This window comes from Dipteris shenzhenensis, chromosome 1 (genome assembly GCF_047967505.1).
Source record: "Dipteris shenzhenensis isolate YYH24624 ecotype China chromosome 1, Dip_SZ_1.0, whole genome shotgun sequence".
In the NCBI taxonomy this organism is placed as follows: Eukaryota; Viridiplantae; Streptophyta; class Polypodiopsida; order Gleicheniales; family Dipteridaceae; genus Dipteris; species Dipteris shenzhenensis.
Window position 1 is genome coordinate 65,370,306 of NC_141596.1, and position 72,089 is coordinate 65,442,394.

Genomic DNA, 72,089 nt, shown 5'->3' on the forward strand with positions numbered 1-72,089 from the left:
TGTGGGCTTCGATGTTGAAACCTTCCATAGAAACGGGTCCTGACATGCAGAGACCGAGCACCCATGGCGCCCTGCATGCTCCACCTGCAAACCACATTGGGTGCTCGCTCTCTTCTGTCATGGCCCTGCTTCCATCTTCATCCTACGATTGTACAACAAGAGAAAGAAGCTCGTCATGGAAGCAAAAGAAAGAAGAGAAAGCAGAGTGCGCTTGTAGCTTCTCAGGACACAGAAGTAGCTTGCCTTGCGGGAAAGTTGAAGAGTTGAAACTGAAACATTTAGCAAATGCTCTAATACCAATTTTTGCACTCTTTGAAAACCAAATACTTTGTTTGGTCATGGAGGACCCTTGAGGAGCAGGAGACCCTAATTAGAGAACCTCAGGTGATGTTGGAGACTGAGTGGAGAGGTCTTTTATAACTGTATGGAGGTCTCAAGTCTACCAAGGTAGTACCTACACTATTGATAATGGACCAATTGTTCAAGGCCTTTGTTCAAGGCCTATCATTTCTTCAGTGATTGGATCCCTTCAAATAGAGAATTTGATCATGGAGCTACTCCTTTTAGGATAGGCCATGTTCCATGACTGACCACTCTGTTGATAGGCATGATCACAAGACCTAATTCCCTCCCTAGGGAGGTGATATTGGAGAGGAATTTCATTAGTGAGTGGAGGTTACAAGTGTAATAAGGCATGCCCATGATATAGACAGACAGATCACTTGGCAAAGGCCTATCATTTCTTCATTTATCGACCCCTCTTTGATAGAGGATTTGATGATGGTTGCTATTCCTTTAGGCCATGTTTTGCTACTCACCGCTCTATTGATAAAAAGATGACAAGACCCACCCAATTCCCATGCACGTTCCCCTGACCTCTCCATCCTCCAAACCCTAGGAAAACTCCCAAAGAAGAAGTTTGGAGGGAAAGTGTGCAACCAATTATGCCAAAATAATGTCTTAAAGGAGATAGAAAGCAACACCTTGCCAATTGATGTATGACCTAGTTTTACCGCCACCAAAGGCCATAGAGACAATTGCCCCCCCCCCCCCCCCCAAAAAAACCCTCTTGTCCACCCTCCCCCAAAACCTTTAACAATATCTCCTCTCTCCACCCTCAGCATCTCCCCATCCACCTCTTGAGGTTTACCGTTGGGGGCTCAAGCTTAGCCTAGGATAGCAATTGCTACATGAGTTCTAGCTACTGGGTGCCTTGGAACTGCATAGAGGTTCTAGAGACACGAACCATTGAATGGGAGGTGATGATGATGTTTCTCCAAGTGCTAACACGTAGTGTCATATGAGCAATTGGGAGTTATACCTAATCTTCTTCACAATTTTTCATACAAAGTTGCAAATTTTAATGCTCCTAGTCCTAAACATGATGAATTATATGATTCTCACACTTGAAAATTAATTAGGCTAGCAAAGACGAAGCATTTCTTTCTTATAAAAAAAAAAGCCAAAACATTTCAATTGAGAGAGGCCACATTTTCACATGTTCTTTCCAAAGGACAAGCTAGGGCTAGGCAGCCTTATTATGGTGATCTAACTAGAGGTTTAGCTACTGCTTAGAGGCTCTATTTTTGCTTCAAGTGATCACCCATTGGCCACTTAGTCAATTTTTTGGAAGCTTGGGAGTGTCAGGCCTTGATTCACTAGGTCTATGAGGTTGATTTGAATCCATTGATGACTCTAGCCTACCATTGTGCACTAATGTGACTACTTGCTCTCCTAGCAAGCTCCATGCATTCAATTATTGTCATTCAAGCCTTGAGCCATAGGAAGGCATTGTTCACCAAACCCCCACCTCTCCACACAATAGACTGTAGTGAGCCAAAATGTGCATTTTTCTATGACTATTCATAACAATAGTCATAGCACATAATTCTTTGATAGGACTTATTTAGAGCCCTAATTTGGGGGGTTAGAGGCTATATATGTCCTCTCAAATAGACATCTCCGAGTGCGAGTGCGTTCTTCAAGGGAGAGGCCTAGAGATTTGATTTACAATTTGGTGAATTGGTAACATCCATGCTCAACCAAGGTGATCTTATTAGGGAATGAGATTTGGTTGAGCACCACATGCCACATAATGGCCTTACTAAGTTTTGGTTGGATTAGTGGAATAGCCTGTTGCTACGGAAGATCTACTTCTTTTTTTAGTTGGTGGTCCATGACAAGGGACTTTCCATAAGTGCCTAATTAAATCAAAAAGGGGAGGGATTATAGATGCCATTGTTACATTGCAAGAGACCTGGACATGATAGTGTATTTCTTATAGGGTTACCCTATATGCCTAATGGATTTAGCATCTCTCCCTTAGATTGTCACGAGGACAAAATAAGCTCATTGGGTATTCACATAGGGTATGGTAGCCTAGCTAAAAGAGGGGCGACATGCCTGTTCCATAGAGATGATCTCCACTATCTACCTATTGGATGGGGAGTGCCTCATGATATTAGAGATTTAGGATTTGATGCCTTCCTCCTAGTAGCACCTTGAGTTCTCTCTATAGGATAGTGTTGGGGGATAGTGGCCAACATCATTGCGGTATGGATATTGGCATTGCACATTTCAACAAACTTATGGGGGGGCAACTTTATTCATCTACTTGCCACCCTTGTCAATATCTAGCTTGATATCATCTACACCTTGTGTACCATTTGGGAACAAGTGGAAAGGGATCTAGGAAGATCTCTAAGAGGCAAGAGCATTCTTCTAAGACTTAGCCTATAGGCATTTTACAAATCAAACAACCCATGTTGGCTATACTATTCAACACTTAGGTTATTGGAACTAGCATCAAGGGTACCCTAGGCCATGAGGTAGACTCATGAAGTAGTAGGTATAGGACAACTTGCTTTCACTCAATGCGCCCCATGGTAGATTATGTTGACCTGACCCTAAAAGCTCATGCTGTATCTTCTACCTTGTACTAAAGTAGTGGAATTTTGGTGTTCTCTCTCCCCCACACTCATTGCACTCACCTCTCTTTTCGCTACTCCATCGATAGGGGGGCTCTAAAAAGACATGCAAGATCTTGATTGCCTTGCTCAAGTGGATTGCATGCCGCTTTCTTCCTTTTGTGTATCTTTTCCTCTTCTTCTCTTATTCATAGCTTGTCTCAAACACTCCCAAGATTGGACAAGATTTAATCAAGCTTTGATAACGGGGAGGGCAACCCCCAATTGTGCAAGTGCAAGTGGAATATCTCATAAGAGTATGATAGGATTCTCTAATACAATAATAATATTGAACATTATCAACACACATGATGTTGGGATTGAATATTTAATGTATCATTAGAAGAACTAAATGAAATTTAAAGGTTCTTTTGAGTTAAAATGTTTACTTTGATGAACACGCATCATTGTAATGACAAAAGTTAAAGCTTTAGAATAGCATCTAATAACATAGGAGTTCTCATATTAACATTTTAGTCCTATATCTCTTGTCTTATAAGACTATATGACTTATGCAAATGGAATCTTATTATGAATCCTAGAACATCCATTAGTAATTCTAACATGTATAGAGATATTTAAGCATCTTGCAAGTAAAATTCGCAAACATTGCACAAAGTTGATAGCATGCCCATAGCATATAACATATGGTGCGTATGATCCTCAAGTAATATATCATCAAACAAGTTCATATATGCATGGTGCTATAGATCATTTTTGCACCAAAGATAGGAAACCTCTTTGTAATTAGTATATGCTATCTAGAGATGACAATTGTCTAACTTTACAAGAGCTCATCACGATCAAAGCCTTGTTAAAGCATCTTTATCCTATAATACATTTATTTTTTATATTGAGTGAATATATGAGGAATTTTATATAGGGGGCTTACTACCATTTTAAAAGATAATTATCATAGGGGGCTTAGATTTTTATGTTATTATTTTAAGAGATAGTCAAGCATCTTATATGTTGAACATTGAATCATTGCACAATGCTTAGGGTAACATTAAATGTGGTGGTGTAGTGATAATTTTGTCCCACAGACTTGGTAAATCATGGAAAGATCATCCACTAATGGATATGGCATCTTGAGATGCAATTTTTGCCTCTTGAATTTTATTGTTTCAGTTAAAGTGTGGTAAAGATGTTGTCCCCCAAATTGATAACTTGTTGAGGAGATGATAAACCACATATTGCTTTGGTTACAATTTACATCCCTCTAATAATCTAGCACAATTTACATTTGCATCGCTCCAATAATCTAGTGCAATTTACATTTTGTGAATTACACTACATAGCAGCAGCCTCAAGAGAATTATGTGGACTAAGGGGATCAAATTCATGTGTATATATGAATATTCCATTTTTGCTCATTTGCAATCTAGTGTATAATTAATCATTAATCTGTGCATTCCTCTCCTCTCTCTCCCCCTCCACCCAACCCTCCCCCCCCCCACGCACCTGCACCCCCCCATCCCCCCCCCCCTTCCCTCCCTTTCTCTCGGCCTCCACTCCAAGAGAAAATCCATTGGAAGGAAGTAGTAAGGAGATCCAAGATACAAATGTATACTCCCAAGAAGATATGGGGAGGTGAAAGAAGGGGAGAACATAAGAGAAGAAGAGGAGAACAATAAGCACTCACTAGGGTTAATGTAGTAAGACGTGACCATTATACATCAACAATAAGCAAGGGCTACGATGAATGCAATAATACTTAATATTATACATTAATCGATAAGCAAGGGCTAGGATTAATGCAATAAGACTTAAGCATATGCATTAATTGTATGTATTCAATTGTGCAATAAGGAACACATGAACTCCATGAATCATGAAATCAGACCATTTTAAATTTAAAATAGAACCTTTTCTAGATTGTTGTGCTCCTCGTACGGCTCAATTTAGTGTAAATGATTCGAATCCCTTGGGATAACTAACATGCACATTACCCCTACCTATTACTTGGAAACACTCATAAAATTTACAATGAATAAGGATCAAGGTACTTCGTATAGAATTGTTCATGAAACACTTCTTGACATCAAAACATGAACAACACGACTTGCAAATGTACATAGAAATTGGCACTCTCTAGAAGGAATCCATCAAAACATGAACACCAAAACTTGCAAATGAACATAGAAAGATATAAGCTATTGGCACTCTCTAGAAGGAATCCATCATAATTGGACTTGGAGTAATGTAGACTACATACATTGCATATCCTTTCTCTTCACACTTCCATATGTTATCGTATCATGAGTAGAGTGTGTGAGTGCATGCAAACTTCATGTATTCAAACGCTTCATGACAAGGATCTTTATGAGAGTAAAAGCGTGGATGACCCCTTGGTTCCTATATGAAGCCTCGATGGCCTCTTATGTATTCGAAAGAGATGTCTCCAGGGTGTTTTTAACCCACATCAATAAACTTTAATCTTTGAAAAAAATCAGCTCCAATTCAAACTACAATGCACCACATTGTAGTGTTTTTGACTTGCATTAATAGATTAGGAAGAGATGAAGGTTCAAAGAAAATATTATAAGGAAAATTTTAAAAACCTCCAAGCAAATAAAATTGGAGTTAGAATTTCAGAAATGTAGAGGTTTTCATACAATTTATAACTACATTTGCAAAAAAAGTGCAAGTTTTTGTGACCTCCAATTTGTTTAAAATCCAGGTCAAATAAAAATTCTTGGGGTTTTTAATGGACATTGTAACTAGGGGTGTTTTTTGACCCGCATAATAAATTATATTCTTTGGGGCGAAAATCCACGTGGCTCCTCATGAGAGAGAAAAACATTCTTCGGTCTCGTTGGGCGCAGAACATCCTAAAGGCGTGTCAATGAAGTCGAGGATTTTGCGTACTGGATAAACCACAAAATGTCTCTAACAAGGAGAGATGCGCTTTGCTCTGCCAAAATACAGGGAACGAAGACGGAAGAGCATTGAGGATGGGCGAGTTTGAAAGCCATCTGGAAGATTACAAACCTTTTTTCTGCTGCTTGTTGACAAAGTTCCTAGTACTATTGGAACAGAAAGGGGCGGCGATTGAAATGAAACGAGCTGCGACCTTTTCACATGAAAAGGAAATGTGATTGTTCGTGCAGATGGAACAGGTATCTAAAAGTCCATCTTAAGCGTGCAGAGGAGCAGCGGATTTGTGCGCATTTGGTTGTACAAAGTTGCTGGGGCAGCACAGACAGCTGAGAACTCTTTTTTTGCTTGTACAGAAAGGAGCAGATTTCTACACTTCCGAGAGCAAGCAACGAGGCATAACTTTTTCGAGAAGAGGAAGCCAGAGGTGGGTGCATCCGTATGGCTTATGATGATAGTGTGAAATACGTGGGCGTAGCGTTTTTGGGGTCATCAAAGTTCGCTGGCAGTTTGTGTTAGCTGCAGTAGACTTGAGTGCGACAGTAGCATTAGCAGCTTTCTTTATCATCCTTTCTGGGTCGTCTCGGTTTGTGTCCTCTGCAGTGGTTTGTAGATTTGAATGCGAACAGAAGCAGCAACAGCACCTACCACCAGCGCGCTCAAGTACCTGAGCTCATGATGCAGCAGCAGCAGCAGCACCACCCCATGCAGGCCCTTATGGGGGGCGGCTTCCCACCCATCTCCTCTGTCACCACCGAGATCGTCCAGAAGGTATGCTTTTTCCAACTTTGAGTCTTCGATCCCAGCTCCCCATTTGTGGTTTTGCCTGCTCAAATCCTGTGAAGAGTCGATGCTGCTTCTCGCTGCACTGAGCTTTACCACGCCGTTAATACAGTGGGTCTAGCACACATGTTATCTTTGGCCCTGAAGCTAGTCGCAAGTTGCACTCTCAGTGCTCACTATGCGGGGTATCACAAAAGCCAGAGCGTTTCAAATAAAGTGTACCCCCAACCTACGCAGGAAGGGATACTCATGAGTCTCGCCCACTGCTTCCTAACCCAGCTTGTAGTTTGCTTTCACGTTCCCGTCTAGCGGTGGCTTGTTTCACTTGCGGGAGGTTTTCACCTTACGTTCCATTGCAGGAACCCATACTCAGAGTGTCTGCTGAGCAAGAAGCTACATCCAAAAGAGGACTTCCTATGTAATTGTGCCTGCCTGGCAGGTTTTGGTGCAGCTGTTATATCACACACCGACTTAACATATTACATCAAAATGTAAACCGTGATGGGCCTCTTTGTAACCCAGGGGCAGATACAGCTATCGTTGGAAAAGATGGAGATGCTTAGACTGTTGGGTGATTGACATGTCAAAATTGTAAACGAGGAGGGGTTTGCAGAGGAAAGAGACCCATTGCAGATGGATGAGAGAGATGCGAGGATGGGGAGGTTTGTTTTAAGTAAACTTGGCAAAACATCACGAACACCCCTAATACTTGTATGGTTATGGCCAACGCCAGCAAGAAAATCTTTCCTCTCCAAGAATAATGGCAAATGTTTGTAAACACATTAACGGATGTGCTGAGAAATGCTGGTCTTGAAACAGGTGAGGAGGGAGAATTCTCATGCACCAAATGGTGTGGCAATGAGTGCCAGGGAGGGCAAAGGTTGGAAGGTGCCAGAGACAAGTTGAACTAAAGTTGGCAACACAAAGGATGAGAATTCTCAGTCAACAGTTAGGATGAAATACGAAGTGGAGTTCGGGTGCAAAATACGTAGTGGAATCGGGAGTGAAGCAGACCAGCCAGGTGGCTGGTGAGGTGGATTTTGGAAACGACACACAAAGACAGGTCTTTATTGTAGATATTTGCACACGTGAAGACTGGAATGATCATAAGAGCCTGGGTTCTTAAGTGTGGAAGCATAAAGTAGAGACCATAAGATAAAATCGACAGAAAGACAAGAAAAGGGAAGTGCTTAAATTGATACCGTTTATTGCTGCCTAAGGTGGGCAGCCAGACTGCAAGTACAAAACTGAAGGACAAGGCTCCTCAATGCGCTACGATGGTTTGATGGTGTAGACAATCACTCTTTTTATAGGATGACCTTCCGGATAAATCGCCAATCGGATGTTGTTTTCAAAATAGATTATACTACTGCTATTATTATGCCATTGCTAGTCTTTGTGAGATCATATTGACCATGGGCTGGTCGCCAAAATGTCATATCCTATGACATACCATGCCCTGGCTGCCCTTTGTTAGTCCTACACGTGGGTAACTACAGATACGCCTGTATGTTGACCCATCAACTTTAACGCGGCATTGCATTCTTACATCTTGTTACAATGTCCCATCCAGTGTATCACTGCCCCATGGATGTCGAAGAATTCAAGTCTCTTGCTCCCATCTCTTTCCACAATTCTTAGCCTGTTATCCATGGACGTCATAAAAAGAGATCATGTTACTTCCTGCTTCAGGGGTCGGTAGCTTCAATTTCATCACTCAGTTGTAGGGTTCTGACTTGGCGTCTGAATTAGCTTATGCCTCAATAAGTTTCCAAATGTGAAAGACCTGCATTGAACTTCCCAAATTACTTGTGGAAAAATCTTTCCGTTCACAGGAGGTCTCATTTCTGTTGGCTCAATCTGATCCTCATTTAGGATGCACTTGACGAAGGAAAATGCATTGGGGTGGATCCAACTTCAAAATTCTTCCTTGTCGGCCTTTTTATTCCTGCAATCTATGGCATCATTGCCTGATTCATAGTAGAAGCATTTGTGCTTTTCGCATGCATCAAGCCAGCCACAGCACAGACACCATGCAGTCGGCTTTCGATTAGACCATGGATGTTGCCAAACGAGAGCTTGCAAAGGCCGTTTTCAGCCACCACTATTGAGCATCAACAGAGTGTTGGAATAAGGTTGGTCACCTCCCCACCTGTGAGCCCCATATGAGGAGTGCATCAGGGGGATGGACCATAGAATAGGATTATTCATGGGGCTGCCCAATGGGCAGCACATGCGCTGCCATGTGGCCAGCAGAGAGTGGAAGTACCTGGCAGATCAGGGCCATCATGGTGGGCAGAGGTGGTGTAGGAGTGCCACAGGGCTGTCCATGGATGGAAAGGACAGGCATGTGCAGGAAAACCTCAGTACATACTGGTTGGAAGCTTACCAGGGCGTGGAACAGGGCTGAACAGAGACGGAACAGGTGGAGCAAGTTTTGAGGGCCTATAAGCCTGGAAATCAGGCTGGATTATGGGCAGGCCTGCCTGGCCAGTGGCAGCCTGCCATATGGCCGGGCAGGGCCAGCCAAAGGCTGGAAGTATGCCCCCAAAGGGGGCTTTATAGGCTGCTGTTTGAGTCGGCTGGAGGGGCTGCAGAAGTTGGCTGATTGGGTCAGCCATTTTGGGGAAGGGCTTTGCCCTATAAAAGGGGGCCCTAGCGGTCACATTTGAGCATCACTTGGAGCAGCTAATCCAGGAGCAAGAAGGAGCAGCAGGAGGGCTTCCTTGGGCCTACATCCAGGAGGTGAAGGAGGCCTATAAGTGCTGCAGACTTAGCGCAAGAGTGGCAGGCCGCGTAGGCTAGTATCCAGACAGCAAGGTGGAAGGGATCTTTCGACGGAGAGTCTACATAAGCTCAGTGGAGCACACTGGCTTAGAGATCTAGAGGTGCCAGACATATAGTAGGAGGTATTGTATGGTCCTAGTTTGTGGACAGACGGAAATATATAAGTGTTCCCTTCTATATTTGTCTTGATGCACAGTCTATTTACTGGTCTGCACACACATGAATGGTTGTGAAGTACACATGTTTATGAAGCTTGATTCCATAGTGAAACCTTTCCGCATGTAATTCCTGGGCTCATCTATCAGTCTTCCGCTACAGGATACCCTCTGGTGGGATTTCATTCTCTAACATGGTATCAGAGACCTGACAAGTTCTCGAGAATTGGAGCTTGAAGGGAAGGACCTTGCTGAAGGATGACTTTGATTCATTGCTCGGAGGAATTAGTTAGGGTGTCTAAAGGATTGTACCCATCTGAGATGCTCAGGTTTAGGCAGGCGTCTGAAGGATTGTTACCAGGTGGGAGGCTCAGGTTCATGCAGGTTTACGACACTCTAAATCCTTTACCTCTTTCTATTCATTATCATGGCCAATAGATATCAAATCCCAAATTTTGGTGAGACAGGCAAGCTCGACGGGAGAACTACCCGTTGTGGGAAATGAACGTTCGGAGCTAGTTAGTGTTCAGAGAGGCGTGGGAGATTGGGACAGGGATGGACCTATTGCCTAAGGCACCGTGACCACCCTAGCCACGTCAACTTTGGCGGCAGTGACAATGCCAACAAACCCTATTTTAGTGAGGCCATGGCAGGTCTGGGATGCCGAAGCCTTGGCTATCATTGTGGGGATGATGGTGGATATGGTGCTTCCTTATATTTAATGGCAAACTCTTCTTTAGAGGCTTGAACAACATTGAGGGATACGTACGAGCTCAACAACGAGGCGAGAATGTTGAACCTCAAGACGGAGCCGTACAGCATGAGGATGGATGAAGAGGAATCGGTACATGATCACATCACCAAGATGAAGTTGGTGCAGAATCAGCTGGTGGCAGTGTGGGGGTTAAAGGTCACTGTGCCTTTACCCCGGTTATGTACAATACTCAAACACATATATTAATGAATGAAAAAGAAGATTAGGGTGTTCTGCACCCACCAAAACTTGTGTGGCTTTCTATTTCTCTCTCTCCCTCTTCCGTTCTTGCTTCCGTTGAGAGCACTCTCAACTGGTATCAGAGCCCGGGTGATCTAGCTGAGCGTGCATGAATGCTTGAAGCTCAGCAGCTCTGTGGGAGGAAGGAGAAGCTTTGTGGGTGACTTTACTTGCATCCGAGTGTGCAGAGACCTTGGAGGAACCTTTGGAAAAGTCACTTTGGTTTTACGAAGTGGTTTTGAGAGCCTGTTAAGTGTTTTCAAAGAAAAAGTCGTTTTTTTGAGCTTTTTTTTGTTCCGTTCGATGACAGAGACTCCGTATTGACTTGTAGAGGCAACTATTGCTTGATTTTGGTGTCCACTTCACTTCAGGAGCTTGGAAACACCTTCATTCTTGAATCTGGGATTATTTCATTGGAGTCCTGACTCACTGTATTAGTTTCTGCGTTTTTCTGCCCGGGTATTGGAACTCATGTTTGGAGCAACCATTTGTAGATCTGTCAGTTCTGGTAGACTCAGGAGGTCCTAAAACTTCTATGTTGCTCATCATTCGCACTCCGGTGGAGTTTACAAACAGCTCTGTTTTCAAAAACGTTTTTCAGTCCGTGTGTTGGACCCAGTGATTGAGACCACAGTTTTCAAAACCGTCTGTCCCATTGCATTCCGGACGCCCAAAAACCCCTACCTGTCAGTTCTTACGCGATTCGGTAGAGGATTTTCAGAGTTATAGATCTCTGTGTATTCGATTTCGTCTCTCTGTTATGCATTTTTCATTCTAAGGTTTTGAAACCTTAGATTTATGCCACATGGCAGTGGATAAGTGTTGACTCCCATTTCTCACTCATCGGTTGGGATTTTGGAGTTCTGGCAAAAGAGAGATATTTGCATATTTTCTTGCTGAGTCCGATTATGCAATGGCGTCCATGTTTTGAGGCATCTCAGGTTCTATTTTCAGTAGCGGTCATTACCGTGGGACTATGATTTCTTGAGCATACCTTATGCAGATCACTCTGGTTGCAGTTTGAGCAGTGTGCGCTCATTCGTGGTGTGCATTGGGTTGCAGTGGATGATTTATAGGCCATTTGGATGCATTGCAATCCTTATTGGATGTGCTGATAGGCCCAAATTGCCTTGTGGGATGCTATTTTTATGGACGCTTTGCACATGGATGCTATTTTATGCTGAGGGACAGCTTTGACACATTGCAGGTGATGCAGTGGTAGTGCTATGCTCTCTTGGATGAGATATTATTAATGCATATGCCAGTGGACGGTGTTTATGCTTGAGTCATTTGGCACTTATTGGCATTTTGGATTGCCATTGCAGTTGGTATTTTCTTTTGGGCCAGATTTGCTCATATGGATGCATAGTATATGCACATGAGTCAGATGCTTTGAGACATGAGTTTTGGTGATATTTGACTCTATTGTGGCATACACATTTGGGTGCACCTGGTATTTAGTGTGATTCTCTCTTGTAGGCACTAGCATTTGGGATTTTTGCTTCATTTGCATCATGGCATCCTCTTTCATGTCTGAAAAGGAGTTTTTTAGCATTAAAAAGTTTGATGGGACAAACTTTTCTTTGTGGAAAGAACAAATAAGGGTGTGCTTATTCAAAAGAAGCAGATTAAACCCTTGGCAGGGATTGAAGCTAAGCTTGCAAATATGTCTGAGGATGATTGGAATGAGTTGGATGCATTAGCAAAATCTACTATTAGACTTCATCTTGCAGAGTCAGTTTATTTCACAGTAGTAAATGAGCAGACTACGGAAGATTTATGGAAGAAACTGTGTGCCACTTATGAAAAGGAAACTGCCTCTAATAAAGTTTACCTCATGAAGAGGTGGTTTGGGCTGCAGATGAAGGAAGGGGTCTCCATTGCTTCTCATTTGAATGAATTCAATATTATTTTCAGCCAGCTTCAGGCTCAGAAGATGAATTTTGATGCGGAGACTAAGGCAATATTTCTCTTATGTTCATTGCCATCCTCATGGGATACCTTCCGTACAGCTGTCAGTAACTCTGCACCTGGTGGAATACTGAAATTTGATGATGTTGTGGGTAGCTTGTTGGCATTCAGACGTGTGGTCCCATGCCTACACGGTCATTAGGTGGGGTTGAATACTATGTGACATTCATTGATGATGCAACTAGAAAAGTGTGGGCTTATGCTATAGCTCGGAAGAGTGATGTGTTTCAGGTATTTCAGAAATGGTTGGCCTTGATTGAGAATCAGTCAGGTAGAACACCAAAATGCTTACGGACTGACAATGATGGAGAGTATCTCTCTCATGATTTTCAGCATTTTTGTAATACACGTGGGATTAAGAGGGAGCTCACATCCCCTCGTACTTCAGAGCAAAATCCAGTTGCAGAAAAGATGAACCGTACCATTCAAGAAAGGTTGCAATGCATGCTTTCCAATGCAAGTCTTTCTGGTGGTTTTTGGGCTGAGGCAATGAAGATTGCAGTGCATGTGATCAATAGATCACCTAGTACGAGTTTGGATGGTGGTATTCCTGAAGAGGCATGGAGTGACAAGAAGCCCTCTTACTCTCATTTGCGTATATTTGGGTGTGAGGCATATGTACATGTGCTAAAAGAGCTTCGAAAGAAGCTAGATCCTAAGTCTAGGAAATGCAACTTTCTGGGTTATGGTGAAAGTGGAGAGATGGGCTATCGTCTCTGGGATCCAGAAGCAAAGAAGATCATACGCAGCCATGATGTAGTCTTCAATGAGAATAAGATGCATAAGGCACCCATGAGGGATGTGGAAATGAGGAGAATCACTTTCCAGGATGTGAATCCATCTGCATATGTTGATAGACATCAAGCTATCCATGCACCAAATGTGCAAGAAATGGTACCACCAAGTACTCCCACAGGTATACAATCAAGGGTAGATGATGGATCATCTATTGGTGGAAATGATGAGCCAAATGTGGCTGATTATGCAGGTGGGACAGCAAGCTGAAACGCCCTTGAGAAGATCATCTAGATGTCTAGACCGTCTGATAGGTTTGTTCCAAGGGTAGACTATGCGATGCTTACTGATTGCGGGGAGCCTTCTTGTTACAGAGAGGCTATGATGCGCGAGGATCAAGGCAAGTGGGAGTATGCTATGCAATGAGAGATGAGTTCACTTATGAAGAATAAGACTTAGGACTTGGTTTCTTTGCCACATGGAAAGAAAGCATTGCCATGTAAATGGGTCTACAAAATGGTCACAGGTGAGGATGTGCCTAGGTACAAGGCCCGTTTGGTCGCTAAAGGGTTTAAGCAAGAGAAGGGTGTGGACTTTGATGAGATATTCTCTCCGGTTGTGAAGATGACCACACTTAGATGCATGCTTGGACTAGTGGCATTAGAGGATATGGAGCTTATGCAGATGGATGTCAAAACAGCTTTCTTGCATGGGGATTTGCATGAGGAAATTTACATGGTGCAGCCGGAAGGTTTTGAAGAAAAGGGCAAAGAGCATTTAGTTTGCAAGCTGAAGAACAGTCTCTATGGTCTTAAGCAACCGCCTAGAGAATGGTATCAGAAGTTTGATGCTTTCATTCGGTCCCAGGGTTTTAGAAGGAGTGAAATTGAGCACTGCCTCTACACTAAAAGGGCTAAGGGTAATAGCTTGATACTCCTGACACTATATGTGGATGATATGCTATTGGCTAGCAAGAATACTTATGAGCTAGATGCATTAAAGGCCAAGTTGCATGAGGCCTTTGATATGAAGGATTTGGGACTTGCAGGTCATATTCTTGGTATCACGCGTGATCGGAGTAGGAAACTCCTTTGGCTTTCACAAAAAGAGTATGTTACAAAAGTATTGCAGCGTTTCAATATGGAGGGGGGGAAGGCAGTGAGTACTCCATTGTCTCCATATGTGAAACTGAGTCACGTGTAAGCGTTGTGGCAAGAAAGGTCGCCATATCGAGATCAAACTTAAAATAGAAACCAAACAGGAATCTATTCACCAGGATTCGAGAAAGGGATATCCAGTTGTCTTTGTTAAGTCTGGTTTAATATGTTAACAAATACTCGGGCATAATGAATTACCATATATCTAAAAATCTTCAAGATATATGCGACAAAAGTATAATTTGAAAAAACCTTCAAATTATAAATGCCACTTAGTTACAAATCAAAACCAAATTAACCAAAGCGCGGTCAATTTAATAACAAAACAAGTTAGAACATGAGTCATATAAAATTGGGGAACTTCTTGAACCCAATGTGGTTCAAAGATCTAGTCGAGCCAAAAAATAATTGGGTGTCGGTTAAAACTAAGTATCTCAAACTCTTCATTGCTTCTTAATAATTCAGAAGCGCTACAAAGACTCTAAAACAATCGGCCTATATTTAGAACAACATGAGCCTTCATCAATGTATTTCTGGTACTGAGGGGTTTTATAGTAGTGAAGAGCTGCCCAGAGTTCATCCATTAAGGAATCCATCTTAGTTAGTTGGTCATGAGGCCTACGAGGAATAATATCCAAGGTAGCTTCGTCCTCCATCTCAATAAAGAAATAGTCGAGTGATGAATTTTGATTGCTTTGATGGCCTTCGAAGTTGATTCTGTGGCCATCACTTCAATTGTTCCAACCTTCTAGTAGCACGCTGCAGGATGCGCTGCTAGCAAGTATTCTGGTTCCAGATGGAGGATTGCTGGCTGCAGGACTTGCCAGACAGGTGCAATGGTAGCATAGCTACGCGGAAACGTGTTTCAGAGCCCAGCTAGGCCTGAAACGCCGTTTCAGAGAAGCCTGGATTTTGAAACACGTTTTAGGGTCTGAAACGTTTCAGGATCTTGAAATGGCTGGCTGAAACGTTTCAGAGCACAAAAACGGCCCGTTTCAGACAACAAAACGTCTAGGGTCTCCAAATGTCGTGAAAATCCTCTGTCACTCGATTTTGGTCGTTTTGATTTTGATTTTGGTCTTCTGTGCAATGATTCACTCCTTCACTCCTTCAGCCTCATACTTTCTCCATCCTCAAGGTTTTCTAGCCCTTTTTGAGCTCCATTCACTCCTTTGCTCTCTTGTCTCTCCTGTAGGTTGCTTCAGCCCTACATCATCATCTGCTACCCTTCAGCCCTCCTTCAAAGCTCTAACTCCACTCCTTCAGCCCTCTTTCAGGCTTCAGCTGTAGCAGGAGATAGACTATCCTTGTGTTAGAATTATTGCTATAATTTAGCAGTGACCAATGTAATGTAATAAGTAGGTTAGGGGCACTTTTCCCTCACTTAGAGGTTTTTTTCCCTAACCACAGTTAGTTCACTAACTATGGTTAGTGAAGGATAAGGTTTCGTCACTTAGACAAAACCTATCACTCCATTCAGTTGTAACTCTCTCATCTAATTGCAACTACGTTTTCAGCTCTCTCACTCTCTTGCTGTTGTTCTCACCTTTGCTCTCTCCCATTCTCACATTTGGTATCAGAGCAGGTTGACCCTGCTCTCTGCTTCCTGCTTCCAGCTCCAGCTCGCAAGCTCCATCTGTTCACCTTCCGTACAGATCGTCTGTACAATTTGTACGGACTGATACCGAACAGTCCATATTGTACATGGGACGCCTGTACCAGCACCTCTTGCATCATCGCCGTATAGCCTCTACGTGCGTATCCATTCCGTACAGACCTGCGCCGTACTGCAGTTCCTACGCAATATTTGTCCGTACGTTTGCCGTACATTTCGTACAGCTTGAAATAGTCAGCAGAGCACCGTTTGTACCAGTGCTCCGTACGTCGTATCGTCGTACCTTCTTTGCTCGTCATCCGTACATTGTACGGATTTCGTACAACTCTACGCACTAGCTCCGTACTGGTTCGCCGTCGTACAGCCCGTACAGCTCATGCAACCTCTTCCATACCGTACATCGTCCGTACCGCACGTGTGGCGCCGTACATACCGTACAACCTGCAGCAGACATATCGTCCGTACAATACGGTCGTCCGTACTTTGTCGTGTAGTCACCGTACCAGCAGGGCCTTCTTGCTTCGTGCATAAGTCGTTTTCATTGCAGGGCCTTCTTCAGCAGAGGATTCTTTACAAGGGCCACTTTGCAGGTGTAGTTTGCACTTTGCATTTTGTGGATTGGACAAGTATTGCAGGTAGATTGCAAATTTATGAAGGTTTTGGGGCTTTTGTAAAAATTTTGGCACACATTGCAAAGATTGGCCAAGAAATTGGGGCTTTTGCAGGAGATTAACTATTTGGGTGAAATTTGGCTCAATTTCAACTCCAAATTTGGGGCTTTTGTTCAGAAATTGCAGATTTGTGGCTTTTAGTAAATTTGCCCCTTTTTGGTTGCAATTTCAAGCCACAAATTGGGGCTTTTGTGTTGGGAGAGCAATTTGATAGGTTTCAGTTCACACTGCCTTTCTGTGAGTGCTTTGAAGCGCTTTTGGCAGGTTTTGGGAGAGATTGGATGCTCTGGCAGATTTTTTGACAGAGACATTACAGAGATTTGAGTTGCATTTTTAGCCAGTGTTTGGCTGTGTTTTTTTGGGATTTGTGCACTCCATTCCCAGCAAGGGAATTCAGATTTGCATATGCTGTATTTTCTTTCTCAGACATGGCCCAGCAAAATCAGAATGATTTCAGTTTCAGTGGTCTCTCACAAGAGGACAAGCTGGATGGTACCAACTACTCCCTCTGGAGTTTTATGGTACACAATATTCTGATTTCTCGTAATTTGTGGGACTATGTAAGTGGGGATGAGTTCCGGCCAGCAAATGTGGCACCTAATACCCCTCCCCAACAAGGAGGAGGCAGAGGTCGTGCACAGGGTACAGCTGCAGCACAAGTTATTGGTGCAGTTATACCTACCACTCCAGAGCAGAAGAGATGGGATTCATGTGATGCTTTAGCTTTGTCGTGTATTTCTCTTTCAGTGAAAAGATTCATCATTCCACATATCCGGTCGTGTAAGACCTCAAAGGCAGCATGGGATATTTTGGAGAGCATGTATGCAGCTCGGAATGATGCCAGGGTGTCTTTTTTGAAAAGAGAATTGTCTCATACACATATGGAAGAGGGTGACTCCATGTCAGTGCACCTCACAAAGCTACAGGATTTACGAGAGCAGTTGCTGAATATTGATGAGATCATTCCTGATTCAAAGATGATTACCACTACTCTGAATTCTCTTCCTGAGTCTTATCTCAGCTTTCATACCTTGTTGAATTTGTCGTTGAGGGGGGGTGCAAATCCTCTCACTTTTCACGAGTTGATAGGACTTCTGTTGCAGGAAGAGCAGACCAGGAAAAACATGGCTTCACAAGCAGGTGAACATGCTATGCTCTCAAAATTCAAGCCTAAAGTAAAGGGACAGGCAAAGACTTCAGCAAATCAGCCTTCCAGTGGTTCAGGACAGCCTTCTCAAAAGACTAAGGGTGATGCAGGTAAGCCCAAGAAGAAGGGAATATGTCATTACTGCAAAAAGCCAGGTCGCTACATTGGAGAATGCAAGAAAAGGCTTGCAAAAGAAAAGAAAAACAGCTCCGGTATGGCTGTCTCAGATTCAGCTCCTCATGCATCTGACAATGAGCAAGCTACAGCCAACTTTGTGGAGCACGACTATGCCTTCTTGTCTTGCATTTCAGACTCTCAGTTGGTTGCTCGGGATAGTACAGCCAATTGTAATGGTGACACTTATGCTTTTCTGACATGCAGTTATGATTCTTCCAAGGATGCATCAGCTTTCAGTGTCAATGAGACACATAATACATGGTATTTTGACAGCGGTGCCTCAAAGCATATCACTTCCAGGAAGTGTCTCTTCACATCTCTGCATCCACCACCTGTTGGTAAAAAGGTCACATGTGCCAACAACTCCTCCTATTCAGTCCGTGGTACAGGAGAAGTTGAACTTACAGCCATTGATGGCTCAACATTCAGAATTTCTGATGTCTTGTATGTGCCTGGTATCACAAAAAATCTACTTTCAGTGTCCACTCTTAACAGAGATGGATTTCAAGTCATTTTTGAAGATGACAAGTGTGCAATCCATGATAGAGCGCATGACTATGCCTTGAGATTGTCTGGCACTCTGTTGCGTGGTCTTTTCCAGCTTGACATGTATGAGAAAAGACCAGCACATGCTCTTACAGTTTCCACTCCTACTGTTGCTATGCAGAATGCGGAGTTATGGCACGCGAGATATGGACACATGCATTATGGCAGCTTGATGACGCTTCAAAAACATGCCATGGTTGATGCATTGCCTCCTCTTGAAACACCTTCTCCACATGCCTGTGAAGGGTGCATTCTTGGTAAAATGCACAGATCTCCTTTTAAGAAGGATGGATCAGTTAAAGCTGTTCGAAAATTACAGCTTATACATAGTGATGTCTGTGGTCCCATGAGGACTCCATCATTGGGTGGTCATCTTTATTTTGTCACTTTTATGGATGACTACTCCAACTACACTTGGGTTTATGGGCTGAAACGCAAATCAGAAGTGTTTATGGTCTTCAAACACTTTGCAGCCATGGTTGAGAATGAATCCGGACTCAAGATACAGACATTACGCACTGATAGAGGAGGGGAGTACTTGTTTGCGGATTTTGATGCTTTTTTGAAAGACAAGGGCATTGTACATCAGCTTACAGTGAGGCTAACTCCTCAGCAAAATGGGAAAGCTGAGAGAAAAAATCGTACTCTTATGGAGATGGATAGATGTATGCTGAAAAGCAAAAAATTGCTTCACAAATTTTGGCTTGAAGGTCTCATGTGTGCCAATTATGTTTTAAATGGGGCACCCACAAAAGCTTTGAAGACGAAGACTCCCTATGAAGTTTGGCAAGGGAGAAAGCCTTTTGTGGATCATTTCCGTGTCTTTGGATGCCTTGCATATGCTCATGTGCCTGTTGAGTTCCAGCATAAATTGTCTGATAAGGCAATCAAATGCATTTTTGTTGGGTACAGTGCAAAAAGCAAGGGGTACCGTCTCTACAATCCTGTCACACGCAAGATCATTGTCAGTAGAGATGTAATATTTTCAGAAAATTCAGCTCACACTCAAGCTGAATTTGATGTGCCTTCTTCTTCCGGTGATGTCTTTGATGGGTTACTACCCATTGCCTTGGGTTCCCCTGCTGATATATCTGATGAAAATCAGAATTTTCAAATACCTCCACATGCTCCAATTCAACCACAGGATGTCATACCACCTCCACAAGCCGTGGAAGAGGTTGTTCAGCAAGAAATTGCAGATATACATGCAGCAAAAACAGTCCCAAATTGGCTGTTACAGACTCTCAGGGAGAGTAAAATTGATGCTCCATTACCTGGCAGAACTCGGAGTGCAGTAAGGCATGGGGGAGGTGCTCTTTCAGTTGAATGATGAATCAGATTATGCAGGTACTCTTCTTGATGAAGAGGAACCTGAGACATTTGAAGAGGCATAGGATAATGTGCATTGGATGAATGCCATGCACGATGAGTTGCAGTCCATTGAGAAAAATCAGACATGGGAAGTTGTCGATTTGCCACCAAGTAAACATGCCATAGGTACACGATGGGTTTTCAAAGTTAAAAGAAAGCCCGATGGCACCATTGACAGGTACAAGGCAAGGCTGGTCGCAAAAGGATATGCTCAGAAAAAGGGCATATACTATGAGGAGACTTTTGCTCCTACATCCAGAATGACAACCATCCGGTCAGTTATTGCAATGGCTGCAAATTTTCAGTGGAATGTTCATCAGTTGGACATAAAAACAGCCTTCCTTAATGGAGACTTGTTGGAAGAGATTTATGTCAAACAACCTCCAGGCTTTGAAATTTCAGGAAATGCACTTCAGGTATGCAAGCTGAATAAAGCTTTGTATGGGCTGAAACAGGCCCCACGTGCATGGTATGCAAAGATTCATGCCTTTCTGACCAGCAAGGGGCTGCACAACAGTCCAACTGAAAGCACCCTCTACATCAAGAAGGATGGGGGGGATATTTTAGTCATCATTCTTTATGTAGATGACTTACTGCTCACAGGGTCAAATGAAGATAATATTGCAGATTTTAAAGCTGAATTGCAGAACACTTTTGACATGTTAGATTTGGGGCTGCTACACTTTTATTTGGGGATCCAGTTCACTCAAGAGCAAAGTGGCATCGGTATGTCTCAATCCAAGTATGTGCAAAAACTTTTGGACAGATTCAACATGCAGGATTGTAAGCCCATAGCTACTCCCATGGAGCCGGGGCTGAAGCTTACAATGCATGAAGCAGGTGAATCATTTGATGTCACACTCTACAGTCAGGCTGTTGGATGCCTCATTTATCTCTGCAATACACGACCTGATATTCAGTTTGCAGTTTCTCAGGTGAGCAGATATATGCACAGCCCAAAGACTATGCATTGGCAGGCTGTAAAACGCATCTTCGGTTATTTGCAAGGTACCAAGTCTTTTGGCTTGATGTTTCCCAGGGGGGGTGACTTGCAGATGCATGCCTACAGTGACTCAGATTGGGCTGGAGATTATGACACTAGGCAGTCCACAAGTGGCAATTGTTTCTTTTTGGGTAAAGCTTGTATTTCTTGGTTGAGCAAGAAACAATCTACAGTGGCTACCTCTTCATGTGAAGCTGAGTACAGGGCAGCTTTCACATCGACAGTTGAATGTGTTTGGCTGCGTCGTTTATTTGCTGATCTTCATCTTTCATTGGAGGGTCCTTCTCCCCAATTCTCACTGATAGTCAGAGTGCTATTGCAGTGGCAAAGAATCCTGTGTTTCATGCTCGCACGAAGCACATTGAGGTTCATTATCACTACGTCAGAGAGAAGTTGCATGCAGGAGAGATCAGCATGATCTATGTGTCAACACATGACAATGTTGCAGACATTTTCACCAAAGCACTTCCACGTGAAAAGTTTTAGGCATTTCGCAGTGCCCTGAACTTATCTCCTTTTGGTGATTGATCTTTTCTTTGAACATGACATTGGCACTATAGGGGGGTGTTAGAATTATTGCTATAGTTTAGCAGTGACCAATGTAATGTAATAAGTAAGTTAGGGGCACTTTTCCCTCACTTAGAGGTTTTTTCCCCTAACCACACTTAGTTCACTACTATGGTTAGTGAAGGATAAGGTTTTGTCACTTAGACAAAACCTATCACTCGATTCAGTTGTAACTCTCTCATCTAATTGCAACTACGTTTTCAGCTCTCACACTCTCCTGCTCTTGTTCTCACCTTTGCTCTCTCTCCCATTCTCACACCTTGTTCTCTCTCCTGCTCAATACTAACTGCAACTGCAAGATGATGCACTCAATACACAAAGTGAGCTGTGGATGTGAGTGAGGGAATCAGAGGGAGAGAATGTAGTGGACCTCCGAAGAGGAAATAGATACAATTGAATAATGAATGCCCAAAGGGCTGAATACAACTGTATGAAGGGGCTGAAACCCTCATTGCAAAACTGGAAGACTAGACTACCTAGAGGAGGTGAATCCTCACTAGATCCATGAAGAGGTTGAGGCTACCCTGTTGGTCTGTTGTGGGGAGGCCTAACTCTGCTACTCTGAAGGCTTGAAGGCCTGAGGAGTGGATGAAGAAGGAGGGCCAAAGGCTGCCCTTTTATAGGCTGATAGGTCAGCCTGGCCGACTTGGTCAACGCCGACTGTTGACCAAGTCGATCAAAATAGCCAACGTTGACCAAAAAGTCAACTCTCCATTTTTTGACCTACGATGATGTGGAGTTGACTTCCTGTTGACTGTGTGCTGATTGTTGATCGCGCAGGGCTTCCTGAATGGCTGTATGGACGTCTATGTGGCCGTTGACTTGGCTGCCTATGTTGGCACTAGCTAGCATGGCCATGGGCATGTGGATGCTGGTGACATCCCCTTTTGCTGAAACTTGAACTAGGGTACAAAAGATGCCTCCCATTGTGTTGACGGAGGTGATTGTCTGTGGTATACCTGGATGATAAATCTTGATTCGAATGCATGGTTCCTGAATCCGAAAATGGTTGCTGAACTCATGAATCCTGATTTGCAAGTACTGAATGCCTGGATTTGGTGTGCTAACTTCTAGTAGATAGAGGAAGACTTGGTTTTAGAGAGGCATCCCGGTCTTGGTGTAACCCTGTTGCCTACTGTAATACTATATTGTGCTGTAATACTGTGTTCTGTTGGTGCCAGCCTCGAACCCCTTGAATGATGGATATCAAAGGTCGAGGTGGAATACCCTTACTCCAATAGATGAACTTGGACCCATGGCCTGGGATTTTGACATCCAAGCCGTGGTGTTGATACTCTGGTCATCGAATTGGTGCCACCATCGTGCTCCCAAGATGATGTCCGTTGCCTGAGAGGTGCAACCCTGAGTGGCCGACTGTGTACCCACCCTGAGATCTTCAGAGTGGTTGAAGCTACTTGCATGTTGCTCTCTATCTGCTGCCCTGGAAATGCACCGTTCAAGGTCATTGGTTCCGTTGGTGTAAAAGGCACCTGAGCCTTCTGAGCTGCTTTGGTGGAGATGATGTCCTCGGAACTGCTTGAGTCTGCTAGGATAAGGACCATCTGACCATCGACCTGTCCATAAACTGAAACATATTGGGAAACTGACGAGGTTTTCCCTTCTGCTGAGCTTCAAGCTCCTGGATGACTACTGAGGTTGTCCCTGTAGTATGTTGTTCATCAAGCTCCTCAATGACTATTGAGGTTGTTGAAGCTGTTGCTGAACCACTTGACGCGGCTCCGGTTGTTAGAAGCTTCTGGTAATGCGGGCAATCTTTCTTATTATGGCCTGGCACATGACAATGTAAGCATCGGTTCTCCTTGGCATAGAGTGCTCGTGTCGTATCCAAGTACCTACCATAGTCATTGCTATCCTTCGCCATCCAGCTCTTCTTCTTCTGCCCATTCCCACCATCACCTGGTGTGGAATCATGGGACTTCTTATTGTTGACCTGCTTGGATCCTTGATCCTTGTGCATGAGCTCAAAATTCTAAGCAAGCTCATATGCACACTCATAATCCTGTGGCCTGAAACTTCTGACATACCACTGGATGTTTGTATGCAGCCCATGGAGAAATTTGCTCGGCTTTTGATTGTCCTCCAACTGCAACTGTATAAACACCTGAGTGAACTTATTGGCATAATGATTCACCGTCTCGGTGTCTCCTTGGTGTAGCTCGTAGAACTGACTCTGGAGCCTGTCCAGGTACTACGGTGGTAGGAACCGTGATCGAAGATCTTTCACGAATTCCGGGTGTCTCCTCGTCTGCATCATAGTGGTCCTTTTGCCACTTGAGCCACCAGGTGACCGCCTCGTCTGTGAGGTGCATGGATGCTAGGATGCACTGCTCGTCGTCCTTCGTCGGCATCACTGAAAAGTAACTTTCGATTTGATTGAGCCATGAAGTCAACACTAAGGGTTCTTGCTTACCATCGTACCGTGTGAAGTTGAGCTTCCTCGGAAAGGAAGGCTTGACTGGAGGCGAAAGTCTTTCCTTTTCTCCCCCCGTTGGTTGGAGTAGAGAAATGAGAAGTTGCTGATCTCGTTCTTCCTTCTCTTCTTGAGCAGTACGTTCTCGGAGCTCCTTGGCTTCCGTACCTTCTTGATCGTGTTCTTCTTTTGCTTCTTGAGCCTCCCGATCGCGTTCTTCTTTGGCCTCCCGAGCTAGCCTTTCACGCTCTTTGGCGGCCTGCTCACGATCTTCCGGCATCTCCTGAAGCTGGGTCATGCGGGTGAAGAGAGCCTCAGACTGTTGCTGCATTTGCATCATAGCCTGCAACATGGCTGTCATGGCAGACCGAATGGCTCTGAAATGTGGGAGGCTCACAACGAAGGCTAGAGAGAGAGAGATAGAGAAGAGCATGCCAAAGAGAACTCTTGCAAAAGAAAATTCATATTAAAGAAAAAACAACTCAATTGGAGCAAGAGAAACACTATAGATTACAACAACTCAGCTCGAGCAAGAGAAACACTATACTGAAGTCTTGTGAAATAGCATAGAACCAAATAACTTGAAGCACTCTAATTTTAGCTGATAGAGTAAAGTCTGAAGGAGCTCTTCTATGGTGGAATGCTATATCATTGAGAAGCTACCTTATTTGTTGTAACACCACCGCACAAATTATAGACCACACTCGAAAGAAAACATCATTCAATAACCTAGCAAGGCTCACTTGCAAGTAACATGAGAAAAAATGTGACATGCTCTTCTAGATTGGTCGCACCAGAAGACATTCCCGGAAGACACTCTTTTGTGTGAGCACATAGGGGACACAACGGAGAAATATTAGGTCTCGATTTAGACACTCGATCCTTGGTAGACAATTTGCATGACAACACCTTCCAACAAAGAAAATTAAGTCTATCCGAGGGTGTGGCAGACCACACCCTTTGAAGATGCACTCTCCACATGGAGGCCGCATCTTGTGGAGCGTGGTTGCGCCAAATGACTTGCAGTCTCTCTGGAGCATCAGCAGGAACGTGAAGCGGGAAATCTCTAGAACTTAGCTTATGAAGAGCTTTCCCTGTCTCAATGTACCACTTGCAGCAGGAGGAGATCAGAGGGTGCTGGTATGCACGTACAGAGAGATGGTTTGAGCGACTGGGGCTCCACATGGATAGACTACCTCCCTTCCAGTATAGCATGGATGCTCCGTTCTCTCCCCTCTTATCACACGAGGTCAACCATTTTATCCGTGAGGATCTACTACAGCTACATACTTTTCGGACCTGGTTGGAACTGAGTAAACTCCCAGTGAAGCTTAGCTTCTACAGAGATCACTTCTTACATATCACAGCGGAGGGTTTCATTGACCCACCAGGATACACACAGATTTACCTATCCCACTCGATGAGGATCTCTCTTGGGCAGTTCCGGGTCTCTTCACACAAACTTCGCATCGAGAGCGGCAGAGCAGAGCGACTACCCAAGGAGGGTTTCATTGACCCACCAGGATACACACAGATTTACCTATCCCACTCGATGAGGATCTCTCTTGGGCAGTTCCGGGTCTCTTCACACAAACTTCGCATCGAGAGCGGCAGAGCAGAGCGACTACCCAGGGAGCGGCGCATATGCACACTATGTGACATACAGGAGGTTGAGACAGAGGAGCATTTCATCTTCAGGTGTCCTGTGTACTATGAGATCCGAGGACGTTTCCACTGCCTCTTCAGAGATAGTTATGGGATTTTAGCCCATTTCCTCTCCTACCCAGACCAGCGGTGTTTGGCAGGTTTCATTCATGAGGCACTTAGACACGGCGAGAAGATACTCCGAGCACGGAGATAGGAGCAGACTTCTTCCTCGGTTGATCCCTCTCAAAGCTCTATCACGGAGTTCTTTCAGCTAGATCACATGGACCCCAACGAGACGAGGCCTCGACATGACCGTGACCTGGAACCCGTGACCCGACAGCTCAGACAGAGGGTCGACACACAGATCACACTTGGAGACATCCCCTCCTTGTTTAGAGTTGGAGCCCGACCGACGGGGGTCATAGTAGCCCTGGTTAGACATAGAGCTACGACCAAGAGACGTGCTAGGACCGCATCTCTGAGTGGCCGACAACACTCTATTACCGACTTCATGCCTCCACTGCCTCATCCATCCTGATATCTTGCTGTTGCTGGGGATGATGATGATATTGATGATGATGCTGAGATTGATATATAGTCGACCACCGACATCACTATGTTGTACTTAGGACTTAGTACTGCCATTCTGCATTTTTGGCATTTTGCATTTTGCATTATGGACGCTCATTTAGTAGCTCCACTACCACAGCTCGTTGTATCAGTATTTTCACAGTCTCATAGACCCATCGGTCTTCCGAAGACTTTAATAAACTTTCTTTCTTTCTTTCTTTCTTTCTCAGCAACACCATTTGGCTAAGGTGTATATGGGGCTGTATGCTGATTCTTAATCCCTCTTCTTTGAAGACATCTGGCATATATTCCCTCCCTCTATTTGTTCTCAAAGTCTGCACTTTGTATCTAGACTCATTCTCAGCCATAGCAACAAAGTGCTTCAAGCACTGAAAGACATTGATTTTTCTTTTAGGGGATATATTTGGTTAAGTACGGGAAAATAATCTATGAAGGTAACAAAATAATAAAATATGGATGCTGTCCCAAAGATGGTGTCCTCATTGGACCACACATATCACTGTGTATGAGTTGTTATTCCCTCTCATCTCTAACAGAGTCATCTCTAGGAAAGGCATTCTTATGGCAGTTTTCCCAATGTGCACCCTTCACCAACATGTCTAGAAGGCGTCGCCAAAGAAGGCATATCTCATACCATCCCATGTCTCTACAACAATTGCAAACTGCCATGATTCTTCACATGGCCATATCTTGCATGTCATAATTTTGCATTACTCATTTCTGCACTCACTATTGTGACACATGCATTAGATATGTCGCTGTCGTGTTTCCTTAGCTGGAACAAACCTTGATTCAATAGGCTGGGCAAGCCTTATCTTGCCACACTGGCACCTCATAGATGAGGTCACACACAAGAGAATCTAGATCCTATAATCTAGGGGAGGAATCACACCTACCACATGAGGTGGCACAAGTGGCCTCAAGACTCTTCACACTCACACAACTGTAGGACACTCCTAGGACTCTAGGACCACACACACTAGGACTCCGATAGTTCCAACAAACCCCCCTTCGGAGCTAGGGTGAGAAACTATGACATCATCGAGACTGTGCATCCCCAGGCAATCTCAGAGGCTAACAGCTGAGCATAATTCAGAGGTTGAACCAAGCACTCTCATGGCTTAGGTGTCAACGTGAACAGAGACTCAAATCTATGTTGGGGTAAAGGCACATTGCCACCCCTTTATTAAAGATATGACACCTATGATTGTCTTAAGACAGTCATAGGGGGGAAAAACCTAATCCTAATAAAACCTATGAGTTTGTGGTGTGGCTCATCACTTCACACCCGCATGTTTGGAGTCTTCTCTCTCTCTCACTCTCTCCCTCTTGTACTTCTCCCACTTACCTTCTCCCTTCAACTGGTATCAGAGCCTCACTTCCTCCCTACCCCTGCCTACCAGCTCCCTCTACCTCTACCTCCCTCGGGGCTTGTGCCCCCTTGACATAGAGCAAGCAGCGCAGGCAGCTGCAGCAGGGCGGCGCGGGACAGCTGCAGCAGGGCGACGCATCGCAGGCTGCAGCAGGGCGGTGCTGAGCAGCGCATGCGTGGGCAGCAGCTGGGCATCGCGCGGACTCGCGCCGTACAGTCGTATGGGCGTACGGCCGTCCGTACAGCCGTACGGACACCATATCGTCGACTGTACCGTACGGACCGCCGTACGGACTGCGACAGGGAAGGGCGTTTTTCTCCTTCGTCAGGGATCTGCGTCAAGAAAAGTACATTTTTTGAAATTTTTTTTTTCTGTACCCTGCAGAGGTACAGCAGGTACACAGGTACTCTGCACAAGTACACTGGTACAAAAGTACAGCAGGTACATCAGTTTTTTTTTGGGAGAAAAAGAGAAGGAGAAAGAGCACTCTGCTCTTTCATTCAGGATCATTTTTCAGTTCTCAAAACTGTGTTTTTTGAAAGTACAGCAAGTACCTTCTTCTCCCTCGTGCTTGAGGTGACCAGTACCACAGTGTGTGGTTGATTGCACAGTTATCTTGTTTTGGGAAGGTAATGCCTTGATCTTGCAGAGGACTTTTATGCTTTTTTCTGAGTGAAATCTCAGCTTTTGGGTGACATTATCAAAGGGCTTTTGCCTGGAAGCTTATGCAGTGTATGCCTTGAGGCAGTGTGGAGCCAGGGAGCCCACATTAGTCTTGTTTCCGCAGTGTATTCAGTGACATTTCTTGCAGGTCACATTTTGTGTACGACACCTTGGAAAATCTCAGTTGAGCCACGCTTGGCCAGGGCGCATCGAGTTTACTCGGTCCCTAACTGTCCATCGTTGACAGTGCTCAAAAGATTTTCTCTTCAGTGTCTGTACGTTGGGATCTGTGTTGTTATTGTGTACATAGGGCTGTTTATGCATTGCATTGTCAGGTGAAAGTGCCAGCAGAGCGCTACATTTTGTATGCTACCTCAGTGTTGAGGTGTTCTTCACTTGGTTCAGGTGTCAGATCAAGGGGCTTTTGCCCAGATTTTGCTTGAGAGCACTTGGGTTACTGTCTGAGATCTTCAGATGCCTTTTATCCCCTTGAAAGAAGGGTGATTGCTTGGGATTTGTCCCATTTTCTGTTGCAGGTTTGTGACAGGCTGAAGTGTTTGGAGTCTTTTTTTTTTCAGTGAACAAAACAGTGTATGCCAAGTGGTTTATGCATATTAAATCAGTGCAATACCTCATCTGAGGTGGGAGAAGTGATCAGGACAGCAGTGTTTTGTGCCTTGTCAGCTGATGATGCACTGTTAAAGCACTTGTGGAGCAGCTGCAGCACTCTGAAATTACTGTTTTTATGCCTATTTGAGCACGGTACAGTGTGTCAGAAGGTACAGTAACTGGAGAGAAATTTTCTGTTTTGCTGCAGATTTTCTGACAGTAAAAAACAGCACTATTGTGAGTGCTCCTGGCTCTTGATAGAGCAGGTTTTTTCTGAGAAATCAGAATTTTATTCAGTCTTTTTTGACTTACAGGGAGTCAGGTACTTTCCTTATCTGATATGGCATTAGGGGGAAGTGAATCATCAATTCTGAACATAAAGAAGTTGGAAGGGGCACACAATTATGCATTATGGGCAGAACAGTGTTTGAATGTACTTCTGCTTAAGAAGATTTCTAAGCCCATAAGGGTGAAGGGTGTCAAGCCATCTGGGATGTCAGATGATGAATGGGAGGAGCTAGATCTGTCCGCGAGGGCTGCTATCATGCTTACTCTCAGTAATTCTCTTGTGTACAATGTTCAGGCTGAAAAGACCTCTTATGGTGTATGGCAGAGGCTAGCAGAGTTGTATGCCCAAAAGAGTTCAGCCAGTAAGGTGTATTGGTTGAAGAAGCTGGTTGATCTTCGCATGAAGGAAGGTACAGCTATGACCTCACACTTGAGTGAGTTCAATGCCATCTTTACACAGCTGATTGCACAGGGGTTGAACCTTGATGAGGAGTTCAAGGCTACTTTCTTGTTGTGTACCCTTCCTGAGAGTTGGGACACTTTCAAGACCACCTTCTCTAATTCGAATGTCACTCTTATATATGCTGATGTAGAGAGCTCTCTCCTCATGGAGGAGATGACCAGGAAAAATAATGCGGGCAGCAAGTCTTCAAATGCTTTGCAGGTACAGGAAAGAGGCAGGACTCAGCAGAAGGGGAGATCTGCTAGCAAGTCCAAATCCCGCAGTCAGTCCTGTGGTAAAAAGGATATTGAATGCTTTTATTGTGGCAAGAAGGGACATGTGAAGTCTAAGTGCTTCAAGTTTATACGGGATCAGAAAGCCAAGAAGGCTGAAGCAAAGGATGCAGGCAGTGGAAGCAAAGGCAAAGGCAAGGCCAAGGTAGATGACTTGGATGCAGTGAATGTTGCAGCAGAGGACAGTGACAGTGACAGACATGAGGTATTATGTTCTTCTGCTGTAATTGCACACACATTGGTTATTGATGGCCATGACATGCACACCTGGCTCTTGGATTCAGGTGCTTCTTTTCATGTTACTCTCATAAGGAGTGGTTTACTTCTTACACAGGTACTCATGGAGTTGTTCACCTTGGGAACAACTATGCATGTCAGATTGTAGGGATTGGCAGTATACAGATAGTATTCCCTGATGGACGGTCATTTATGCTTGATGGTGTTCGCCATGTGCCGCAAATCAAGAAAAATCTGATTAGCACTGGCTTGTTGGATGACAGTGGTTACCACACCACATTTGGGGATTCCAAATGGGTGATTACTGATGGCCAGGTTGTAGTGGCTGAGGGTTATAAGAGTGATACCTTGTACCCTCTTTATGTTTCCAGTGTGGGTAATCATGTTGTTGCCATAACCGAGCTGCCAAAGGTTTCATTGTGGCATAGCCGGTTGGGACACATGTCTGTTAAAAGAATGCAAGAACTGTCACGTTTGGGTTATCTGCCGTCTCTTTCATTTTCAGATTTGCCTACTTGTGATCATTGCATATTTGGCAAGCATTCTGTGACTCCTCATAAGAGGAGAACTCCCCAGAATAGAGCACCGCTTGATCTAGTGCACACTGATTTGTGTGAGATGCCACAGTTATCACTAGGGGGTGCAAAGTATTTCATTACTTTTATTGATGATGCCACACGCAGAGTGTGGGTCTATTTCTTGAAACATAAAAGCGATGCCTTAGATGCTTTCAAGAAGTTTGTCGCTCAGGTTGAGTATCGGACAGGTCGCAGGCTGAAATGCCTCAGATCCGATAATGGGGGTGAGTATGTGTCACATGCTTTTGTGCAGTTTTGCGAAGCTAAGGGCATCAAACAGGAACTCACAGCCCCTCATAATGCATCTCAAAATGGTGTAAGTGAGCGAATGAATCGAACTATTCAGGAGAAGGTTCGATGTATGTTGTCTTATGCTGCATTGCCCCATGGCTTTTGGGCAGAAGCCGTGCAAACAGCAGTTCACATTATTAACAGGTCTCCAAACAAGGCTTTGGAGTTGAAAGTGCCAGAGGAGGTGTGGTCTGGCAAGCCACCCTCATATAAGCACTTACGTGTATTTGGCTGCGAGTGCTTTGCTCATGTACGCAAAGAACTGCGCACCAAACTGGAGCCAAAGTCTTTCAGATGCATCTTCATGGGTTATGGTGACGAAGGTGAAATGGGGTACAGGTTATGGGATCCCGTTAAACGGAAGATTATACGCAGCAATTATGTCATCTTTAAAGAAGATAGTGTACACAAGGAACCCGTACAACCTGTGGAATACAGGAGGGTTATTTATGATGATGTGGGACAGCAAAGAATGCCCATTTATATGCAGCAGCAGGCTGCTGCAGATAATCCTGTTCAAGAGGGTATACAGGCTGAAAATCAGCCAGATAATTTTGCCAATGATGCACCACTGAATATGCCAGCAAATGGGGCTGTAGAACAGCCAGATATGGTGGTACAGACACCCGTCATGCATGACGAACAGGCTGGACAGCAGCCTAATCCGGAACATTTTGTTAGGAGGAGCACCCGTGTACAACGGCCTCCTGCCAGGTTTGTTCCAGGAGCCAATAATGTGGCTGATTTTATTATGCTGACAGATTGTGGTGAGCCTTCCAGCTTCAAGGAAGCTATGGGAAGAACAGAGAAAAGGAAGTGGGAGAAAGCCATGCAATCTGAAATGGACTCCCTACTTCAAAATGATACATGGGATTTGGTGCAGCTAACTGCAGGCAGAAAGGTTTTGCCATGCAAGTGGGTTTACAAAGTCAAAGTGGATTCAAATGCTTTACCGAGGTATAAAGCCAGATTGGTTGCCAAGGGATTTAAGCAGGAGAAAGGGATTGACTTTGATGAGATCTTTTCCCCTGTAGTCAAGATGACTACTTTGAGAGCAGTGTTAGCTCTTGTTGCTCATGAGGACATGGATTTATGTCAGATGGATGTGAAGACTGCTTTTCTTCACGGAGATCTCCATGATGAGATCTATATGAGTCAGCCAGAGGGATATGCTGTTAAAGGGAAAGAGCAGCTTGTGTGTAAGCTCAAAAGGAGCTTGTATGGACTCAAGCAGGCACCAAGAGAATGGTACAAGAAGTTTGATGCCTTCATGCAGTCCCAAGGGTATCATAGGTGTGAGACCGATCATTGCTTGTACACCAAACGGGCAAAGGATGGCAGTTTGATGCTACTCATTCTATATGTGGATGACATGTTGATTGCCAGTAAATCTCAGCAGGAGATTAGTACTTTGAAGAAACAAGTGCATAAGTCTTTTGACATGAAAGACTTGGGTGATGCAAATCATATTCTTGGCATGCGGATTACTCGTGACAGGTCCAAGGGACTTTTGTTTCTGTCACAGAAGGAGTACATTGACAAAGTACTGCAGAGATTTAAAATGGAGGGGGGGAAGTCTATTAGTACCCCGTTGCCTCCACATTTAAAACTCAGCAGTAAGGACAGCCCCAGATCAGATGATGATAAGGCTGAAATGGCCAAAGTTCCGTATGCATCTGCAGTTGGTTCTTTGATGTATGCCATGGTTGCCACTCGTCCGGACATTGCTTTTGTGGTGGGAGTCATCAGCAGGTATATGGCAAATCCAGGCAAGCGGCACTGGGAAGCAGTGAAAGGTGTGTTGAGGTATCTCAAGGGTACCAAAGACTTGTGCATCTGCTATGGTAGGCACGATGCATTGGTGCATGGTTTTACAGATTCAGACTATGCAGGAAATGCAGATAACCGGAAATCTACTACCGGTTATATTTTCACATTTGCAGGAGGTGCTATATCATGGGTGTCTCGGTTGCAGAAATGCATTGCACTGTCAACTACTGAAGCTGAATATGTTGCAGCCATTGAGGCTCGTAAGGAAGCAATATGGCTTACTCGGCTGGTGGGAGATTTGGGCATTACAGGAGATATGCCAGTTTTGCATTGTGATAGTCAGAGTGCTATCATGTTGGCAAAGAATCCGGTCTTTCATCAGAAGACCAAGCACATAGAAGTGAAATATCATTTCATTAGGGAGGTACTGGAAGACAAGCGACTTGAGCTTGTGAAAGTGCATACTGATGATAATCCGGCGGATTTGCTCACTAAGAGCTTGCCTACAGAGCGGTTTGCACATTGCCGCCACATCATGGGATTAGGATGAGACCATTCTTATTTTATGGTTTTGTCTACAGTAACTGTATATTGCTGTAATTTTTATTCTTTTCTCCCCTTTAGGCACATTGGCCTTTAGGTGGGAGGTTGTTGGGGTACTTTCCTTTATCATGCCTGGCCGAGTTCCAGGATGTTGGTGTACTCCCTAGACCTATGAGTTGGTCATGCATCCATGCTTAGATTGAAGGGAGAAGGTAAGTGGGAGAAGTACAAGAGGGAGAGAGTGAGAGAGAGAGAAGACTCCAAACATGCGGGTGTGAAGTGATGAGCCACACCACAAACTCATAGGTTTTATTAGAATTAGGTTTTTCCCCCCTATGACTGTCTTAAGACAGTCATAGGTGTCATATCTTTAATAAAGGGGTGGCAACAACCTCCCTGTCTCCTAACTAGGTACATGGAAATAAGTGGAGCCTTTTATAGGACAAGGCACACAAAATGACAAATTATTACATCATTTTAGGGGGACTACCCGTAGAGTACCTAACACACACACGATTCTAGAAAGCCCACTCTTCATCTATCACCTCATGGAGGGATAGACCAGAAACAGCAACAGTGCAGGCTTGTTCCTCAGGTCCAGAAGGTGTAGCTTCATCGTCTTCGTCCTCGCTCTGCTCCGCAACCAGATTGGCATGTTCTTTGGCTTGTACCTTTGCCATCTTCTTGAAGCAACGATCCTCTGGATGGCCAAGCTTCTGACAGTAATTACATTTAAGAGGTTTTCCTTTCTTCTTGGGCTTATTCTTGAGAAAGAATGCTTTGTCAGGTTCAAAAGAAGATTCTGCTTTCTCTGTAAGCCTACGGTCCTCATCAATGAGATGAGCTACTATATTATTAAAGCTCATATTGCGGCTGACTCTTAGGACATCAAGGATCTCACTGTACTTGGAAATGTCTTCAATACTTGAGAGAAGTACAGCAACTTGATCATCATCTTCAACAATGGCTCGAATGGCAAATAATTGTTGGAGAATTGACCCAAGATTGCTCAAGTGTTCATGGAGGGTTTCAGTTTCCTTCATCTTGAGCTTGAAGAGTTCTTGTTTGAGAAAGACTTTGGAATAATTGATCTGATTTCCAAACAAACTCTCTAATTTTTCCCAAACGTCATTTGCAGTCTTATCAAAATCCACATGGTGGATAAGGTTGTCAGCTAAAGCTAGGCCAATGATAGCCATTGCTTTATCATTTTGGTTCTCCCACCAACTGATTCTAGCATCATCACTTTGGGGTTTTGGCTCCTTGCCATTGGTGATATTCCATATGCCTTCTCGCATAAGAAGAAGCCGGAGTTTCGTCTGCCAAGTTGGGAAATTGTTCCCTGAGAATTTCTCGATGAATGAGGAGATTTTTATGCTATCCATTGGTGGGAAGGTCTTAGCTGTTATTACAGCCAGTGTCTAAATCCCTTACAATGTTTACTCAAAAAAAAAGGCACAGAGGAGACCTGAGATTATCAAGAAAGAATGCTGATTTCAGCCTTCAGAAGCATAACTTCAGGAATGGAATTGGAAGACATGGAGCTGTACTAGATACATGCTTCGACAGGAGCTTAAAAACAGCAATTTTCACGTCATACCATGTGAGCCATCGTGTCCGGACTGAAACTTGCAGCAGCACCTTCTTTAGTTCACGGTCAGCTGTTGGAAACAGTGCGTCCCTTTGCTGAATTAAAGGCAATGAAGAGGGCTGGAGAAGACGAACAGGTGCAGATTTGACTGTGGCGTTTTCAGAAAGCATGGCATGGCGACAGTTCCAAGATGGCGTGAAGAGGCACTTTGATGCAGTTTTGACGGCCGGGTGAGATGGTGACGTGCGAGTCGATGGCCATGGCCTTCACAAGGTCGTCAGTCGCCGGTGCATGCGAGATGCCGCCAAATCATTGCACTTATTACAAGACACGGATCACGACACCTTCGCAGGAGCTGTCGCAGGTCATTACATCCCGCAAGCAGCACACAGTTTGATCTAGACCACAAGTGAACCCACGAACTGAAAGAACAAATCTGCAATTTCTGCCTTCGTGCTGCTGCCTGAGAGAGATCTCAGATCGTGGACATAGATCCCAAAAGAATAAGCAAAATGTTGTTGGAGAACTGGTGGCGAGTCACATCACGATCATCCTGGCGAGTTTGCATAGTGAGGGGGAGTCCGCTTGTCAAGCAGCAAACAGCATCAGACCATCACGCCATCCTTTTCGAGTATGGTGTCCAGATTAGTTCAGGTCGGCAGGGAATGGCGGGCTGTATTGCTGATCATGAGCAAAAAAATTGAGGACGGGTAGAGCAAAGGCTTTCAGGCGATTCCTTATACGATGTTGATAGTAGAGATTAGCGTAGGTAAGTTCTGACGAACGGGTAGTGGCAAACAGGGCAGCGCAGATGATCAGTGCAGGACCATATCAACACACAGCGCATGTAGAGTTTCGGGCAGCAGCAAAAGTCACGATCAGCATCAGGTCGTCAGTCGAACAGTAGATGTCGAGTAGCAAATGGCAGACATCTCAGATTGTCAAAGTAGCGCTTGTTGATGACGACCCAAAGACAGCAACTGTAGGTGATGGTGGCAGCTATAGCTCCAGGAGAGGGAGTGCAGGAGCTAGCCTCTCCATAGCTCTGATACCATTTGTTGAAAATGGGGAGAGGGTGAGAGACACTCATCACATGATTGGAGACAAGAGCTGAGGCACAATAGCCGATGTTGATAGATGGTTGAATCGTAGCAAGTACATGGCCTCATTTATAGGCTGGCAAGCCTTATCTTCCCACACTGACACCTCATAGATGAGGTCACACACAAGAGAATCTAGATCCTATAATCTAGGGGAGGAATCACACCTACCACATGAGGTGGCACAATTGGCCTCAAGACTCTTTACACTCACACAACTGTAGGACACTCCTAGGACTCTAGGACCACACACACTAAAACTCCGATAGTTCCAACAATAACTGCATACTTCACCATCATGCACGTCAACAAACATATTTTTTCTTGTCTGTGATTCTTGCAATGATTGTGCCACAAGTTCCTGAAAAGTAAGTGGAACTGTATACCCTTTAGGGACAAATTCAGAGAAGCATAAAAGAAAAATAAGTTTCTGGCAAATAATTTAGAGTTGTAGTCACAAGCTGATTATCGGGGGATAACTTCATCAATGTTCAGCAAGTATTCTCTAATATCCTCATTCTAAGTCAAATGATGACATTGAACCACCCTTCAGCATCTTGACGTTCAAGCTGTCTTTTCAAGTAAAAGACTTTGGCCTCATTCCTTGCTTGATACATATTCTCCAATGAGTCCCAAGCTTGCTTGGAAATCCTAGAGGAAGGAGATGCAGTATGATGAACCCATTAATAGACAAGGCAAATGAGTGACAAAGCCTGGGCATCTCTGGCATCCCATCTCCTTTGATCTTGAGTAGGGGCAGCAAGTGCAACTGGTGTAGCTGGCCTCACTAGAGCCATTCTAGGATGCCACGTGGCAATATTTGGCTCTCCTACTAAAGTACTGCTCAATTACAAAGCCATTTAAAACTCTACGAAGCTAGAAATAACTAACTAGAATTCACCTTTGTTACAGTCCTCCCTGCCCAAAAGAAAATTTGCCCTCAAATTTGCAAGAGGGGCTGTAATCAGGAATACAATCAAAGTAAGGAGAGGTATGTGAAGTAGTGAATGAACACTGCTACAGCTGTCCAAAGTCCTCCAATAATGCATGCTGATCTGCAGTCAGGATAGTGATGGAGCAGTAGGTGGAATAGACCAAGTCTCAGCAACTCCAGATAACTAGAAATGATCAAGTCTTGTCCCAAATATCAGCTGAGCAAGTAGGGGTACTGATTCACTATCAAAGAGGGCTGCCATGAGAATTCATCATCTGGTAATCTTAATGTAGTACTCAATGTATGGCTTATTTCTGAGGATGTGATCCCTGAATTCAATGATCCTCTCAGATATATATTGAATATGTTCCTCCTCATCCATGGGAGGCAGCTCTTCCATAACCTGGTCTGTCGAACCCAAATACTTCTTCAAAAGAGACACATGAAACACATTTTGAATCCGGGAAAAAGAGGGCAGCTCTAGCCTATAAGCCACCTCACCAATTCTCTGCAACACCTTGTAGGGACCATAGTATCTGTGAGCCAGCTTAGTGTTAGTGTTCCCTTCTAATGAAGCATATCTGGACTTATGGAGCTTGAGGAAGACATAATCCCCTTCTTCAAAAGTAAGCTCTCTCGTATGCTTATCAGCATATGTTAAACAGGTCAATATGACCAGCCATGGGTGAGGAATGCATTTCTTGCAGGACCAACACTCTATAGGTAAATTCTCCACTAGAAATTGTTCACCTTGTAGTTGGGATGGTCTTCACAAGAATGATTTTGCAGGCCTTGAAATATGACAGCAGCTGCTGGATCTGATAGGTATTTCTTATGAATTCCGTGGATCCATTCCTTGTAGGTTTCTGTAATTGAGGATAAAGTGCATGCCCACATCCTAGAGTTCACAATGTTCTCCTTCCCCACCTTGTATTCAATGTCAAAATCATAATTTTGTACAATTGATAACCACCTCCTTTGCTTGGGAGAGAGATTTGTTTGGGACAGAAAATACCTAAGGGTTCTATGGTCAGTCCTCACCTTGAAATGGCTGCAATATGGTGCCACTTTTCAATGGCATGTGAGTATGGCCAACATATCCTGGTCATATATGTGATATGTGAGCTCCTTGTCATCCAGCTTTCTACTTTCATAGGCAATTACTCCATGGGGCTGCTTCAAGACTGCACCAATGCCTCTCCCACTAGCATCTGCTTCAATAGTGAAGGGTAAAAAGAAATCGGGGCATACTTATATGGGTGCTGAGGAGAGGGCTACCGTCAATTGTTGGAAGCTGTTTTCTACCTCTAATGTCCATACAAATATTTTTAGCAGGTCAGTGAGAGGTGCTGGTATCTTAGCGAAATGTTTAATGAACCTCTATAGAAGGAGGCGAGACCAAGAAAGCCTCTCAACTGAGTGACATTGGTTGGCTGTGTCCAGTCTATAATGCATCTCACCTTGTTACAATATGTCCCAAATATTCCACCTCATTTGCCATGAAGGTGCTCTTGCTTGGCTTATCATAGAGCCTGTGGGTTCTCAAAACCGCCAAAATCTGCCTCACATGCGAGAGATGGTCTTCCTTTGACTTTGCTGTATATGAGAATGTCATCAAAGAATACAAAAGCAAACTTATAAATGTAAGGCTATAAAATCTTGTTCATGAGGGCCTGAAAAGTGGCTGCGGCATTGGTGAGACCAAATGCCATGACCTTGAATTGGTATAGGTCTCTTTCTGTTTTGAAGGCCGTTTTACGTTCTTGCTCCTCCCTCATCCTAATCTGATGCCCATCTGGCTGCCATAAACTGATGGATATCTAGGAATGGAATTCATAGTTGTAGAAGGTAACACCTGCTTAGTAACCACCGGAGGGCTGCTCTTGTTAAGGGGTTTGCTGTCCATGTGACCAATGCCCACACCCCTCTCCTTGAGATTGTACTTAGGTTCATAGAGTTCAGCCAGCCTCATGGCCTCCCTTAAAGTGCTTGGGTTTTGGGCGGATACATCAGCTGCTATACTTGGATGGAGTCCATGATTGGACCTAAGCAGCCTGCTTGTCATCAATCCCAGAAACTAACAAGGATAGCTTCCAAAACCTTTTAATAGAAGTCCTTATTGATCCCTGCTGAGTTAGTTCATACCATTGACCTACCAATTCATCTCTAGCCAGGGGAGATACAAAGTGTGGATGCCATAGTAGCTAGTCCCTGCTATGCGTGATGGAGTTTATGGTTTCAGTCTTATTAGTGACTGAAACCGTACTATGTCGTGTTTTTAGAGGATGAGTCTGGGCTTTTTCCTGGATTCATCTAGACATAGGGGAGATACAAAGGTTGCTCTTTAAAATCCTCCCAAGTGTGGATAAGAGTCCCCTCTTGTTGGAGGTGCCTCCACCAGTCCTCCAAGTGAAGTACAGCAAACCTTACCTTGCTTAAGTCACTCTTTAGGTACAATTTAATAGTCCTCCATCTTACTCAACCATTCCTCGGACTCATTAGGTGTGCAAGTGTCTCCCTTGAACTTAGATAAAACAATCTTATCTTTGACATCCTTGTCTTGATGAGTGGATACATAGGATGAGCACCTCTAACAGTCTGAATCTATTGATGAAATGGTAAGACTGACGTGAGTTCAGCTGGTAAAGCCTTATATTCATTAAACCTTTGACTGAGAACATCTGCCTCAGGGCTAGTCCACAGGGCTAGTACCCTTGGGAGTATTACTCTATGTTGACTCCTTGCTCTTCTGAGCTGTTTCCCCATTAACATGATAAGCCTTCCTTGCTGAAGACATGAATCCATGAGGATCTCCATTAGTAGGCACATCAATTGTGTCGGTTTCAGAATCTGAGTCATCCTCCATGGCTTGCTCGATTGGCCTCTTTCCTTCATGAACAAGGCTCCTTTTGAGCTGATCTAATTTCCTGTTCATAGTAGCAAAAGAATTCTGCATCCTTAGTCCATTTGCCTTTATCTCCATTGTCATCTCCTTAAGCACCTGCAATATAGGATCCAAGTAACCAAAATTGTTCTGCCCCTGTCCTTGAGAAGCTTGCACAAATGAGGTGCTCTCTGTAATCCCTTGTTTGCTGCTGCCAGGGACATCATTATGGTGCATGCCATCATCTTGGACTCCTTCATTGGAGCCCTTACTGAATTCGGTCGATTTCATTAATGCTTCGTCCTCTGGGATGGGGTGTAGGTCCCCCAATTGATGCTTCTTGCTGAAGTTACTAGGCCTCCTTGCAGGCATGATGGTCAGCCAATGACTTTCACTAAAAAAACTTTGTTTTAGAACTCTAATGAACAGTGATTTAATGCCAAAATCACTGTCAAACACTATGGAAGGTCAGAAACACTGTTTGAACAAAATTTATTGTCTGAGCCTCAATAGAAGCACTATCTGCATAATTTGAACTATGTTTGAACAGTAATAGAACCTGTATAGGAGCTTGTGTGCGACACAAAGCACTGACTGACCGACTGTGTGGAAAATTAATATCTGAATCAGGAATATCGCTGATCAGGGCAGCAGATTCACTGCTACGTGTCAATCTCTGACTGGTCAGTTCACTTTGGCTCCCTTTGGAGCTCAATTCCCCAACTAAATGTTCAGATTAGGTATAGATGGGATAGAATAGGCCAGATTATCTGGAAAAACTTCTAAACCATATCATCTGGTTGAAAAAAATGCACCCGTTGGAACCGATTTCGAGACAGTAGTAGAGACAAATGACATCTGATTAGTACCAAAAACTAGCCTACAACTTACTAGTTTAACCTTATTTCCACAGCTTATGTGATCAAAAATGACAGTAGACAGTAGGAGACGTGTAGAACAGCATGAAAACAGTGGAATACATGTGCTGAATCATCAAAATACCTGGCATCTTAGGTAGGAACCATGGCTTGTGAGGGGCTGCACAAGGTACAGACTAGGAAAGTCATTCCTAGTCTAGGAGTCAAGTCCGAGTTGAGTTGAGCTCAGTTGCAGCCAAGAGCATGGGAGTTCAGCTTGAAATGAATGCTTATTTGATTGCCAATTATGAATGCTTGCTTGGACCGCAGGCCCCCCCCGCCCCCCCCATTTTATAGGTTTGGGCCATGCAACATGTAATGAAGGGGAGGAGGGATAGTAGATAGGATTAAATGTCACATCAAAAGTTCCCTTGTACATGAGAGGATGGTACTTATATAGTACCTCCCTTTAGACCCCTATATCTTGCAAACACCCGAAATACTAATTATCCTAACCCCCACTAACTTGACCCACGTTTGGTCTTCATTACACCTTTTCCCATCTATCAGTCTTCCGCTATGGGATACCCTCTGTTTGGCCTTCATTACACCTTTTCCCATTTATCAGTCTTCCGCTACGGGATACCCTCTGTAGCGATTTCATTTTCTAACATCTAGTACATGACTTGGTGGTGAGTGGCTATGCTCTATATGTTTTGAGCTTGAGAGATGAGGTTTAGGTATGAGTTCACGATAGATTTATTCTTGTGTACAAAGTGCGAAGCTTATCTTTGCTCAAGGATTGGGATTTTGGTTGCCTTTTCTTTTTTGAGAGCTTAGCATTTTTACATTGAAGTTTTATATGGCTGACATGGGGGGATCAAAGACCTCTAGATTAGGGTTTTTAAGCTCGTTTCTGTTTCTTGGGTGGAATTACGTTCTATTATTAATTGTATTGCTTTGTTTGACTTCATAAACTTCATTGGCAAGTTTCTCAATTACAATGCATTTTTGGGTGCAGTATCTTGATGAAAACAAACAGTTGATACTTGCAATTTTAGACAACCAAAATCTTGGCAAGCTTAATGAGTGTGCGACGTAAGTGGTCTTCCCTTCTCATTTAGTTTGTAAATCTTCCCAAGGTATGCATATGATATGAATCTGATGATAAAGACTTCTTTGTTGATTTATTATGTCTTTCATGCTATTTAGTTATTTTGTAAATATATATTATAGATAGGGAGGGATCCGCTAGCTTTATTGTGTCTTTGTGAAGTTCATGTGGAGAATCTTAAAAGTGTGTCATGGTTATCCTGACCTTCAGGTTTGATGGCTTCGTAAAAGTTGCTAGGCAAGGGTTTAGAGTGAGCTAGTTTTCAAGATCAACTGAGGTAGACCATTTAAGGACTAAAGAAAGTCTTATTGCATTGAAATGGCCTTTGCATGCATATCAAGGGTGATGAGGGCTTGCGTTTGATGGTAAGTCACAATGACACCCTGCCGCATACCTTGGGGGGTCTACTTGTCACATAGAGATACTGTTGGAAATGGAAGCGAGAGAATGCAAGAGAATGGAGCTAGAATGAAATTGCAGCAACACAAAATGAAGTACAAAGCTAGGGTAGTCATAGAGAAGAAACCCTAGGATAGACACTAACTGGGGTTTAAAATATGTGTGGTGACTAACTCACCCACAAACTCAACCTCTAACTGAGGTTAGGGGTAAAAAAACATAATAAAGGAAAAAGTGCCCCTAGCCCCTTATTGAATAACTTGGCCACTGCCTTAGGAAGTATAAATCTTTCTAACACCGCTGCAGTGAGGAAAAGATCAATCATCAAACGGAGATAAGTTCAAATCTTTGTGAAAACCCTCAAAGTCTAGATGAGGTAATGCTTTGGTAAAAAGATCCGCCACATTCTGCTATGTAGGGCAAAAGACCAAGTTATTATGACGTGCATTATGTGCTCCCTAACATAATGATAATGGAGCTCAATGTGTTTCGTACGAGCATGAAACACATGATTACACGCCACGGCAAAATCATGTCACTCTTACTATCAGTGAGAATTGCCCTAAGCTCCCCCAATGATGCATGAAGATCAGCCAACAATTATCTCATCCAAATACACTCGACCATTTTTGTGAAGGCTGCACTGTACTCAGCCTCCTTACTTAGCCAAGAAACAATAGACTATTTTTTACTTAAACAAGAAATGCATGTGTGTCCAAGAAAGAAATAGTTACCACTGGTTGACTGTTGAGTATCAAAATCACAAGCCTAATCTGAATTGCTGTAAGCATACAATTGAAAGTCAACCCCTTGGGAAAGAGCAACTTAAGAGACGAGGTGCCTTGCAAATACCGAAACACATGCTTCATAGTTTGCCAATGTGCAGTCTTTGGGCTGTCCATAAATCTGCTCAACTGAGACACTGCATATTGAATGCAAGGACGTGTGTTGCATAAATAATTGAGGCATCCCACAGCCTGGCTGTAAATAGAGGCATCAAAAGGTTCACTGGCATCGTGAACGGATAGCTTAAGCCCCGGCTCCATAGGAGTAGAGATGCGCTTGTAATTTTGAAATCTGAACTGTTTCAAGAGCTTACCAATATACTGCAATAGCCCAATACCTCTATCATCATGTATAAATTGGATGCCCAAATAGTAGTGAAGCAACCCCAAATTTGACACTCAAAGTTCTGTTGTAATTCAGATTTAAAATATGCAATTTTTGTAGCATTAGTACCAGTGAGCTGCATGTCATTGACATAGCGAACAATGATGAGCAAATCCCCCCCTTCCTTCTTGACAGAGAGGATGCTCTCATATGGACTATTTTGCAATCCCTTGCTGGTAAAAAAGGCACCTATCTTTGCATAACAAGCACAAGGAGGTTGCTTCAGACCATACAAGGCCTTTCTCAGCTTCCATACTTTGTCTTTCTTGCGAGGTTCCACAAATCCAATGGGCTAAGAAACATAGACCTCCTTCTGAAGGTCCCCATTCAAGAATGCAGTTTTGATGTCCAATTGATGGATCTTCCATCCATGAAATGTGGCCAATGCAACCACACACATAATGGGGGTCATATGAGAAGTAGGGGGAAGGGTCTCATCATAATCTATGCCTTTCTGTTGTGAATAGCCCTTAAGTTTTGTACTTGTCTATGGAGCCATGTGATTTTCTTTTGATCTTGTACACCCATTTCATGCCAATTGCTTGTTGGGGTAAAGGCACATTGCCACCCCTTTATTAAAGATATGACACCTATGACTGTCTTAAGACAGTCATAGGGTGAAAAACCTAATCCTAATAAAACCTATGAGTTTGTGGTGTGGCTCATCACTTCACATCTGCATCTTTTGTGTCACCTCTCTCTCTCACTCTCTCCCGTTGTACTTCTCCCTCATTCTTTCCCTCTCGGTATCAGAGCCTTCATCTCTCCCTCCCCACTCCTGCCTACCTCTCCCTCTACCCCACCTTATCCCCTCGGGACTCGTGCCCTCAGCAGCGTGCAGGCAGCGTGGACGGAGCTGGGCATTGCACAGGCAGCGCGGGCTGCAGCGGGGTAGCGTGGACAGCAGCGCGGGGTAGCGTGGGCGGCAGCGCGGGGCAGCAGTGCGGGACAGCGCGCGTGAGGGCAAAACAGGGCGGCGCGGAGCAGCGCCAGCAGCTGCAACAGTAGCAGCTAGCTGCTACCCGCTACCAAGCGGGCGCAACCAGTGCGTGCAGAACAGGGCGGCACGCAAGCGCGCGCGTAGGGAGCTTGTGTATGGACGTACGGCCGTACTGTCGTACGGACCCCGTACAGGCGTCCGTCTTGTACGGACGCCGTCGTACGAACTGAGTCAGGGAGCTGCCTCAGGGAGCTGCGTCAGGGAAGTGCATTTCGAAATTTCTTTTGGATCTGTACCTTGCACAGGTACAGCAGGTACACTGGTACCCTGCACAAGTACACAGGTACAAAAAGTACAGCAGTTTTGGATCTGTACCTTGCACAGGTATATCAGGTACAGTGGTACCCTGCACAAGTACACAAATACAGAAAGTACAGCAGTTTTTCTTTGGGAAAAGAAGAAAAAGAGAGAGCATTCTCGGCTGTTCAGTTCTTAAAACTGTGTGTTGAAGGTACAGCAAGTACCCTCCTGTCCCTCGTGCTTGAGGTGACTAGTACCACAGTGTGTGGTGGTTGCACAGTTATCTTGTTTCGGGAAGGTAATGCCTTGATTTTGCAGAGGACTTTTATGCTTTTGCTGAGTGCAAATCTCAGCTTTTGGGTGACTTTTTCAAAGGGCTTTTACCTAAAAGTTTATGCAGTGTATGCCTTGAGGCAGTGTGGAGCCAGGGAGCCCACATTGGTCTTGTTTCCGCAGTGTATTCAGTGACATTTCTGCAGGTCACATTTTGTGTACGACACCTTGGAAAATCTCAGTTGAGCCACGCTTGGCCAGGGCGCATCGAGTTTACTCGGTCCCTAACTGTCCATCGTTGACAGTGCTCAAAAGATTCTCTTCAGTGTTTGTACGTTGGGATCTATGTTGTTATTGTGTACACAGGGCTGTTTATGCATTGCATTGTCAGGTCAAAGTGCCAGGAGAGCGCTGTATTTTGTATGCTACCTCAGTGTTGAGGTGTTTTTCACTTGGTACAGGTGTCAAATCAAGGGGCTTTTGCCCAGATTTTGCTTGAGAGCACTTGGGTTACTGTTTGAGACCTTCAGATGCCTTTTATCCCCTTGGCAGGAGGGTGATTGCTTGGGATTTGTCCCATTTTCTGTTGCAGGTTTGTGACAGGCTGAAGTGTCTAGAGCCTCTTTTCAGTGAACAAAACAGTGTATGACAAGTGGTTTATGCATATAAAATCAGTGCAATACCTCATCTGAGGTGGGAGAAGTGTTCAGGACAGCAGTGTTTTGTGCTTCGTCAGCTGATGATGCACTGATAAAGCACTTTTGTGCTTCGTCAGCTGATGATGCATTGATAAAGCACTTGTGGAACAGTTGCAGAATTCTGAAATTACTGTTTTATGCCTATTTGAGCACGGTACAGTGTGTCAGAAGGTACAGTAACTGGAGAGAAATTTTCTGTTTTGCTGCAGATTTTTTTTTGACAGTAAAAACAGCACTATTGAGAGTGCTCCTGGCTCTTGATAGAGCAGGTTTTTCTGAGAAATCAGAATTTTATTTAGTCTTTTTTGACTTACAGGGAGTCAGGTACTTTCCTTATCTGATAAGGCATCAGGGGGAAGTGAATCATCAATTCTGAACATAAAGAAATTGGAAGAGGCACACAATTATGCATTATGGGCAGAACATTGTTTGAATGTACTTCTGCTTAAGAAGATTTCTAAGCCCATAAGGGTGAAGGGTGTCAAGCCATCTGGGATGTCAGATGATGAGTGGGAGGAGCTAGATTTGTCCGCGAGGGCTGCTATCATGCTTACTCTCAGTGATTCTCTTGTGTTCAATGTTCAGGCTGAAAAGACCTCTTATGGCCTATGGCAGAGGCTAGCAGAATTATATGGAGTTCAGCCAGTAAGGTTTATTGGTTGAAGAAGCTGGTTGATCTTCGCATGAAGGAAGGTACAGCTATGACCTCACACTTGAGTGAGTTCAATGCCATCTTTACACAGCTGATTGCACAGGGGTTGAACCTTGATGAGGAGTTCAAGGCTACTTTTTTGTTGTGTACCCTCCCTGAGAGTTGGGACACTTTCAAGACCACCTTGTCTAATTGAAATGTCACTCTTATATATGCTGATGTAGAGAGCTCTCTCCTCATGGAGGAGATGAGCAGGAAGAATAATGCGGGCAGCAAGTCTTCAAATGCTTTGCAGGTACAGGAAAGAGGCAGGACTCAGCAGAAGGGGAGATCTGCTAGTAAGTCCAAATCCCGCAGTCACAGTCCCGTGGCAAAAAGGATATTGAATGCTTTTATTGTGGCAAGAAGGGACATGTGAAGTCTAAGTGCTTCAAGTTTATACGGGATCAGAAAGCCAAGAAGGCTGAGGCAAAGGATGCAGCCAGTGGAAGCAAAGGCAAAGGCAAGGCCAAGGCAGATGACTTGGATGCAGTGAATGTTGCAGCAGAGGACAGTGACAGTGACAGACATGATGTTTTATGCTCTTCTGCTGTAATTGCACATACATTGGTTATTGATGGCCATGACATGCACACCTGGCTCTTGGATTCAGGTGCTTCTTTTCATGTTACTCCTCATAGGGAGTGGTTTACTTCCTACACAGGTACTCATGGAGTTGTTCACCTTGGGAACAACTATGCATGTCAGATTGTAGGGATTGGCAGTATACAGATAGTATTCCCTGATGGACGCATATTTATGCTTGATGGTGTTCGCCATGTGCTGCAAATCAAGAAAAATCTGATTAGCACTGGCTTGTTGGATGACAGTGGTTACCACACCACATTTGGGGATTCCAAATGGGTGATTACTGATGGCCAGGTTGTAGTGGCTGAGGGTTATAAGAGTGATACCTTGTACCCTCTTTATGTTTCGAGTGAAGGTAATCATGTTGTTGCCATAACCGAGCTGCCAAAGGTTTCATTGTGACATAGCCGGTTGGGACACATGTCTGTTAAAGGAATGCAAGAACTGTCACGTTTGGGTTATCTGCCGTCTCTTTCATTTTCAGATTTGCCTACTTGTGATCATTGCATATTTGGCAAGCATTCTATGACTCCTCATAAGAGGAGAACTCCCCAAAATAGAGCACCGCTTGATCTAGTGCACACTGATTTGTGCGAGATGCCACAGCTATCACTAGGGGGTGCAAAGTATTTCATTACTTTTATTGATGATGCCACACGCAAAGTGTGGGTCTATTTCTTGAAGCATAAGAGCGATGCCTTAGATGCTTTCAAGAAGTTTGTCGCTCAGGTTGAGAATCGGACAGGTCGTAGGCTGAAATGCCTCACATCCGATAATGGGGGTGAGTATGTGTCAAATGCTTTTGTACAGTTTTGCGAAGCTAAGGGCATTAAACAGGAACTCAGAGCCCCTCATAATGCATCTCAAAATGGTGTAAGTGAGCGGATGAATCGAACTATTCAGGAGAAGGTTCGATGTATGTTGTCTTATGCTGCATTGCCCCATGGCTTTTGGGCAGAAGCCGTGCAAACAACAGTTCACATAATTAACAGGTCGCCGAACAAGGCTTTGGAGTTGAAAGTGCCAGAGGAGGTGTGGTCTGGCAAGCCACCTTCATATAAGCACTTACGTGTGTTTGGCTGCTAGTGCTTTGCTCATATACGCAAAGAACTGCGCACCAAACTGGAGCCAAAGTCTTCCAGATGCATCTTTATGGGTTATGGTGACGAAGGTGAAATGGGGTACAGGTTATGTGATCCCGTTAAACGGAAGATTATACGCAGCAATGATGTCATCTTTAAAGAGGATAGTGTACACAAAGAACGCGTGCAACCTGTGGAATACAAGAGGGTTATTTATGATGCTGTCGGACAGCAAAGAATGCCCATTTATATGCAGCAGCAGGCTGCTGCAGATAACCCTGTTCAAGAGGGTATACAGGCTGAAAATCAGCCAGATAATTTTGCCAATGATGCACCACTGAATATGCCAGCAAATGGGGCTGTAGAACAGCCGGATATGGTGGTACAGCCACCCCTCATGCATGACGAACAGGCTAGACAGCAGCCTAATCCGGAACATTTTGTTAGGAGGAGCATCCGTGTACAACGGCCTCCTGACAGGTTTGTTCCAGGAGCCAATAATGTGGCTGATTTTATTATGCTGACAGATTGTGGTGAGCCTTCCAGCTTCAAGGAAGCTATGGGAAGAAATGAGAAAAGGAAGTGGGAGAAAGCCATGCAGTCAGAAATGGACTCCCTACTTCAAAATGATACATGGGACTTGGTGCAGCTACCTGCAGGCAGAAAGGTTTTGCCATGCAAGTGGGTTTACAAAGTCAAAGTGGATTCAAATGCTTTACCAAGGTATAAGGCCAGATTGGTTGCCAAGGGATTTAAGCAGGAGAAAGGCATTGACTTTGATGAGATCTTTTCCCCTGTAGTCAAGATGACTACTTTGAGAGCAGTGTTAGCTCTTGTTGCTCATGAGGACATGGATTTATGTCAGATGGATGTGAAGACTGCTTTTCTTCACGGAGATCTCCATGATGAGATCTATATGAGTCAGCCAGAGGGATATGCTGTTAAAGGGAAAGAGCAGCTTGTGTGTAAGCTCAAGAGGAGCTTGTATGGACTCAAGCAGGCACCAAGAGAATGGTACAAGAAGTTTGATGCCTTCATGCAGTCCCAAGGGTATCATAGGTGTGAGACCGATCATTGCTTGTACACCAAACGGGCAAAGGATGGCAGTTTGATGCTACTCATTCTATATGTGGATGACATGCTAATTGCCAGTAAATCTCAGCATGAGATTAGTGCTTTGAAGAAACAACTGCATAAGTCTTTTGACATGAAAGACTTGGGTGATGCAAATCATATTCTTGGCATGCGGATTACTCGTGACAGGTCCAAGGGACTTTTGTTTCTGTCACAGAAGGAGTACATTGACAAAGTACTGCAGAGGTTTAAAATGGAGGGGGGGAAGTCTATTAGTACCCCGTTGCCTCTACATTTAAAACTCAGCAGTAAGGACAGCCCCATATCAGATGATGATAAGGCTGAAATGGCCAAGGTTCCGTATGCATCTGCAGTTGGTTCTTTGATGTATGCCATGGTTGCCACTCGTCCGGATATTGCTTTTGCGGTGGGAGTCATCAGCAGGTATATGGCAAATCCAGGCAAGCGGCACTGGGAAGCAGTGAAAGGTGTCTTGAGGTATCTCAAGGGTACCAAAGACTTGTGCATATGCTATGGTAGGCAGGATGCATTGGTGCATGGTTTTACAGATTCAGACTATGCAAGGAATGCAGATAACCGGAAGTCTACTACCGGTTATATTTTCACATTTGCAGGAGGTGCTATATCATGGGTGTCTCGATTGCAGAAATGCGTTGCACTGTCAACTACTGAAGCTGAATATGTTGCAGCCACTGAGGCTTGCAAGGAAGCAATATGGCTTACTCGGCTGGTGGGAGATTTCGGCATTACAGGAGATATGCCAGTTTTGCATTGTGATAGTCAGAGTGCTATCATGTTGGCAAAGAATCTAGTCTTTCATCAGAAGACCAAGCACATAGATGTGAAATATCATTTCATCAGGGAGGTACTGGAAGACAAGCTACTTGAGCTTGTGAAGGTGCATACTGATGATAATCCTGCAGATTTGCTCACTAAGAGCTTGCCTAGAGAGCGGTTTGCACATTGCCGCCACATCATGGGATTAGGATGAGACCATTCTTATCTTATGGTCTTGTATACAGTAACTGTATATTGCTGTAATTTTATTCTTTTCTCCCCTTTAGGCACATTGGCCTTTAGGTGGGAGGTTGTTGGGGTAAAGGTACATTGCCACCCCTTTATTAAAGATATGACACCTATGACTGTCTTAAGACAGTCATAGGGTGAAAAACCTAATCCTAATAAAGAGTTTGTGGTGTGGCTCATCACTTCACACCCGCATCTTTTGTGTCACCTCTCTCTCTCACTCTCTCCCCGTTGTACTTCTCCCTCATTCTTTCCCTCTCATTGCTTTCTTGTTGGCAGGAAAGTCCACCCTGTGAAAGCTGCCCTGTACTCAGCTTCACATGAGGAAGTAGCCACAGTAGATTGTTTTCTTGCTCAGCCAAGAAATGTAAGCTTTGCCAAAAAATGGGAGTGGCTGTAGGCTTACAATCTTGCATGTTGAATCTTGCACATACTTGGATTGAGACATAACGATGCCACGTTTGTCTGAACTAGATCCCCAAATAGAAATTTAACATGCCCAAATCTGTCATGTCAAATTCTGCTTTCAATTCAGCCTTGAAATTGCAATTATTTCCTCATTTGACCCTATGAGCAGCATGTCATCTACATAAAGAATGATGACTAAAATATTCCCCCCATCCTTCTTGATGTAGAGGGTGCTTTCAGTTGGACTGTTATGCCGTCCCTTGCTTGCCAGGAAGGCATCAATCTTGGCATACCATGCAATGTGGAGCTTGTTTCAACCCATCTAAAGCTTTATTCATCTTGCAAACTTGATGTGCATTGCCTGAAATTTCAAAGCCAGGAGGTCGTTTGACATAAATGTCTTCTGGCAAATCCCCATTAAGGAAAGCTGTTTTTATGTCCAACTGATGGACATTCCAAACAAAAGTTGCAGCCATGGCAATAACTGATCTGATAGTTGTCATTCGGGATGTAGGAGCAAAAGTCTCCTCATAATCTATGCCCTTTTTTTGAGCATACCCTTTGGCAATCAGCCGTGCCTTGTACCTTTCAATGGACCTATCTGGCTTCCTTTTCACTTTGGAAACCCAGTTGGTATCGATGCCATGTTTTCTTGGTGGCAAATCCACAACATCCCAAGTCTGATTTTTCTCAATGGACTGTAATTCATCGTGCATGGCATTCATCCAGTGCACATTATCCTTGGCTTCTTCGAAGGTATCAGGTTCTTCTTCATCAAGAAGAGTACCTGCATAAGCTGATTCAACAGAAAGAGCCCCCCCTGCGTGCCTTGCTGCACTATGAGTCTTGCTAGGCAAAGGTGCCTCAAGTCTACTCTCCCTGAGAGTTTGTGGCAACCAGTTTGGAACTGTTTTTGCTGCATGTATCTCTTGAGTCTCTTGCCTGACAACATCATCCACTGCCTGTGGAGGAGGAACAAAATCTACAGGGTGGCTGAATCGGGGCATGTGGACCAGGAGGAGGCTGTTGTAAATGCTGATTTTCAACATGAGTATCAGCTGGGGAACTAAAAGCAACAGCATAGTTCCTAGGAGTTTCGGAAATAGGGAAACCGAAACGGGAAGAAACGATGGAAACGGAGTTTCAGTTTTAAGGTTAATTTTATATATATATAAAATTATTATTATTACATATGAAATACATTACAAAGTTGAAAGATAGTACATATATCTTCAAATTTCACAATAACTTATAACTTCAAAGAATTCAAAGTTTGGCAAAGCCGCACATGCTACATCAATTACCATAGATGATAGATCATAAATGACAAGTAGTTTGGTGTCTAGGCTGAAGCCTCATAAAAGTGAATACAAAATATGATCCATGTCGTACATGTGACATGATAAAATCCTAAAAATAAGTACTATGGTCTATGTTGTAGCCAATACATAACATGATCCATATGATATATCGTATTCAAAAATCTGACAAGCATCATGCATGCTCCTGCCTCCAAGAATCACTCCTCAACATCATCAGCATCCATGCTATCATATGTCTGCTCTGACTCTTGAGTTTCAGACTCAGATGAAGAATCATAGAGAGGATCCTGCTTCTCTGGCTCTGCTGAAGTGGAAGCGATGGATATGGCCCTCGATCTCTGCCTCTGAGAGCGGGTGGAAGAGCGAGTGGTATGGGTCGATGATGTCAAATCCTCATAAAGTAAGGAGTACATATCGTGCTCTTCTTGTGGGATCTTTGGACTGAACTTCACCTTCTCAATGTCGATCTTGTCCACATTCACCTGAGAAGGCTCCAGATTCTTGGCATCTCTTTCAAGGAGCTGAAGGTTGCAATGACAAAATACCAACCTCTCTCTAGCTGAGGGGTACTCAACCTATTTCTCTTCTTTGTATGGAAGAGTGCCCAAGTGCTCCAATTCCTCTCACATGGACCGGAACTGCAATCCTAAGAGAGCACTCAAATGGCAATGCGTTTCTGCACACATAGTTAGAATTTAGGATTTAGAAATTAGAATTAAGTAGAATGTAAGTTGTAACTCACACTATACTATGTTGCATGATGCATCATGTATGTAGCTGAAACTTGAGTGTATGGGTAGTTACTAGTAAATTACTAGTGTGGGAGCACAATTTCAATACTTTCTGAAGGCTCTGCATCCAGGTCATAATCATGAGGGCTCCCATTCAAATCCTCATTGCATTGCGACTGCTCCAGAGGCAGTGAGGGATCGTCTCCAAAAAACCAGCAGAGCAACAATGACACTGCCCCTCCACCCGCATCTGCTCCAACCACGGGTTGATGGGCAAGTCTCCGTGGGCGGCCAGCCAGAAGAAGTAGGAGATCGTTCTCCGCTGCAAACTGGACCATAACCATGTCCAAAACCTAGAAGGGACCACCTGGGGCACTCTCTGGGCCACCCAATGCCTCTCCTTGGAAGGGGTCCAAATCGACGAGTCCATCTAAAGCCTCCTACCAATCCGTGTAGTGTAGGAAAAGAAGGGCACCTCGTCCATCTGCTCGGCAAGGCCGCCCTTGGAGGGCCAGAACCACTCTCACGGATCCGACTGGACCTCTCTCAAGGGCCTACCCTCCCAAAGCCAGAGTCGCCATCTGGGGGTAACTTGCTCTTGGATACTAGGAGGATCAATGTGCCACTCCTTCCCCAAACATCCCACCACTTTGATCATCTGCCAATGAATCCTATCCAGACTCCCCTCCATCCCTGGGTCTCTGTCAGTGAGTGCCTGGAGTAGGCCTCCATGTCCTACACGAAAAAAACCGTGTCATGTGCTGCCTCGCTGCATCATCATCCTCAAGGAGACACCACTACGAGAAAACTGACCCAAGCAACTGATGTCCATTCGGATACACACGAAGTCCTTCCCATCAGGACTCAGAGATGGCTAGGTCAATCTCTCTCATCCGTTGCCCTGCCCCTTGCAAATGCGCTAAGGCGCTAAACCTCGCCTCTGTCTCCATGGGTAATTTGCTCCATCTGCCAAAGGAGCCGGCCGGTCCATTGTCCCACTGTGCCCACCCAATGTGAGTCTGCTGCTCGAGCATACGCTCATCCTGATCCTTGATCTCCGGGTGCCAAACAAGGGGCTGACGCTTGAACTCCTCTATGCATCGGGGCTAAGCACCAATGAGGCCCCCTGCTAATCTCTCCCAGACCCTATGGAGGCTCCTCATCAAGGGGGAACCCTTTCTCGTAAGGGGGGCTTTTGAGAAGATCCATCTATGTGAATGCTGCCACTGCCCCCCAGTGCGCGGGGTGTTCCTAAGAAGTCCTCGTTGTAAGAGGAGTTTCCAAGGCATTGCATCTGGAGTGAGGCCGCGCACAGCCAACTTGCCCAAGAGGGCTCGGCTCTCCATCTCCAGATCAATGATACCCAAGCCTCTCAATGCTTGCGGCATGATCACCGTCTGCCAAGCAACCCAGGCTCTAGTATTCATCGTGTCATCCGATTTTTCCCAAAGGAAGTTCCAAACCAACTGTCAGAGTTGCCCGATGCACCCTCTGTGAAAACACCAGCAAGAGGCGATATACCAGGCTGTGGCAAGGACTTGGTTTGCCACTAAGGCACGGCCCGCTAGAGAGAGTTTGGCTGAGCTCCAGTAGAGAAGCTTGCACCGAACACTCTCGACGATCGGGGCGATCTGCTGCTCTGCTATAATATCAATATCCATCTGGCATCCAAGGTATCTCGCTGTTTGGCCCCTCGGTATCCAACGGAAGCCAAAGTCGCTCCCTCACATGTGTCTCCTCATAGCCTGTGAAGAAACCTATGGATTTTGTCCAATTGAGCCGCGCACCCGAAGCCTCACAGTAGATAGCCAGGGCTTCCCTGACTCTCTCCAAACTCGCTGTGGTGCCCTCTATGTACAAGGCCGTGTCATCTACAAACTCAGAGTCTAGCAACTCCTCCTGTCTGATTGGGAGCCTCAACCCTGTGAGGCCCGCCACCTGTGATCTCAAGTAGTAGTCCAAAGCCTCCGCCACAAACAAGAAGAGGAAGGGAGCGAGGGGGCAGCCCTGGTGGACCGAGCGAGAGAGAGGACAGGCCTCGCTCGTGTGTCCACCGATAAGCATTTGATTAGAGCTCCCGGCATAAAGCACATAAACTACTCTGATCCATCTGTTTGAGAAACCCAATCTCCGCATGGTACCCTCCAACTCCACCCTGTCGTAAGCCTTCTCAAAATCCAAGAGAAGGACGGCCAAAGGTTGTGACTCCTCCCTGGACCAATCCACTGCCTCCCAGAACATGAAGATGTTGTCCAGGATGCTTCACTCCTGAACGAACTTGGTCTGAGTGTCGTGGATGATGTCAGTAAGATGGGCTGTAATCGCAAACTCAAAACCTTGGCAAAGATCTTGTATGCAGTAGTATCAAGTAGAGTGATCAGTCTCCACTGTCGTATGTCTGACCTATCTCCACCTTTCGGGATCAAACAAATCCACCCCCTGCTCAGGGACTGAGGAAGGGAGCCCATATCAAAGATCTCTTGGTAGGCTAGGCGAAAAGGGGTGGAGATGATCTCCCAGAAGTTCTGGAAGAAGGCCGGAGTCAAGCCATCCTCGCCAGGACACTTCTGGGTCGGGAGAGCCTTTAGGGCTTCCCAAAGCACCTCATCCGTGAAAGGCTCCTGTAAACTTTTGCATAAATCTTGCGAGACTACTGTTGGAACGTGGTCCCAAACTAACTCACGGGCCACAAGACAAGCTGGAGTCATCCTCTCCGTCTGAAAAAGTTGGCTGTAAAATCCTGTAGTCAGGTCTAAAATCTCATGTGGATCAGTGTGCATGATGCTCTGCGGATCCCGTAGACGTTGCAACTGTATGCCTGATGATCGTGACCCAGTGGTATGAAAAAATTGCTTTGTTATCTTGTCCCCATGTTGTAACCATCGGGCCCAGGTGGAGTGATAGGAGAACTCAGCCCGTCGAATCTAAGTGTCTTGAAGCTCAAGGCGCACGCTCTCAAACCTGCCACTAAGCCACTGGGATCTTGGGTCCTGCTCCCTGAGCCTCTCTATGGAGGCAAGGTCTCTCTGCAGTGCCTGCTTGCACTCCTGAAGAGCCCTCCTCCGTCTAAGGGCATGAGCTTGCAACTCCTCATTGCTCTTCTGGATTGCGTCAGCCACCCACGAAGCCCAGCCCTCGCAAGGTGTCGTCTTTGACCGCTGCCAAATCTCTGCCATAACCTGTTGAATCTCACTATCCTGCAGGAGGTCCTTTGGAATGTGGACCCCTTGATCTCGGCTGGGCTGCTCTAAGTGGAGTATTGTTAGAGAGTGGTTTGACATCGTGGTGCCTGCCAGAATCTCGGTAGAGCCACCTCTGTGCAGTGCCCAGTCCCCAACGTAGAAGCGGTCTAGCCTCTCAAGCAGTCCATCATGTCTTCTTTGTCCGAAAGAGAAGAGGAGGCTGTCAGTTATCCTAGCTCTCGCCACTGGTCTCTGCCACTAATCATGAAGATGAACTACTCCCAGGTGCTCCGCCCTATTGCTGGTATCTCAGAGAAAGAGGCACTGCCTTGCTTTTCCTCCCCAAACTCCAGGTTGTTGAAGTCTCCTCCAACAATCCAGGAGTCTACATCCAAAAGACACTCTATCAGCCTCCTCCATAAGGCCAAACGATCCAAGTCTTCGACTCTCCCATCCAAATTGCCCTTCTTGGGATAAGCTCGCCTTGATCATAAACCTCTGGAGTCACTATCTGTGAGACCGAGATGCAGACCCCTCCGTTCCGTCCTATTGCGGTGAACCACACCTCCGGGCCTCTTCCTGGGAGGAGGTGATGTCGCCGTCTAATGTCTGATGCGAGAACATATGCTTGTGAATCAAAAGGAAGTCCACTGCCCGCCCTACCGCTGCCCTGTGCAGCTCCTGCCTAAGGATCAGGTACTGCGGTTGACTACGAGCACCGGCTCAATGCCGATCTTCCGTGCCCATTTCATCATGAAGGAGACTTCCACCCCGAACAACTCCGCACACTTCTAGAGTGGCCAGTAGTATGCCTCAACCTTTGCCTCAAGTGGCAATCTGATAACTCCTACCGGCAAATCACACATTGTCTTCTCCCACGTGAAGCAACTGAAAATTCACCTCAGCACCATGGGCGTGCCAAAGGTCCAGTCCCTATTTCCCCATCCACTCATCCATCATGCATGAAATCTAATCTGCCAGCATAGCATCAAACACCACTGGAGACCACTTCTCCCAAGCCTGTGGAGGTGAACTGAAATCTCCAAACTGGGTGTGTCTGGGAGCTCACTACGCTGACTCTTTCATGGGTTGCAAGATCACAAGCGTTACCTCCAGGGGTAGAGGGTAAGAGCTCGGAATCTCTAGATAGTTCTTGCAATAACGGACGCCCAGGGTGAAAATTGTTTGCCCCATTCAGTTTCACCATCACATCACTCTATGGAGGATCCATAGAACTTATATTTAGAGTAGTTTCTAAGCTCTTAAAAATAGCCCTCTAAAAATGACTTAAAATTTACTCTCTTGTTCACTAATGATATTGGCTTCATATAATCTATAGATATGCTCCACGAATAGTCTAGCTAGTTTAGAAGTTTCCATTTTTCTCTTTGGTTGGAATAAAATGACTCATTTTGGACAATCGATTCACAATTACTTACATAGTCGTGCCCCATGTAGTCTACTTGCATATCCACAACAATTCCCATACCTTTTTGAGGGACAATCTAGTTCCTACATTCACTGGAGTCACCACAATAACAATGAAGGCTCTTGGCACCTTCTTTGCCAAGCTTCAAGACCAGTGATGTGACTTGCATGCCAAAGCGGATCCAACCCTCCCTAGACATCCTTAAGCTTAGACGCAGTGTTCTATTGTGAATTATTCAACCCTATCAAGAGTTCCGACTATTGGCCCCATAAGTGAGCTAAGGAGCGAAGAAGAAGAGCAACACTTGAAAGAGCGCATGCCCTTAAGTGTGTACCCCTTCATGAGGGTGTATATTACATTGCTATAAATAGAAGTATCCTCTTATAAAAGAGTGTGCCCCTTACAAAGTTACATCTCTTGTGAAGGGTTGGGTCTACATGAAAGCCTCCATAGAAGGAACGTATACTTTCGAAAGTATCCATTCAGCAAACCATCCATCAAGCAAAGGTTAAGAAAGAAGCCACATATTTGACATCCCCTCCTCCTCAAAGACCTCGATGGAAAGGATGTACCAATGTAGAGAAGATCACATCCAATGCTAGAAATACTAGCGCAAGATGCCATGACAATCTTTCATGTTCTCATCAATCTTCAAAGTAGCATCGGAGTCATCAAGATCACACTACGTTTAGAGGAACTTGGTGAAGTAAACAGGGAAAGTACAGTTGGAGAGTGCTCCCACGTGAGCTGCTGCCCACTGCCCCTGGCTGATCTCCTCCCTCCCACAGCCTCCTCCGCGTCCCCCCCGCCCTCCTCCATAGAGGATATCTTATGAGCATATGCAAGTACAAGGCAAACTAGTATCTATCCATAGTAGAATTTGCATATAACAGTGCCAAACATTTTACAGTAAGCTTTAGAATGAATTTTAACGTAGAGCACAAATTGTTAGAGAACACAACAAAGGGTATGCACAGCAGAAGCTAACCCAGAGATAAGATTTATGGAGCCGAGGAACTCACACAGTGGTATATTCAAATCCAGACTTCTTATCCTTTGTGTGTATTTCAATAGATGTGCAGACAGTGAATAGATAATGCTCAAAAGTGAGATGTAGAACGAGCAAAGTATATTTCAATCCAATGTGAACACAATACAAAAAACTATGTCCAGTGTACCACCAGTGCTCCCCTAGAGCTTGAGTGGGCCTTGTATGTATGTCCTGCAACTATACCTCTCTGCTGCTCCTAACTCCAAGGCAGTGCTTGCTATGGATCCTTGACCTCCTTGCTGCTCTAAAGACAGCCAATCATGAGGCACAAGTTTGCATATGAATGTCTTCCTTGCTGCTGTAAGGACAGCCAATGGTGAAGACCTGTGAGCTGCTTGTATGCTGCACTCAGCCAGCTCCCTTGCTGCGTTCGTATCCTCCTGGATGGCACCTTGAACCGGGCTGAACTGCTCCCAAAATCTGCTCAGCAAATGGATGGTTTGAGCCCTGGAGGGGCTCTCTTTTATAGGTAGCAAGGGGACCCGAAACTGGCCGACTGAAGTCAACCGACCCAGCAGTCTAAACCCTGGCCTGACTGGGTCTGTCAGCCCTTTGCTGACCCACCTGGCCACGTGACAGTCTGCATCGTACCGTTGCTGAGCACCATCCTGGCATCGCGGCACCTCCTGGCAGCGATCCATCTGTTGCTGCTCCTCTAAACTTTGATCCAGTCTTCTCCAAGAGGCTAGGTACATGTTTGGGTGCTGCCCACATGGCAGTCTATGTGCCGTCCATGTGGCAGCCCTATTTTCTCTGTGTGCTTGTTCTTTGTATGCTTGCTGCCCACATGGCAGCTCATGTGCTGTCCATTTGGCAGCCTAGCTTTCCCCATTAGTTCTTCCCATGTGGCAGGCTTAAACACTGCCCACATGTTAGGTAACCTAACCTGGCCCACCTCCCCCTCGCACTCCTCATTTGTTTGTGCATGTTCCTGGATTCTTCTAGATATATGGCTTCTGGAATTTGAGAGAGTACACCTTTGCAAGTGCAGGTTTCAGGCAAAGCTGCAGGCCAATCTTATGTATCTGGCAGCTGTTGCTGACTCTCAACCCCAACCAGCCCCTGTGCATGCCCAGGTGCTAATCTTTTAAGTTTCTTGCATAAATTCATATCTTCTTTGCTCATTCTATGCAAGGTATATAAGGTGCAAAGAACCAACAGCAATTACAGCATACCTACAGGATTGTGACATTTTTGTTTTATCATAATAGGTACAACCAACAGCAGTCTTGCAACCAGGGGCCCAGTATATGACACATCCCCAAGTGCAGCAACAGATGGCACAACATCCATTCTTGGTTGGAAGAAGCACTCTTCAATATAGTCCACAGCAACTATCAGCATTACATCAAGCCCAGCAGCAACTCCAGCAGCATCAACAGCAAGCCATGCATGGACACCTTGGCATGAACACTGGAGGCAGCAATAGCATACAAATGAACCCGACAGAGGCAGGCATGCCACTAAATAATTCAGTAGCAACTAGAGGGTTCCCTGATTTAGGACGTGGGATCACTGGAGATGGCATGCATATGAGTAGGGGGTTAGGTGCGGAGATGCGAATAGGTGGTAGGTCAGATATGGTGGCAGTTTCTGACGTTGGGGTACATTCAACGGCTGGCACTGGAAATGGGGGTTCTGGAGTGGGGCAGGTTGCAGATGAGCCAGGGACATCATATTTGAAGGGAGAAGAGGAGAAAAATTAAATAGAAAAAGAGTATAGCAATCTGTGCAGGAACACTATTCTGGCAAAAAGTTTCAGTTGCAGAAATCTAAAGTTTGCACACTCAAATATATACAAGGTCTTTCTATGCTTTATATGCATGCTTTCTTCTTGTTTTAATGCCTGAGAGTATTGATGATATGATATATCATTTGCAAGCTCAGGGCAGTTCTATCATGCAGAAGTCTTGTTTTTACTAAGGCAGATGTTGATTAAAGTGAGGTTCAGGAAAATAACTTCAATAGCAAAAGTGTATGTCAGTGTATGTCAGTGTATGCGTGGAAACACACTATTTTGATAAGTTTAAAGGTTAAAATTGCTGCACCGTAAGAACTTAGATATACACAAGTTCTTTCTATGCTGTCCTATGTATGCTTTCTTCGTGGTCATATAAGAACTTAGATATACACAAGTTCTTTCTATGCTGTCGTATGTATGCTTTCTTCGTGGTCATATAGGAAGAATACAATTTATGATTTGATTGCATTCTAGACCATTGAAAACTTGGTTGGGAAGGCAGATTGCAATTGGAAAGTTCAAGTATGGGAGGATCCAGGTTCTTATGCTAGGCTCGTAAAAGATTAGGTATTGGTTGAAAAGTCACCTTGACTGCACCTTATTGTTGAACGTGAATCTAAGGCTCTAATGGATTGGTTCCATGCAAGGGTCACACCTGTCATGCCAGAGCTCATTTATGGATCTGATTTTGTGCTGGAGAGGTTTGCTTCCAAATTTTGTAACAAGTAGCAACCTCTGATTCTTGTGCATGACAAAATGTCTCGTATTAAATTTTTTTGTGAAGATGCAAATGAAACATGCTTCAGTAAACAATCAGGATTTAAATGTTGCCAAAGCTATGACAAAAAGAATGGAGGCCGGTTTAGAATCCAGCAGTTCATACTCTTAAGTGGGTTTATCCACCCATGGCACTGAGCTATATGGTTTCTTTTTCTTGGGATGTGTTCATTTGATATTTTATGGCACTTTAGCAATATGCCATAAGCAATGACCTAGTGGCCTGCTCTAATGAAGTCTTCGCATCTGTGTAAAACTTGGAACATATATGTGTACTGCTGTAAAAGATATAATCATAGGCATATCATGATTCGTATATGCCTATGCTTGCATAATATACAAAATTAGCAACTCCTTTTTAGTCTTTCATGGGTTGTAATTGCTCACATTAAGCGGATTTAACCAACACCCCACCTCTCGCCACTAGCCCCGGCAACTACTGGCCATGCCAACAACAAAACATGGCAACCCCACTTAAAGCCACATCGACGTCTACCACTAAAATTTCAAATTCCTTACCTCAATATCTCCACAGGGGTACACATCTTGTCATTAATTGAACAAAAGGTTCTCTTCATTCCAAAAAGCTTGCTTATTTTTCTTCATCAACTTGTACCACCTTTCGCACATGTGCAAGAACCAAATCATCTTGAGGGGAACCCAAACGACTATCTTATTTGTAGGAAAAAAGATCACATGCAAGAATTCTGTGTGTAGAGGAGAGACCTTTTGTAAAACCACTTAGGAACTATGTCACTAAGAGAGGTCTTTGACGACTCCTTTTGGGCCCAGCCCTTTGGACAACCATTTAAACCACCCTCCATAGCAAGGAGAGCTTTCTTCACCCTTTCCCCCTTGAAGCCAGATGCTCCCTTCAAACTCCATCTTACCTCATTAGGTAGATTGTTGATTTGGAAGCATCCAGACGCCCTCTCCCTCGCCTACATAGTCTCTCATGTCTGACAAGCCTTGGTCTCATCTTTGGAAAAACGTCGAGAAATTGGGGAGATATGAGGGGTCTAGTGGTTCTAAGAAGTGGAAATGCAAATTTTGTGGAATGGAGAAAATAGGGAGGATCACCCGTGTGAAGCATCATCTTGCCCATGTGCCAAGCAAAGACGTAGGGCCATGTTCCTATGTTCCTCAAGATGTTAAGGAGAGCCTTGAAGAATGGAGGCGAAAGTGTTTGGGTGTTCCCAAAGATTCAAGTTCTGTGGAGCCAGCGAACGAGGAGGAAGGTAGTTCAAGTCAAGCACTGGGGGCAGCAAAGAGGAGCAGAGACACAGAGTCACAGAGTGGCCATTCCAATATGTCGGCTATGCATGCAAAGAGGACTCCTTTGCCAGAGGATGTATCACAAGCCACTCCTCCACTACCTAGAAATTATGTACAAAGGGCCAGCATTCAATCGGGGTTTCAAAAGTAGGCAATGACAGAGCTAGGGAGCTCACCCGATTGTTCATACGGTTCTCTATTCAATGATAGTGTGAACTCCGAAGTTCAAGAAGAGAACATCACCTATTGAGTCATGATGAAACAATCTTCAACCTCTTTCAAATATAACCCCTCCTTTGCGTCAAAATGTACCTGTTTTCTTCTTTGTATTAGTGCCTCTTTACTTAACCACCATTGTCGAACACACATGCACATGCATAAAGTCCCCCCCTCCCAACACACACACACACATTTTTCTTTTGATGTGCATTTACCCTTCACACTAGCATGACACTAGGTGTACAAATTTCCCAGCATGACACTTGGGTACGAATTCCCTCTTCCTTTGATGTAGCTCCTGTTTGTAATATTCTCATTAATTTCTATTGGTGCCGTATCTTCCAATTTAGCATGCATATAAGCAATTTATATCAAATGATCAATGCAAACATTATTCACGCCTACTATATATAAGTATCTATCCACATGTGCACTTTCTCCATGCACATGTGCACACATGGATACACCCCTCTCTCTCTCTCTCTCTCTCTCTCTCTCTTTTTCAGGTCAGGTCAGGTCACGTCCGTCCGTCCGTCGCTCAGGTCGTCCGTCAGCGCACGTCCGTCGCTCATCGTCATGTCCGTCGTTCATCGTCACGGTCCGTCTCCCGTCTGCTCATCGTTGCTCACCTTGGCCTTTCTGACGTCCGTCGCTCCTCGCTGCTCTCCCGCCCACCTATGCTCACCGACGCGAGCCTCTCCGCTCACCCACGTCGCTCTACTCGCTAGCCTACGTTGCCCTCTCGCGAACCTACGTTGCTCTACCCGCTAGCCTCTCTGCTCACCTACGCTGCCTCTCTCTCTCTCTCTCTCTCTCTCTCGCTGGGGCTGTGCCGCCTGCATGTACCGCTGTTGTTGCGCCGGTTCTGCTGCTTCGCCCGCCCAGTGGGCCGCCCATCCCGCGTCGAGCTGCTGTCCATGTCGCTCCACCCGCTGCGGACCTGCTGCTAATAGCAGCTACTAGCAGCTGCTTACCTAAGGCAGCGCGGCTGCCCTGCGCCGCCAGCAGCTGCGCCACCTACAGTAGCGTCAGCGCCAGCAACTGCGCCACCTCGGCTGCGCCACCGACCGCAGCACAACAGCGCTGCCGATTGCATCACCAGGAAGTCCCCCCTGCTCAAGACAGCTACCTAAGGCAGCGCGGCTGCCCTGCGCCGCCAGCAGTTGCGCCACCTACAGTAGCGCCAGCGCTATTGAGCGGCAGCAGCGCCAGCAACTGCGCCACCTCAGCAGCGCCACCGACAGCAGCACAACAGCGCTGCCGATTGCATCACCAGGAAGCCCACCCCACCCTTCCATCTGATTCGACTGAATCATTCATCTTATTTAATTTCATTTGATTTGATTCATGTGAAGAAATATATACATCATGGAAAGCCCGGACAGAAAGACACGAGGGGAAAGAGACAAAAGATCAATGCCATTTGGGCCAAGGGGCAAAACATTTCAGATGCCAATACAAAAGGATGCATGAATGCTCATTAAAGGAGGAGGTAAAAATTTTTGAGAGTGATATTGAATCACTACAAAAGAAGGGATCCATATATGCTGATTGGGAAATGCAACGCAGAAAATGAGCTCCGGATGAGCAAATGGCACACTGAAATGCAAACATCCATGAAAACTATGATAGGGAATATGCAAACTGAAATAGACCTGAATGCCTCAAAAATACATGAATTACAAGAACACCTCCAAAATCTTCAAGATGAAAATGAGTCACTGAAATCAAGGCATACAATGGAAGAAGGGGAGATTCAATTATCTATCCATGATGAGCTGAATTCACTCCGGGAACAAATCAAGAAATTAGAGAAGCAAAAGGAGAACCATGCAGGATCATCGGGGGAGAATGATAAACTCATCATTGAGCTGAAATCTGAAAATGCCCAACTAAGGAAGGAAATGAAGGCACTACAGGCCAATGTTAGTGGAAAACACACTGAAATCACAGCAAATCACAAAGGGGAAGGCTGACATGCTAGCATGGAAGGATGTGGTAAAAAAGGGTACAACAGCCCCCAAGAGGGAGCTAATTTCTGAAACCCTAGAGGAGGAAAAGAGACGGCATACCAAAGCATTGAATGTACTAGTGCGAGGGTTAGATGTAGGAGACACTCCAATGGGAGATGCGAAATCTTTATTTGAGAAAATGGAGATAAATCTCACATGCGATTCAGCCTGGCGTGTTGGGAAAGAAGACATGCCCAAGAGACCTATGGTTATCAAAATGAGGACAGCCACAGACAGATCCAATCTACTAGAGGTGAGGGCACGATTGAAGGGGACTAGAATCTTTCTAGATGATGACCTAACACTACTATAGCAAGAACACATAAGAGAGGGCATGGTCAAGGTTATGGCTGCGAGACAAGAAGGAAAGTGGGCTGTGTACCGAGATGCAAAAATCATTATTCGGGACAGAAATGACAGCAAAGAGGGGACAAGTGGAGAAGTGAGCAATGCCAGCCGTGACAAGAAGGGCAAGGAGATAGTGAAAGACAATAAATCACGGTGTCTAACTGATGGAGGAAGAGACTTAGAACAATTACGCATGGCTGTATGGAATTGCAATGGCACGCTTTGGTTCGATCTAGGGGGGTTCCTAGAGACATATGTTGACCGAGATATTATTTTTTACACAGAGACACATGAGAGCCCAGAGAGAGGGCTGCCCGATGTGGTGGGCTACACATGGGAGTCGACCCGTAGGAAAGAAACCCAGAGAAGGAACGGAGTCCGTGGATCAGGAGAGGTAGCTGTCCTATTTAGAGCACATCTGAGACCATGCATATCCGTAGTACAGAGAGAGGAGCATGCACGATACGTGTGGATACGATTACAGGCACCAAGGGCCCGTGCACTTTACATAGCAGTATGTTACTTTCCGCCAGAGGGTTCCCCTTATGTAGCTGAGGTCATGACAGACAGACATAACCATTTGAGACGATCCATGACGACATCATTAAATTCTCTAGAATTGGGGACATTCTCCTTCTAGGGGACTTCAATGCACGTACAGGGGATCTACAGGTGGGGCTACTAGATTTCACACATGAGAGGGATCCTCACATGATTCCAGAGCTAGATGCCACCGAAATGGGGATACTGAGACATTTCATAGATGCGCCGAATGTGACTGAATACGGGAGACAGTTACTTGATCTAGGTGCAATACATGATTTGATCATATATAACAGTCTTCAGCGATGGCTATCATCAGGAGGACTCACATGCTTTCCACACAGAGGGGGGACAAGTACAGTAGACTATCTCCTTGGCTCACCATCCTTCACATTGAGGATATCTGACTTAACGGTGCCTCCACCACCACTTGGAGCCGATCACACATATTTGGCATTCAATATATCAACGGTTATACCTCACGTAGATCGACACCCCCAGAGACAGCCATGCACCTAGGTTCATTTTGATCGAGCCCTTGATTTGATCTACACCAGTCTTTTGGCTAAAGAGCTCTCTGACTTACTCGGAGATGGCGGAGACTTGGATTTGCTCAGGCCTCAGACACACTTGTTACCATCATACAAGATGCTGCCAGTAGATCCTTCCCCATGACCCGACCTAGACAAACACGTGAGGGGAAGATGCCATAGAACTCATGGTTTGATGATGAGTGCAGGGCGGCCAGAGCACGCCTCACATGGGAATAGGCATTAGGTCACATGCCTACACATGAGGCATAGAGGATCTTTCGACGACTGACACGCCGTAAGAGACGAGCTTTCCTTTCACACAAAATGGAGGATATCATCAGCTCATTTCGAGCGGGTGACCCCACTACTGGATGGGGGTTCCTGATAGAGAGGAAGCTGCCTATCCCTATCACGGACCCATCTACGTGGCACACTTATGCATGCTCCCTATATGATGTCCCCGATCCCGATATGTCATCTATGCTGAGGCCCACGCATTGTTATCTATTCACTACGCAGAATATGCATGATGCATTGCGACGGCTGAATAATCGGAAGACACAAGTATCATGAGGGACTATGGATGGAACACTTTGCACATGGCCATGAGGTTTTAGCCCCGATCCTAGCACGGATGTTTAATCATGCAGTATGCCACGGCTTCCCACATACTTGGTGCACCACCACCATAGTCCCGATACACAAAGCAGGGGATCCTATGGACACGGGGAACTATCGCAATCTCATGATTGGCCACACATTGGCCAAGATCTATGGGTCAGTACTAGAGAGGGTACTTAACAACCACACAATGCTCCATGGGCAGCGAGCAGTAGGGCAGGTGGGTTTTCGGAGATAGCACTCAACTTCGGATCATATCTTTACTTTGTGGACCATCATTAAGGAAGCCAAAGCCCGACACCGGAAAGTCTACGCTTGTTTTGTAGACTTTCGGAAGGCCTTTGACACTGTCCCACGAGCCCGTCTCATCACGAGATTGCATGAGCTGCAGATCCTAGAGACGTTGATTTGGGGGGTTATGAGCCTATATGAGTCGGTCAGAGGAAGAGTCCGAGCCCCATGAGGTATATCAAATTGGGTTGAGAGCACGATTTGGGTGAAGCAGGGTTGCCCTCTCTCGCCGACCCTCTTTGGACTCTACATCGATGAAATCACATCCTTCCTAGACCGACTGGGCGGAGAGGGCTCACCATTGGCTAACCTCCTGATTTAGATATTACTATATGCCGACGACATAGTTCTATCTTCATCGATCGAGGGATTACAGAAGCATCTGGACGCCCTTGAGGTATTCTGCAGAGAGAGGGACTTGACTGTCAACCTTGGCAAGACCAAGGTCATGATATTTAATACCTCACATCTAGCGCTTCTTCGACACAACTTCACATACAGAGGGGAGCTAGTGGAGATAGTACAGTCCTATACATATCTGGGCGTGGTCTTCGCAGGACCCATTTTCTCAATGACCAAGGCTGTCGGGGCACGACTCACATGAGGCCGGAGTGCTCTGGCCTGACTAGAGAGACAGTGTTTGCAGGCACATTTTCGGAATCCTCCGATGAAGAGCTGGCTCTTCGACACTCTAGTACGGCCGACCGCAATGTATGTAGCGCCCTTCTAGGCAAGTGACATTCCAGCAGAGATTGGAGGAAGTTTGAGAGGCTACAAGTCTCAATGGGATCCAGGATGATACAAAGTAAGCCCTCAGTTCCACATGAGATCATACAGGCAGAGTTTGCCATGATGCCACTATATGTCGATGCTATCTTCCAGACAGCGACTTTCATTCACAAGGTATGGGCTCTGCCTCATTGGAGACTACCGAGGGTAGCTTTGGAATCATTCTAACGTCTAGCAGGTGAGGGATCAGCCACCTGGTATGCACGCATAGACACATGGCTGACTAGCCATGGCATTCAGATGGGCTGACTACCCCCATTTCAGTATAGCATGGATGCCCCTCTTGAGCAACTTCCGCGCGATGAGATTAACCGTATCATACAGTTAGACCTCCTCCAGCTGACCACATCCTAGACTTGGTTGAGGGACCAGCCGCTCCCCACCAAGATGCAGTTCTATCGTGATCACTTTCTCAGAGTCTCTGATGATGGTTTCATTATCCGACCTCCTTATCTAGAGGATAGATTAGTCTCACATGTACTCCGGATTGCCATTGGTCAGATGTGAGTTTCCTCCCATCAGCTTAGGATTCAGGCGGGCCGAGCTGTAGGTTTACCCAGAGAACACAGGATCTGCACACTATGCGACATGGATACCATTGAGACTGAGGAGCACTTCCTATGTAGCTGCCCAGTTTACTATGAGATACGAAGGCGATATCACTGCCTTTATGAGGAGAGGACCCAGCTTCGCTCGGCCTGCTCTCTCGGTTGATACACTTCCAGGACCAAGTCTGTGTAGGGTTGTACTTGATGGAGATGTGCCGACACTGAGAGGCACTACTGAGACAGGCCAGAGCACTATCAACACCAGACAGACTATAGGATACAGAGCCGGACCAAGCTCAGAGACAGGTTACAAACTTCTATGCCTTCGAGACGGGCTCCTAGACACAGTGGAGTTGAGGATGAGGAGATTGTCGACATGAGAGCAGCCTGGATCAGTAGTCGGTCACACCAGACTCTTTGGACTACTAGAGTGCACACCATTGAGGTTTGTCCCATCACAGCACTACTTGTAGGGGACCGCTAGAACCAAAGACGAGGGATCACGATCGATGTAGCCCGACGGGTATTGAGATCGAGGCGACCGTGGGCTCCACCTAGACGCGAGATAGCCCGACAGTTATAGATACGCAACATCTTCATGGCCCAGCAGAGAGACCTGATCTGGACACTCCTAACTCTTGATTCATATTCTGATTTTGCCTCTATTCTATTCCATTTAGACTCTAGATTAGTACTTGGCAGGGGGTTTAGCTCACCCCTTTGCCTCAGCACACAGAGGCTTGTATGAGATCTTTTTTGATGTTGTATCACTCTATCCCATAGACCTGCGAGGTCTTCCGAGGATGTTAATATATCTTTCTTTCTTCTCTCTCTCTCTCTCTCTCTCTCTCTCTCTCTCTCTCTCTCTCTCTCTCTCTCTCTCATATTATGACATACCCATGGGTTTCTTATCTTGATGATTTGCACCTAATAACGACTAAAACATATGTTTTATGGGTTTGCATGTCATGTTTTATCTAGTTGAATTAACATCTATGAGTTTGTAATCTGATACAAACAAGCCTCTATGACATTCGCACAACCCTAATTTTGTGAAATGGTTGGTGAGAACTCCATGAAAGAGCATATAATAATGTATCTAGAAAAACATTCTTAGTACACCATGGGTTCTTGTCAAGCGTGTCCCTTTGTGATGTATTGCCAACATACGCTAATATTGTAACTTAAGGGGCACCAATGTCATGCTCTAGTGTGTTTTGTTGACAATTTCTCGGTCAAAGCTATGCTTGGGCATGTTTTGCATCCCCACTAGGATCTAACCTTGAACACAATCCAAACACAATCGGCTAAAACATAATGAAGATCAACAGGTGACTCACCTCTCAACCACCCTCATGCATGTGAGCTAGAGATCAGACTTCCACAAGGCTATGCTCATAGCTCTAGTGTCGGATACGACTGGAACCATCCATAAGGAACCTTTAGCATTGTATCTCATGATCCCCCATGTAGAAGGCAGAAGTCTGGGAACAAGATCTAGACCAGACCATCCGGTGATGTGTCATATTGAATGCCACCACAATAGCCTTGGTTAGCCTTATATAGAAGAGCATCACGCATTATGGTAAGTGTCCTAGTGAAATATAGCCAACTAACCTTTGTTAGTGATCAATTCCTCTAGTCCCATGTTAACGTGCTTCCCTTAACCCCATGGCTCCTAACTCTACTTGATTAAGTCCACTAATTTGAGAATTAGCGCCTAGGTACATAACATTCTTTCCTTCTTTCAAGTTCTTAAGTGAACTTGAGAAAGTTCTTTCGCAAACTAGCAGTTGGCTCCCAAGTTGAATCCTCGACAAATCTATCATTCTATTTAACTTTGAACTTAAGAATCAACTTCTTCCTAAGTTTTCTTTCCCTGAAATCGATAACTCTTTCAAGTTCATGTCGAACATAGGTCAAATTCTCATGTTCCACAAGTTCTTGGGGTAAAACAAGACTGTACGCAACCCCAGCACCTCTTTCAGTCTACTAACATGAAAGACTAAGAAAGATGACATGTAAAGGCAATTCTAGTTTATATGTAACCTCATTAATCTTTTTAAAGATTAAGATTGATCCACAATACTTAGGGGATAACATTTCTACCAACCTTTTCCAAAATGTTTTTGGATCCTTTGATATTCGCAAGTATACATGCATTCCCTCATAAAACTCTTTGGGACCGGACATAATCTATCGTATAAAACCGTGTTATATCCTAAGCACTCTTGATATATTATTGTACAATCACTAACATCTCTTGCATGTCATGCAAGAAGTCTTTAGCTAGCTGAATACCCTTCAATCCAAACGTCACAGAAGACGTGGCTCGATATTGGTTCATAAGTGTAAACAGACTAAAACCAGAGAATTCCTGATAGATTCTCAAGTAGCACTCACTAACATCTTTGGCATGTCCACCATCAAGAAGTCTTTAGCTACGTCTACCTGAATACCCTTCAATCCAACCATCATAAAATACCTGGGTTGTTTGTACATAAGCATAAACAAACTAAAACTAGTAGCCATATACTTAGAACTATCGTAGGCGAATTCCACCATTGGAACGTACTTCTCCCAATCAATGGCCTCTTGTAGATGTATGCTCGAAGCATATATTCCAAGCCTTGATTCACCCTTTCTATTTTCCCATTAGAGTCAAGATGATCAATGGTAGCCCTTACAATTTTCTTTGCAGCAGGTAAGAATCTAGCCATCTTTGTCAATCTATCCACCACAATGAAAATAACATCATGCCCTAGCTTAGCTTATACTAGTCGATCACCCACTCAAGTTGTTGATGCTTGGTTTTGCTTACCCCTTAAGGACTGACAACTCAGTGCTTGGTGATTGGTGCATGCACGAGCTCCTCAAGAAGATGCTCTATTTTGCACTTCGGTGATTGCTTGTTGGCAAATGTTCCTACTCGGTATGGGTACCTAAAATTTAAAAAATCAAGATCTTCCTCACCACGCATCCAATCTACGTGCGGTTTTTTGCATAACGATTGTAATTTTGTCCTTGAACGGTTTTGCAAGTTCAAGTTTACATTCAGAAAATAAAAACAATTTTCATTACTATTAACACTCTAGCCTAAGTTTTGGCCCTCTAATCTAATTAATATGACCTAATCTAACCTAACCCTCCCTAACTAACCTAACTAGCCCCCCCTCCTTCTCTACCTCTTCGTCCTCAGCCACCCTACTCTCTCCATCTCACCCCTTCTCCCTCTCGTCCCTCGTTGACTCCCTTTGTTTAGTGCATACGGCCCCCTCTCCACTCAACCCCCCCCCCCGTTTTTATTTGTTGGGGTCGGATTGTCAGCACTCTCACTTTTCTTAATTATTGTATTCCTTCCCCAAATGCCTTTCAGTATGTTCAGCCTGACATTGTCGGTGGCAACAACAATGGGATGAGTTGTAGGCAAGAAATCAGTGATCGAGGAGGAGCAATATAATGGCAACGCACCAGTAGGCGGCCTTTTGCAATGTGATGAGTAGTGAGACGGAGTCGGATCGCTGAAGGGAGATGCAATATAGACGTGGGCAACTGGAGGGAGATGTGAGGTTGTGAGCTGGTGAGGTAGTGAAAAGAGGGAAGGATGGGGAGCAAAATCGAGAGAGGAAGACGAGAGGTGGGCCAGGCAGCATTGTTATGAGCCGCATTTTTAATTATTATACCAAAAAATTTATTAGTTTTATGAGTTGATGGATTCTACAAAGTATACTTTTTATTAAAAATATTTTGCATAAAAATCCCTTTTTTACAAAACAAAATTTTTGTACAAAATATTTTTTCTATAGAAATTTCTATACCAAAAAAACTTTCATGCAAAAATAATATTTTCAATGATATGTAGAAGTTGTGTGCACCATTTTTCCTACCTTTTGTCTCCTTTCCTTTGTTTCATTCTACATTGCATCCAACTCACATGCCTAGGTAAATCAACTAGGAGGTGTGAGTTCTAATGTAATCTATATAGTTTTTTGGCATCGATTATAGTTTTTGTCATCTAAATAGTGTCAACAAACATAACATCTTAGTTTTGACATACTTTAATTAATTTAGCATTAGCCCTCCAAGGATTGTCAAAAAATTTGTTCATTCTATTCTTTTACAATACATGGGCAATCAAAGCTTGGATGTATGATTTAAACTTCTTTCACTTGTGCTTTTCCCACAAGGATTCAAATATAAGGACTTTAAATCATACATGCAAGTTTGATTGTGTAAAAAGCACAAC

At 44.7% G+C, this 72,089-nt stretch overlaps 1 protein-coding gene across 2 annotated transcripts; it reads left to right on the top strand.

Moving 5' to 3' along the window:
• The first annotated feature begins 5,808 nt into the window (after positions 1-5,808).
• LOC147906220 (GRF-interacting factor 1-like) lies at positions 5,809-60,226 on the top strand. Of its 2 annotated transcripts, XM_087383610.1 has the most exons (6): positions 5,809-6,088; positions 6,203-6,273; positions 6,450-6,617; positions 41,669-41,745; positions 59,138-59,222; positions 59,358-60,226. In XM_087383610.1, the coding sequence occupies exons 3-6, from the start codon at positions 6,522-6,524 to the stop codon at positions 59,850-59,852; spliced, it is 753 nt and encodes a 250-aa protein (XP_087239736.1). In that variant the 5' UTR covers positions 5,809-6,088; positions 6,203-6,273; positions 6,450-6,521; the 3' UTR covers positions 59,853-60,226. The 2 variants fall into 2 exon arrangements, with proteins under 2 accessions (XP_087239736.1, XP_087239744.1); XM_087383618.1 differs by lacking the exon at positions 5,809-6,088 and having other exon boundaries at positions 6,103-6,273; positions 59,358-60,225.
• Positions 60,227-72,089: the final 11,863 nt, after the last annotated feature.

What these genes read in the sequence shown, in the direction of transcription:
- LOC147906220 (XM_087383610.1), top strand. Translation starts at nt 6,522, where the DNA reads ATGATGCAGCAGCAGCAGCAGCACCACCCCATGCAGGCCCTTATGGGG. An exon ending in CCACCGAGATCGTCCAGAAG is followed by an intron (nt 6,618 to 41,668) that starts GTATGCTTTTTC and finishes TTTTGGGTGCAG; the next exon opens with TATCTTGATGAAAACAAACA. An exon ending in CAGCCCCTGTGCATGCCCAG is followed by an intron (nt 59,223 to 59,357) that starts GTGCTAATCTTT and finishes TTATCATAATAG; the next exon opens with GTACAACCAACAGCAGTCTT.